Here is a 60,948-nt window from a genome sequence, read left to right on the forward strand (position 1 = left end):
CTAAAACAATTTTGAGCAGTTTAAAACGCTTTAGAATTTATCATGGGGTTGAAGCTAGTTTTGCTTAAGTAAAGGAAATGGCTTTGAAAGGAGTAAATGATTACGTGACTCGGTTTGGCTTAGATCCTATTTTATTTCTCAAATCAGGAAGCCAAGGTTTTAATGATTTTAAGTGAATTTGAGGAAATGAGTTATGTTATTTTTCCCTAAAGACTTGAGACTCTGTCGAGGAACTTTTGTTGTAAAATCTCGTTGTTGGATGGATGATTTTGAATATTTCAAAATAAATCCTTAACTTGCCATGGTTTTGGAAGTTTGGGAAAGAGAATGCCGACGGTGGCTTTGTTTTAAAAAGGGAACTTACTTTGAGTAAAAGTGGCTTATGAGCCTGAGATGATTTGAGAAATGAGATCTTTAAAGCCAAGGCTAAAAAGAGTTGAAATTTGATTTCGAAGTGAAATGAATTGAGAAAAAGTGATTTATGGCTTAAATGCTGATTTTATGAAATTGATAATGTTGGATGGTGGATGTACTATTTTATTATGAGCTGGAATGGCTGTGAATGATAATGAATTCTGGCTGATTGCGGAATATGTTATGAGCAGAATGGCTGACTATGAGTCATGAATTTAAGTCGGATGGCTAAAATGAATGTTGATTTATGGCTGAGAATAAATGCATATATGCTGAGATATTGATATTGTGATTTTGCACTTCCAACTATCTGAGATACGAGTTTCCCTGGGTTAAAGCAGTGGCTAGCCACCACGTGCTCCAGGTGGAGACTCGAGACTCTACTGACCCTATGTCGTAAGTATGGCCGGGCACTGTGAAAGTCCCAGATGAGCTTGCCCCCGTGAATATACATTAGTGAGGGTGTTGGATATAGATTATGATTATGATCATGATGATGATCGAGAATAACTTGAGTTAGGGATGCACGACAGAGGGATAGTCCAATGGTTAGCTACCAAGACTTGTCCGGTTGGCTATATAATCGACAAATGATATCATCGGCCACTAGGACAGGCATGCATCATATGCATCTATGTGACATTGTTTGGGTGTGCATATTGTACTTGGTTTGCCTTTGTGATTACTTGTGATTAACTGCTAATTGCTACTTGCAGTAACTGTTTGTTTGTGCTTGAACTTTCCTATCTGTGTTTGCGACTAATACTCTGTTGGACTGTGGTGATTGATTTTTGTTTGAGTTGTTTGGACCTAGAGCTGTGGTTGATCATGAGATGGGCCGAAGGCCATGTTGGTTGGTGTTTCTGGTTTAGAAAAGTAAGAAAAACTAATCTGGTTCAGTATGGCTAAACTTTTTGAAAGGCTTTTGAGTTTTTAAGAATTGAACAGTTCCTCTTTCAGAAAAGATTTCATATTTCTCTTTTATAGCAAACCGTTGCTTTTGAAAAGATGCATAAGGCGGTTATTAATCACTGAAATGATTTTATCTCACGTATCCTATTATAATAATTCTGCAACCCTATGGTCAGAACCCTTTCGAGGATGATGTTCCCACCCCCTACAAATTTTCCTTTTCAGGATATGGACGCAGAAGTCACAAAGAGTTTATCTAGTTGTTGTCGTGATGTTTTATTGCTTTAGTTATTGCTTATTGTTCCCTCACCTGTATCTCTATACATTCTGTAAGAGGGGTAGGAAATTGTACTGGTTAATGCTTATAAAGTTATTTATATATATATATATATATATATATATATGTACTTTTTGTGAGTTTTTGTAAGTTGTATTGTATGTATGGATGTACGTTCATAACAAAAGTATTTTGGAGCGGTATTGCGATTTAAAGTTTTGAACAGTCTCATATTTTAGTAATAAATAGTATAAGAGTCGTCGTAATATCCGATCTATTAGAGTGGCGCAGCCGGAAGTGTGACTTTTGATAGTTAGGGTGTTACATTATGGTATCAGAGCGGTCTTTCCTGTAGAGCCTGAGGAATAGACCGACTATGTTTCAATTGCATACTCTGAGCGTTTGTCATGTAATAGGTCTTGTTCGGATAACAAGAATTAGAGCTTTATGCACATGACGGTCTATTGATTAATGCCATTAGTCTTACGTTGCATAATTTCTGATATTAAGTTTGGCCGGCTTAACACTAGTGGATTATGTATATGAAAGCACTAATGGGTTGTCGTAAACGATATACGAGTAATAGGTAACGCGATTCGTGGGTTTTGGGAACGTTGGAAACTATTTCTCGAGGCTATTTAGTTGTGTGTCTTGAATTCTATTCGAGTCATGTCTTCTTTCATATCCTAACTTGAAGTTCTTGTTTGCTAATCCTTTTGAAAAGTAGTTTGATTTTTCAACTCTATTCCTCTATTCATATGCATTCTTGTTTGATCTTAATTGCATATGCTTGTTTGGAATCCTTTTTGCATCTATCTTTCTCTGTTTGAGTTCTTCTTAATTCACGTATTCTTTGATATAGCTTTGAACTTGCCTTAAGGCGTTGTGCTTCTTAACTCCGGATTTCGAGTCCATTCTTAGAGAAATTGTTGATTCAGTTTTTCTCTCATTTGATAGTGATTATAGCCAATTTTGAGATTTTTATAAAAATTGCTATTGATTAGATATATACTTATCTATATATGAAACTTTGAAGATTCCTTATCCAATTTAACAATTATTTATTTCTAATACCTTGCCTGTACTTTTTATTGGTTTACGGGATTGCACTTACTTCAAATACAATTAGACTTTCTAATAATTCTGCTACAGTTCCAATGCATACCTTTATGTGACTATGTATTTAGATATTTTTCAAAATTCTGAGGAGAAATGATTTTTCGCTTTTATTCCGGTTGACTTTCGTTGATAAACTCTACTTAATTTATTTTTTGCTTGAGTTTGGTTTAGCATACTACATTGTTTGTGCCATTGTGATTCTTTTAAAAATGTTAGACTCGTAGCTTTCTTCTTATGAACGGACTCATTCTCTTTTCATCTTTTCATCTCCATGAATGTTATACTTGATTCTGTTTTAATTACTCTTCTACCTCTTGTGAGCACTACAATCAATCTCAGTTTCCCTTTTCTTGTGAATCTCATTCTTATAGGAGTCAGTTTAATTCGTTTCAAATTAGTGCATCATTTGTCCTCTCATTGTCTCTACCAGAGTTCTTAGTCAAAGATTTATCCTTGAGAAATTACTAATAATTGAGTTGTCTTTTCTTATGACTTTTGTATTCGTTCGGATCAATTGAAAGCTTGTTTGATGTCTCATGCCTAGTGGACCTTGTTTGAACTACCTTGATTTAAGATCCTTTCTTGTACGGCTTGACTCCTTTCTAAGTACATCCTAATTTTCTTGAATATCCTTCTGAGATGGTGTTTTTAAGTATACTTTTGAAATCTTGTTTCAAACTTTGTTTAAAGAAGTTTTGAATTCTCTTTGAAGAAATTCTAAACGGAATTTATTTTCTGTTGCTTGAATGTAATTGAAACCATTGTTCAACTTTGACAAAGTTGTTTTAAAGTTAGCATGCACCATTTTAAATGAAGTTTTGAAAAGCTTCCCTATTTAGTGTAAACCTGTCCATTTGTAATGCACTACTTACTTCCTGTACCAACTTATAAGCAAATTTTTACCTTGGATTCTCTTTTCTAAATAGAGTTTAACCTATTCTTTCGTCCTTGCTATAATTTTTATACATGCTTGTTTGGCTATGAACCTTGAGAATTTTTGAACAAGCATTTGATTCCTTCCGAGTCCTATGAATTACTTTTGGTTAAGTTGTGCACCTAACTATCTTTCTAAAATATTTGAGGAAATATTTTAGCTCTTATCCAAACCGGTGTGAATTTTGTTTTTAAAATTCTATACAATCTACATCAACATGAAATTGTATTAAAGCAAAGCCATCCTTATGCTTTTGTTACTCTCTTGAAGAATGTTTGTTGTTTAACTTTTCTTTTAGACTGCGAAGTGATTTTTCCGCAAGTTTTCGATTCTTTTATGAATAATGTATTCGGAAGAATTTTTAATCGTGCTCTTGAGTTCTGCGAGCCTTGTCTTGGTCTGAGATATTCTTTTCTGTAAACCTCATACTTCTTCGACTCAGCTTGAATTTGTTCAAACTAATGCGCTGATTTTCTTCTTTCTGATCCTATTGAATTTCTTTGATCCAAGGGTTGTCTTTGAAGTTGTCAATTGAATTGTTTCTAGCAAACTTCATTGCTTGAGCATCCTTGTTTATCTGGAATTATATACAATCTTTCAAATATATGAGTATTATCTTTAACATTTGTCTCTCCTTTCAAAAATCGTGTATCCTTCTGAATAGACCCGAGAATTGTTTTGATGTCACGTGCGACCTGTAGACATAGCAATGCGATGCGTTAGTTCTTTAAGACGTGATATGTGTATGTGGAAGGTGAAGCGGTAGGTGTGTAACGTTATGAGGAGTTGTGGTAGCTTTGTTCCTTGTGAAAGAGTTACGGGTGTTAGACTTGTGACCGGTTATGGAGTTGTAAAGTGATTGATGGAGTTGGAAAGTCGAAGCTTTGAGGTTGATACGAGATTAGTGTGTGAATGTTAAGCACGTCGTTTTAACCCCCATCCTATTTTATAGCCTTCGATGCCTTGCTTTACTATCACATGTTTGAGCCATGTCATCTTTTGCATTGAGCCTATCTTGTAACGTTTGCTTTGCACTCACACTCCTACCTTTGTATCTTTATGCATACGACAATCTAAGTATTTGAAAACATTATATATGTTTATATTTTGAGATACTTTACTTCTTCTTTAAATGTGTTCAAGGGTAAACTGTTATGAAAATTCTTTCCTTTTATATCAATTTTTGAGGACGAAAATTTTTGCAAGGTGGGTAGAATGTAAGACCCAGAACTTTTAAAAAGTCTTATTGTGATCAAGTCTCAAATCATATAGTTATTTATAGTCTTAATTTCAGAAATTATTTTATTAAAGATAGTTAAAGCAAGCTTTGATTAATTGAATTTGAAATACATTAAGATTTATTATCCAATTCTACAATTATTGGATTATTTTCTATATTTAAATCATAAAGTTGATAGTTGTGAAATAATAATAATTTTATATGATTGGGACTAAATAATTAATATTTTTAATATGTTAATACTGCTGTTTTAGAAAATAGAGAAATTAATTATACTATTTCTAATTTTTGGATTTGAACATTTTATTGGAAATAATTTGTAAAATCGATGAACAAAAAGTATTTTTATACACTATTATTATTGGATTAAAATTTATTTCTAATTACTATATTATCCCTATTTTATTTAAAATTACTAAAATACCCTTAACCCCAATTTTCAAAAAAAAATGAATCCCTGAAACCCTACCCGGTTACCTGTGTTCTCTCCAAGTCCCAGCAGCCACACCCCAACCCTTCTTCCTTACCCTCAGCAGCGGCAACACACACAGAGTTTTCCTTTTTACCATGAAAGAAAGAAAAAAAGAAAGAAGAATGGGGAAGGGGAAGGGGCCGCGGAAGAAGAAGAGGAGAGTGAGGAAGCTGCCGCTCAGCTGGTTGCCGCTACTAGCTACGCTATCGCCACCAAGCCGCCGAACTTGCCACGCATCACCGCCGCCAAGCTCGCGCTGCCGCTGTTCCGTCGAGCTTCTGCCGACACCACACGAAACAGAGAGAGAGACAGATGGAGAAGAGTGTCGCGAAGGGGGGAAGGAGCTGCCAATTGTCGTCGTCATTGGGTCCTTGTTCCTCGCCGTCGAAGGAGCTGCTCCCAGCCATAGTGGTCAGTGACGTTCGCGCCGCTTTTGTCGGAGAAACCCGAGGAGAGACAGACGACACAACGGGAGAGAGGGGGAAAGCCACCCGCAACGCCGCCGGAGCTTCCATTTCCATCAAAAGCTGCTGCCGCCCAACCAGCTGCTGCAGTGGTTGTCGCCCGTCGTGTACGACCGCCGAAGAAGTTGTTGTGGTTACCGGAACCACACCGGAGCTACTGTCGTTTACCGCCGCTAATGTCTGTCGCTGTTTCTTGCCATTCAGAGCAGTTGCAACGCTGTTTCCACTGTTTTGCTCACCGGGTGTGGCACGGTTGTTGCTGAAACCGCTGTCGAAGCTTCTAGCCATTTTCGCCACTTGAGACCCTGCTGCTGTCGCCGAAAAATTTTACCGGTAAGAGTTTTAAGTTTGATTTCAATTCTTTTGGAATTTCGAGACGATTTTGATACTGTGTGGTCATTATAGTTGATCCACCGGAGTTTCTGGCCACTACCAGAGCTGTTGCCGGGTCGGTTCGAAATCACAGCTACTTCATTCTGTTAATTCGGTAAGTAATTATGTTTCAAAAAGCTTCGCGTTAGTATTCTGTTGTATTTGGTTAATGAATATGAGTTTTTGGTAACGTGGGGGTGGGGTCTTGATTATTATATGTTGTGATTAGAGTTGTTGTGGTTGCTGCGAAAGTGGCTTGGAGCTGAGGTTGAGGTTGTCGGTGATTTCAGGTTAAGAGATAAGGTTTCTGTGACGCGTTTGGGTTATGGTTTTGTGTTTCGATGTAAGGGCTTTTTCTGAAAACTATATTTTATATATTGAAATTATTACATATGGATATGAGACAATGTATATTGGTAATTGTATCAGTCTTATATATTGTTTGGTTGTCTTGAATGATTATGAATGTTTGTTTGACTGGATTGTTGTGCAGCTTTGTGAAACAGAATGTTTTTGAAGTTGATTCTTTTAAAGATTTGAGATCGAGTTTAATCCGTTGGGAATTGATTTGAGTTGAGTTGATTTTCTTGATAATGTGAACGATAGAATACACTTTTGGATTTAGCCTGGTTTGCTTTAAATGATTTGGTTTTGATAAATGAATTGTTGCTGAACTGTTTCTTTAAAGCTTTGGAAATGAGTTTAATCGATTGATAATGATTTGATTTTGAAATGGTTTCCTTGAAATATGAAAATGAGGTGATTGTTGGATTTAGCTTGCCCTTGAACTGATTTTTGGATTTGGACCATTGAAAAGGATTGTGGAACGGTTTTGTTGGGACCCAAACCGGGTGGCAAAGTCCAAGTTTTAGGGGATGTGCTGCTGAAATTCCGGTAGAATCCGGGACTTTATTGAAATGTTGTCTGGAAAAATTATGAGTCAAAGACTTCTACTATTTTATTTGAATTGTCAAGAAAGGGATGATTCATGCTTTTAAAATGAATTATTAAAGAGGAAATTGTGACTTAGTCTTATTTCTTAAGAAAAGCATTGTATCTCTTTTTGGGGAAAGTTATTTAGATGAAGCTTATGTTTTAAATCTGTTTTAACTATGAAAAGGGTTATGTCATTGAATTTGACTTGAGGGTTTCAATTAGAGGAGTGTCAATGACTTTGAAAGAACCTGAACGTCTATTGACAAGTTTCATTTTAAAATGTTTTGGGAAAAGTTTTAAGTACTCTTTGAATTCTGATTTTTGCAAGACTAAAACAACTTTGAGCAGTTTGAAACGCTTTAGAATTTATCATGGTGTTGAAGCAAGTTTTGCTTAAGTAAAGGAAACGGCTTTGAAAGGAGTAAATGATTACGTGACTCCGTTTGGTTTAGATCCTATTTTATTTCTCAAATCAGGAAGCCAAGGTTTTAATGATTTTAAGTGAATTTGAGGAAATGAGTTATGTTATTCTCCCCTAAAGACTTGAGACTCTGCCGAGGAACTTTTGTTTTAAAATCCCGTTGTTGGATGGATAATTTTGAATATTTCAAAATAAATCCTTAACTTGCCATGGTTTTGGAAATTTTGGAAAGAGAATGCCGATGGTGGCTTTGTTTTAAAAAGGGAACTTACTTTGAGTAAAAGTGGCTTATGAGCCTGAGATGATTTGAGAAATGAGATCTTTAAAGCCAAGGCTAAAAAGAGTTGAAATTTGATTTCGAAGTGAAATGAATTGAGAAAAAGTGATTTATGGCTTAAATGCTGATTTTATGAAATTGATAATGTTGGATGGTGGAAGTGCTATTTTGTTATGAGCCGGAATGGCTGTGAATGATAATGAATTCCGGCTAATTGTGGAATATGTTATGAGCAGAATGGCTGACTATGAGTCATGAATTTAAGTCGGATGGCTGAAATGAATGTTGATTTATGGCTGAGAATAAATGCATATATGCTGAGATATTGATATTGTGATTTTACACTTCCAACTATCTGAGATACGAGTTTTCCTGGGTTAAAGCAGTGGCTAGCCACCACGTGCTCCAGGTGGAGACTCGAGACTCTACTGACCCTATGTCGTAAGTGTGGCTAGGCACTGTGAAAGTCCCGGATGAGCTCGCCCCCGTGAATATACACCAGTGAGGGTTTTAAACAGGCTCATATTTTAATAATAAATAGTATAAGAGTCGTCGTAATATTCGATCTATCAGAGTGGCGCAGCCGAAAGTGTGACTTTTGATAGTTAGGGTGTTACACTCTTAACTTAATTAATGGTCAATTCCTTGGTCAACTAATTAAGAGAAAATGTTAAGAATGGTTTCGATTTAAAGCCACACAACTTTCAAAATACTATTTTTAGTCAAGTTGAAAATCATAAGAAAGAGTTTCAAACTAATTCTAATGTTAAATTTTTTAAAGTAATAACAGAATTCAAGACAGAATTAGAATATGTTTCAATACTTCTAACAATTAAAGATGAAGAACGAAAATCAATATTGAAAGTAGAAAAGCATGAATCAAAATAAAGAAAACATTTAAATTACTAATCCATAAAATCAAATAGAGCTCCTAACCTTTTACAAGAGAGGTTTAGTTATTCATGGTAGAAAAGAAAACATCCTAAAACTAATAAGGTGCTGGATGGCACAAGTTAGTCTTTTAATCTGAAGATCAAAGATCCAAAGATGATTTCTGTGAACCTTGTTCACTTATTTATATTCTAACTTCCTAACTAATTAAAATTCAAAAACTAATCCTATCTTCCAAAGAGAAAGATAACAACTTATTCAAATTCAAATCTAATCTAATCTAAATCCTAACAACTAAATATTATCTTTCTAGAAGGAGCTTGTTGCTAACTAATCATATAAATCTTGAATCATGAGTTGATTTTAGAGCTTCTTGGGAGTTGAAATTGCACTTCGAGTTGGGCTCCGGATTTGGGCATTGGAAGCCTAGTACATAAGGATTTGGTGGCACTAGATGCCAGCTTTGGGAGTTTGGCGCCAGCCCACTTTGTCCTCCTAGGGCAATTGAAAGCGTTCGGCTTGGAATGTTGGAGTCGGGCACCCAATTTGGGCATTGGACTTGGAGGCAGGGAGTTGGGTGCCTGATATCCTGGCACTATGCTTGGAATTTTCGGCGCCCAGCTTTGAGATTGGACGCTTAGCTTGGCCTCTTGAATTAATTAAGTTATCAAGTTTATTCATCATTGTCACGTTCATTCTCATCTTTCTCTCAAAGCTCCTTTGTTTTTCTACTAACACCAAACATAGAGATTTGTCAGAACTTTAAGTTTAAATGAGGAGGTATGTGTATATGCAGAAGGGTTATGATGAGCGTGGGAGAGGGACAATTTAAGCATGGTAGTTAAAACATAGAAAATCATGAATGCAAATTTTTGAAAACTAATTTTTGAAATTAAAATTCCATGAAGTGAAACTATGAATAAAGATACTTGGAGATCAACGTAAGTAAGGAAAAATGCCCGAATGCGCTTGGCTTGCACCTTCGCCGACGGGCGTTGGGCATTGGACGAATGCACCTGGCTAGCACCTCCAAGGGAGCCTTACACAAGGGTGATGGGTGCCATCCTTTTGGTGCCACGAAGAACCTAGACTTCATAAAGTGGCCCTGGGCTCCTGCTCCCCCTAAGAGTTCCCTTTGCTTGGGCATTGGGCTCCCCCATTTGGTGTTGGACGCCAGCTCTTCTAGGAGCTGTCTCTCTATTTTCTTTATTGATTCTATGATTAGCTAAAAAAATGAAAATAATAACAAAGATTAAGAAATAGGTAGCGGATACTAATGGGTTGGGTTGTGATGAGCGGATAATTTATACGCTTTTTGGCATTGTTTTTAGTATGTTTTTAGTATGATTTAGTTAGTTTTTAGTATATTTTTATTAGTTTTTAGTTAAAATTCACTTTTCTGGACTTTACTATGAGTTTGTGTGTTTTTCTGTGATTTCAGGTATTTTCTGGCTGAAATTGAGGGTCCTGAGCAAAAATCTGATTCAGAGGCTGAAAAGGACTGCAGATGCTGTTGGATTCTGACCTCCCTGCACTCGAAGTGGATTTTCTGGAGCTACAGAAGCCCAATTGGCGCGCTCTTAACGGCGTTGGAAAGTAGACATCCTGGGCTTTCCAGCAATGTATAATAGTCCATACTTTATTCGAGATTTGATGGCCCAAACCGGCGTTGCAAATCAGCTTCAGAATTCCCAGCGTTTAACGCTGGAACTGGCATAGAAATTGGAGTTAAACGCCCAAACTGGCATAAAAGCTGGCGTTTAACTCCAGAAAGAGCCTCTACACGAAAATGCTTCAATGCTCAGCCCAAGCACACACCAAGTGGGCCCGGAAGTGGATTTTTCTGTCATTTACTCATTTCTGTAAACCCTAGGTTACTAGTTCACTATTAATAGGATCTTTTGACATTGTATCTGTACCTCATGACACTTTACACGTTTCTCATTGTATCTTCTACAGCATGAGTCTCTAAACCCCATGGTTGGGGGTGAGGAGCTCTGCTGTGTCTTGATGGATTAATGCAATTACTACTGTTTCTTATTCAATCATGCTTGCTTTCGTTCTAAGATATCACTTGTTCTTAACCCGGATGAATGTGATGACCCGTGACACTCATCATATTCTCAACTATGAACGCGTGCCTGACAGCCACCTCCGTTCTACTTTAGATTGAGTAGATATCTCTTGGATTCCTTAATCAGAATCTTCGTGGTATAAGCTAGAACTGATGGCGGCATTCAAGAGAATCCGGAAGGTCTAAACCTTGTATGTGGTATTCTGAGTAGGATTCAATGATTGAATGACTGTGACGAGCTTCAAACTCCTGAGGGTGGGGCGTTAGTGACAGACGCAAAAGAATCATTGGATTCTATTTCGGCCTGATTGAGAACCGACAGATGGATACCCGTGCCGTGACAGGGTGCGTTGAACATTTCCACTGAGAGGATGGGAGGTAGCCACTGACAACGGTGAAACCCTTGCATACAGCTTGCCATGGAAGGAGTCTTGCGTGCTTGAAGAAGAAGACAGTAGGAAAGCAGAGATTCAGAAGATGGAGCATCTCCAAAACCTCAACCTGTTCCCCATTACTGCAAAACAAGTACCTATTTTATGTTCTTTTGCTTTTTACAATCAATCCTGATAATCTTTGATATCCTGACTAAGAGTTAAAAGATAACCATAGCTTGCTTCAAGCCGACAATCTCCGTGGGATCGACCCTTACTCACGTAAGGTATTACTTGGACGACCCAGTGCACTTGCTGGTTAGTTGTGCGGGATTGCAAAAGTGTGATTGCAATTTCGTGCACCAAGTTTTTGGCGCCGTTGCCGGGGATTGTTCGAGTTTGGACAACTGACGGCTTATCTTGTTGCTTAGATTGGGACTGTTTTATTTTTGTTGGTTTAGAGTCTTTTATTTGAGTCTAGTTTCATATTTTAAGTTTGGTGTCAATTGCATGCCTTTGTTTTCTTTTAATTTTTTTTTGAATTTGCATGTTCTTAGTCCTTTCTTGTTCTTTAAAAATTCTAAGTTTGGTGTCCTCCTTGTGTTTTTCCTTTAAAATTTTCGAAAATTTGTGTTTGGTTTTCTAAAAATTTTAAGTTTGGTGTCATTTTGTTGTTTTTCTCTTTCCTCATTTCAAAAAAAAAATCAAATCTTTTTCAAAATAATTTTCAATCATATCTTTTCAATTGCTGATTTCAAAATCTTTTTAATTAACTAATTGATTCAGTTTTCAATTTGCTTTGATCTTTTTTTTTTTGTTAATTTTCGAAATTTTATTTTATTTTCTATTTATTTTATATTTTTTTCGGTCACTTTAAAAAATATATATATATATAAATAAATAAATAAATAAATAAATAAATAAATAATCTACTTGTAATCCATATCATTTCCCTTTCTCCATCATGGACCTAAGTGGAATTGAGCAGTCCAGAAGGACTCTGGGGTCATATGCTAACCCCATTACAGCTGCATATGGGAGTAGCATCTGTATACCTCCCATTAAAGCAAGCAGCTTTGAGCTAAATCCTCAACTCATTATCATAGTGCAGCAAAATTGCCAGTATTTCGGTCTTCCACAGGAAGAACCTACTGAGTTTCTGGCACAATTCTTACAAATTGCTGACACAGTACGTGATAAAGAGGTGGATCAGGATGTCTATAGACTATTACTGTTTCCATTTGCTGTAAAAGATCAAGCTAATAGGTGGTTGAATAACCAACCTACAGCAAGCATAAAGACATGGAAACAGTTATCAGACAAATTCCTGAATCACTTTTACCCTCCAAAAAGGATGACACAGCTAAGGCTGGACATCCAAGGCTTTAAACAAGAGGATAATGAATCCCTTTACAATGCCTGGGAGAGGTATAGAGGTATGCTAAGAAAGTGCCCCTCTGAAATGTTTTCAGAGTGGGTACAGTTAGACATCTTCTACTATGGGCTTACAGAAAAAGCTCAGATGTCTCTAGACCACTCAGCTGGTGGATCTATACATATGAGGAAGACGATTGAGGAGGCTCAAGAGCTTATAGATACTGTTGCTAGAAATCAACATTTGTACTCTAGCAATGAGTTCTCTACAAAAGAAGAAGTTATGACAGTAGCCACTGATCCTAATCCTCAAGAACAGATGGTTGAGCTTAATCAGCAACTGCACCTGATGACAAAACAGTTAGCAGAATTTAAAGAGATGCTCCAAGAAACTAAAATTGCTAACAAGAACATAGAATCACAGTTGAATCAGGCAAAACAGCAGCTATCTAAACAGATAACAGAAGAATGCCAAGCGGTTCAACTGAGGAGTGGGAAGACATTGAATAACACTGCTCAAAGTAGCAAAAAGCCAATAAAGGAACAATTGACAGAGGATAGCCAAACCACTATCCAAAATCCCTCTGAGGACAGTAAGAGCCCAGAGAGGAATACTCTTGGCGTTCAAACGCCAGAAAAGGGGGGAAAGCTGGCGTTAAACGCCCATTCCCTGCCCAGTTCTGGCGTTCAAACGCCAGAAAAGGGGGAAAAGTTGGCGTTAAACGCCCATTTTCCACCCAATCCTGGCGTTCAAACGCCAATAGGAAATCAGACACCTGAGAGTGCTGATAGTAACCCCTCTAAAAGGCTTCTCCAACCACTTCTGTAAGGAATAAACCTGCAGCAACTAAGGTTGAAGAATATAAAGCCAAGATGCCTTATCCTCAGAAACTCGCCAAGCGGAGCAGGATAAGCAATTTGCCCGCTTTGCAGACTACCTAAGGACTTGAAATAAAGATTCTGTTTGCAGAGACACTTGAGCAATACCTTCTTATGCTAAGTTCATGAAAGAGATCTTAAGTCATAAGAAGGATTGGAGGAAACTGAAAAAGTATTTCTCACTGAAGAATGCAGTGCAGTCATTCTGAAAAAGCTTACCAGAAAAGCTTCAAGATCCAGGAAGCTTTATGATACCATGCACATTAGAAGGTGCTTGCACCAAGACAGCCCTGTGTGACCTTGGAGCAAGCATCAATCTAATACCTGCATCCACTATCAGAAAGCTTGGGTTGACTGAAGAAGTCAAACCAACCCGGATATGCCTCCAACTTGCTGATGGCTCCATTAAATATCCATCAGGCATAATTGAGGACATGATTGTCAAGGTTGGACCATTTGCCTTTCCAACTGACTTTGTAGTGCTGGAAATGGAGGAGCACAAGAGTGCAACTCTCATTCTAGGAAGACCTTCCTAGCAACTGGACGAACTCTCATTGATGTACAAAAAGGGGAAATAACCCTGAGAGTCAATGAGGATGAGTTCAAGTTGAATGTTGTCAAAGCTATGCAGCATCCAGACACATCAAATGACTGCATGAGCACGATATTATTGACTCTTTGGTGGAGGAGGTCAATATGACTGAAAGTCTTGAATCAGAGCTAGATGACATCTTTAAAGATGTTCAGCCTGATCTGGAGGAACTAAAGGAAATAAAAAAAATTCTGAAAATTCCTCAGGAAGAAGATAAGCCTCCTAAACCAGAGCTCAAACCACTACCACCATCCCTGAAATATGCATTTCTGGGAGAAGGTGACACTTTTCCAGTGATCATAAGCTGCTCTAAATCCACAGGAAGAGGAAGCACTAATTCAAGTGCTAAGGACACACAAGACAGCTCTTGGGTGGTCCATAAGTGATTTTAAGGGCATTAGTCCAGCAAGATGCATGCACAAGATCCTATTGGAGGATGATGCTAAGCCAGTGGTTCAACCACAAAGGCGGCTAAATCCAGCCATGAAGGAGGTGGTGCAGAAAGAGGTCACTAAGTTACTAGAGGCTGGGATTATTTATCCTATTTTGATAGCCCTGGGTGAGACCTGTCCACGTTGTCCCTAAGAAGGGAGGCATGACAGTGGTTCATAATGAAAAGAATGAACTAGTTCTACAAGAACAGTTACAGGGTGACGCATGTATTGACTACAGAAGGCTCAATACAGTCACCAGAAAGGATCATTTTCCTTACCATTCATAGACCAGATGCTAGAGAGACTAGCAGGTCATGATACTACTGCTTTTTGGATGGCTACTCAGGTTACAACCAAATTGCAGTAGATCCTCAGGACCAAGAGAAATAGCTTTACATGTCCTTCTGGAGTATTTGCCTACAGAAGGATGCCTTTTGGTCTGTGTAATGCACCTGCAACCTTTCAGAGGTGCATGCTCTCTATCTTCTCAGATATGGTAGAGAAATTTGTGGAAGTCTTCATGGATGACTTTTCAGTATATGGAGACTCATTCAGCTCCTGTCTTGACCACCTAGCACTTGTCCTGAAAAGGTGCCAAGAGACTAACCTGGTTTTAAACTGGGAGAAATGTCACTTTATGGTGACTGAGGGAATTATCCTTGGGCACAAAATTTCAAGTAGGGGAATAGAGGTGGATAAGGCAAAGGTAGAGGTAATTGAAATATTGCCACCACCTGCCAATGTTAAGGCAATCAGAAGCTTTCTGGGGCATGCAGGATTCTATAGAAGGTTTATAAAGGATTTTTCAAAAATTGCCAAACCTCTGAGTAATCTGCTAGCTGCTGACACTCCATTTATTCTTGATAATGAGTGTCTACAGGCGTTTGAAACTCTGAAAGCTAAGCTGGTCACAGCACCAGTCATCTCTGCACCAGACTGGACATTACCATTTGAACTAATGTGTGATGCCAGTGACCATGCCATTGGTGCAGTACTGGGACAAAGGCATGGTAAGCTTCTGCACGTCATTTATTACGGCAGCCGTATTCTAAATGATGCACAGAAGAACTACACAACCACAGAAAAGGAATTACTTGCAGTGGTTTATGCCCTTGACAAGTTCAGATCTTATTTAGTAGGATCAAAAGTGATTGTGTACACTGACCATGCTGCTCTTAAATATCTACTCACAAAGCAGGATTCAAAACCCAGGCTCATAAGATGGGTGTTGCTTCTGCAGGAGTTTGATATAGAAATAAGAGACAGAAAAGGGACAGAGAATTAAGTAGCTGATCACCTGTCCCGGATAGAACCAGTAGCAGGAGCATCTCTCCCTCCTACTGAGATCTCTGAAGCCTTTCCGGATGAGCAATTGTTTGCTATTTAGGAAGCTTCGTGGCTTGCAAACAGTGCAAACTATAAGACTCAAGGTTCTCCTTCTGTAACCATAGAGAGGAAGCATGAAGAGCTTCTCTCAAAACAGAGTCAAACAGAGCCCCCACAGTCAAACTCTAAGTTTGGTGTTGGGAGGCCACCACCAACTTCTAAGTTTGGTGTTGAACCCCCACATTCAAACTCTAAGTTTGGTGTTGGGAGGTTCCAACATTGCTCTGAACATCTGTGAGGCTCCATGAGAGCCCACTGTCAAGCTACTGACATTAAAGAAGCGCTTGTTGGGAGGCAACCCAATGTTATATTTATTATTTTCCTTTGTTATTTTATGTTTTCTATAGGTTAATGATCATGGAAAGTCACAAATTCAATTGAAAAAGCAGAAACAGAATGAAAAACAGAAAGAAAAATAGCACACCCTGGAGGAAAACCTTGCTGGCGTTTAAACGCCAGTAAGGACAGCAAATGGGCGTTTAACGCCCAGTCTGGCACCATTCTGGGCGTTTAACGCCAGAAAGGGGCACCAGACTGGCGTTAAACGCCAGGAATGGGCACCAAGCTGGCGTTAAACGCCAGAAATGGGCACCGGCCCGGCGTTTAACGCCAGGATTGGTAGTAGGAGCATTTTTGCTCGCCACTTGGTGCAGGGATGAATTATCCTTGACACCTCAGGATCTGTGGACCCCACAGGATCTCCACCTACCCCACCACTCTCTCTCTTCTTTCTTCTTTTGCTCGAGGACGAGCAAACCTTCTAAGTTTGGTGTGGTAAAAGCGTTGCTTTTTGTTTCTCCATAACCATTTATGGCACCTAAGGCCGGAGAAACCTCTAGAAAGAGGAAAGGGAAGCCAAAAGCTTCCACCTCTGAGCCATGGGAGATGGAGAAATTCATCTCAAGGGATGCACTTTCCTCCACAAAACTATTGGGAGCAAATTAACACCTTCTTTAATTTCCTTGTTCTTTATTTTCTTGTTTTTCGAATTTCATGCTTATGTTTATCCATGTTTGTGTTGTGATCATTAGTGGTCTTAGTGTCTATGCCTTAAAGTTATGAATGTCCTATGAATCCATCACCTCTCTAAATGAAAATGCTTTAATTACAAAAGAACAAGAAGTACAGGATTTCGAATTTATCTCTGAAACTAGTTGAATTAGTTTGATGTGGTGACAATACTTTTTGTTTTCTGAATGAATGCTTGAACAATGCATATGTCTTTTGAATTGTTGTTTTAAGAATGTTAAAATTGTTGGCTCTTGAAAGAATGATGGAAAAGGAGAACTGTTATTGAGGATCTGAAAAATCATCAGTTGATTCTGAAGCAAGAAAAAGCAGTGATTCAAAAAAAAAGAAAAAGAAAAAAACAAAAAAATAGAAGAAAAAAAAAAGAAAAGCAAGCAGAAAAAGCCAATAGCCCTTAAACCAAAAGGCAAGGGTAGAAATAAAGTTGTGATCCAAGGCAAAGAGTGTGCTTAAGAACCCTGGACACCTCTAATTGGGGACTCTAGCAAAGCTGAGTCACAATCTGAAAAGGTTCACCCAATCATGTGTCTGTGGCATGTATGTATCCGGTGGTAATACTGGAAGACAGAGTGCTTTGGGCCACGGCCAAGACTCATAAAATAGCTGTGTTCAAGAATCATCATACCTAACTAGGAGAATCAATAACACTATCTGAATTCTGAGTTCCTATAGATGCCAATCATTCTGAACCTCAAAGGATAAAGCGAGATGCCAAAACTGTTCGGAAGCAAAAAGCTACTAGTCCCGCTCATCTAATTAGAATTAAGTTTCTTTGATATTTTGGAGTCTATAGTATATTCTCTTCTTTTTATTCTATTTTGATTTTCAGTTGCTTGGGGACAAGCAACAATTTAAGTTTGGTGTTGTGATGAGCAGATAATTTATACGCTTTTTGGCATTGTTTTTAGTATGTTTTTAGTATGATTTAGTTAGTTTTTAGTATATTTTTATTAGTTTTTAGTTAAAATTCACTTTTCTGGACTTTACTATGAGTTTGTGTGTTTTTCTGTGATTTCAGGTATTTTCTGGCTGAAATTGAGGGTCCTGAGCAAAAATCTGATTCAGAGGCTGAAAAGGACTGCAGATGCTGTTGGATTCTGACCTCCCTGCACTCGAAGTGGATTTTCTGGAGCTACAGAAGCCCAATTGGCGCGCTCTTAACGGCGTTGGAAAGTAGACATCCTGGGCTTTCCAGCAATGTATAATAGTCCATACTTTGCTCGAGATTTGATGGCCCAAACCGGCGTTGCAAATCAGCTTTAGAATTCCCAGCGTTTAACGCTGGAACTGGCATAGAAATTGGAGTTAAACGCCCAAACTGGCATAAAAGCTGGCGTTTAACTCCAGAAAGAGCCTCTACACGAAAATGCTTCAATGCTCAGCCCAAGCACACACCAAGTGGGCCCAGAAGTGGATTTTTCTGTCATTTACTCATTTCTGTAAACCCTAGGTTACTAGTTCACTATTAATAGGATCTTTTGACATTGTATCTGTACCTCATGACACTTTACACGTTTCTCATTGTATCTTCTACAGCATGAGTCTCTAAACCCCATGGTTGGGGGTGAGGAGCTCTGCTGTGTCTTGATGGATTAATGCAATTACTACTGTTTCTTATTCAATCATGCTTGCTTCCGTTCTAAGATATCACTTGTTCTTAACCCGGATGAATGTGATGACCTGTGACACTCATCATATTCTCAACTATGAATGCGTGCCTGACAACCACCTCCGTTCTACTTTAGATTGAGTAGATATCTCTTGGATTCCTTAATCAGAATCTTCGTGGTATAAGCTAGAACTGATGGCGGCATTCAAGAGAATCCGGAAGGTCTAAACCTTGTCTGTGGTATTCTGAGTAGGATTCAATGATTGAATGACTGTGACGAGCTTCAAACTCCTGAGGGCGGGGCGTTAGTGACAGACGCAAAAGAATCATTGGATTCTATTTCGGCCTGATTGAGAACCGACAGATGGATAGCCGTGCCGTGACAGGGTGCGTTGAACATTTCCACTGAGAGGATGGGAGGTAGCCACTGACAACGGTGAAACCCTTGCATACAGCTTGCCATGGAAGGAGTCTTGCGTGCTTGAAGAAGAAGACAGTAGGAAAGCAGAGATTCAGAAGATGGAGCATCTCCAAAACCTCAACCTGTTCCCCATTACTGCAAAACAAGTACCTATTTTATGTTCTTTTGCTTTTTACAATCAATCCTGATAATCTTTGATATCCTGACTAAGAGTTACAAGATAACCATAGCTTGCTTCAAGCCGACAATCTCCGTGGGATCGACCCTTACTCACGTAAGGTATTACTTGGACGACCCAGTGCACTTGCTGGTTAGTTGTGCGGGATTGCAAAAGTGTGATTGCAATTTCGTGCACCAGGTTGCCTCCCAACAAGCGCCCTTTTAACGTCACTAGCTTTATGATTGATGCTTTGTAAGATAGGAGTTGGGTTAATTTTCGTCGATTCACCTCTTCTCCAAGAGATGGCTTCAATCTCTGTTTGTTGACTATGAACCTTCTTCCAATATTTTCCTCCATTACTTCAATATGTCCATAGGGGGACATTTTACTTATTGTGAATGGTCTAGACCATCTTGTTTTCAATTTTCCAGAAAACATGTTCAATAGTGAGTTGAATAACAAGACTTTTTGGCCTAGTTCAAAGTCTTTCGAGTTTTGAGAGGATTTTCTTTTTTAAAAAAAACACCTGCATCTTATTGTCCACAACCACACTTCCATACCCACTTAAAAGGCCCAACAACCTATAAGGCCTGATCTATGAAAAATATAATAAAATAATAACACTCGTCAATTAGTAATTTTGACAAATCAAACATTAATTTCATTAAGGGTTAAGTACGATTTCTATCCTGAGGTATAAGTCAAAAAATTTTTTTGTCCCTAACTTTTTCGTATATACAAAATATTTTCTAAGATTTAACTTAGTTTTAAAATCCTCATTTTTACCTAAATTTTAAATTTTATTACCAAATTATCCCTACCCAAAAAATTATAAAATAAAAAAGAAAAGAAACAAATGAAAGGGAAAAGGAAAGTGAATCACGCGAGGGGGGAGGAAGAAGAAGGAGGGAGAATGGGGAGGGAAGGAGGGGGAGGGAATTGATGCCATTCTTCTTCTCCTTTCCACACCACAAGATCGCCGCATGTCTCCTTACCCTCCTCCCTCTTCTCCCCTTCGGCTAGCTCCGTCGCAGTGAGCTCTTTGTCCCCCTTTCTGCAAACCTAAAACCTCCGATCCCTAGCCGTCGTTGACACCCAGCTGCCGCGACGTCTCCCTCCTTCGTCCCTTCCTAACCTAGCCGTTCACCCCTGCTCGCCCTCAGTTCCCTCATTGATCAGAGACCACCAAAGTCGACATCTTTTCTGCAACAAGCTACCAGCAAGTGGCGACGTCACCATCTTCATAAGCTTTTCTATTGCTGAACCAGACACAGAGGATAGCCCCTGTTCCACCTCCACCAACAGCGGCTAACACTGCCACTGCTACTCCACCTATTCTGCTTCTATTTCTTTTATCAATTATATTGTTAGATTTGTTGATTTTTTGATTTTATTAATCACATTGTTGTTGTTGACTTTGATTCCATTATTTTTCTGCTTCTGTTTTTTCCTGATTCCATTCTTTTGTTTATTGAAATTTTGTTTTTGATTTTTTGATATTTGTTAGTCAAAATTTTGTTAAAATTCTATTGCTACTATTGAAATTTTAGTTGAAGAAGGAAAAGAAGAATATATGTTACTGTAATGGAGAAGAAGAAGAAAAAAAGAATAGAAACTGAGTAGTTTGGTGAAGAAGGAGAAGGGTATTTTGGTCCGAAGGACGATTTTAAAATCAAGTTAAACCTTAGGGACTATTTTGAATGCAAAAAAAAGTTGGGGATGAAAAAACTTTTTGGCCTATACCTTAGGGACCAAAATTGTACTTAACCCTTTCATTAACTTAGAGATTAGTTATACTATTAACAAACATACACTACAATTTGTGGACCTAGTTCTACTGGAGTTGACACCAAGGTAGCATTTGTTTTGAGGTACAGAGACGGAGACTAGAAAACTGAGATTCAGTATCATATTTGTTAGTTTAGAGATTGGTACTAAAATTTCAGTCTCTATCTCTAAAATTTTAGTATTTCAGCACTTCCAAAAAGTAGGGACACAGGAGATTGAATTTTTTGGAAATAGAGACTAAAACTTTAATAACATTTTATTCCTAAAATACCCTCATCTTAATTAATTAATTTTAATTTTATCCTTTGTGTAAATCAAATCAAAATTGGTCTCACACCTTCTTCTCTGCTCATCTTTCTCATATGTAGAAGAAACTCTAGCTGCAATCGCTGCTCCATCGCTACCGCCAGGACCACCACCTCGTTGTTGCCGTCATAGCCACCATAGAACAATTGTGAAATAGAACTCTAACAATAACATACCTCTCCAGTTCAATTATGCATCTCTTCTCAGTTCTCTCTTTTTCGTGTTCTACTTCCACTTCCGCTTTCGATTTCACCATTGCTGACGTTTGCCACTTTGCCTCTGCTTCTGCTGTTCTCTCTTTAAGGTTCTAATTTTGAGTTTTCTTCATTTTTTATTTTTATTTATTTGTTTGTTGCAACTACTCGGCTTTTAATTTCTATTGAGATCAATGAATTGTAGTTGTTGTGCTAAAATATTCTTAATACAAATAGAAAAGTTGTATTAAATATCCAAAGTCTTCTTCTTCATTCCTAAGGTAGCTAAACGGTTTAGGCAATACTGATAATCATAGAGTGGAGAATTATGTTTCATGAAGTATTATCAGCTTTTATGTTAAGAGTACATGTTGTATGCAACGAGGTATGCAATCCCTAAACTCCATCGTTTTCTTCTGTCATTATTGAACTTACTTGCTTTAATGCCAGATGCCCACCGTACAAGGCTGTCTTCTTCATTCAGAGGTGCTTCCATCACGAGACTTACAAATTTGATAGTGTTGAAGATGCTTTAGCTTTAGCTTTATTTAATTGCATGGTTGATATACATCCACAACCATCGATTATGAAATAAACCAAAATCTTAGGAACAATTGTAAAGATGAAGTACTATGCTATGATTATTTACCGGGAAACGTTAGTATCAGTGGCGAGATGGCCTTCTCTGGTGATGAATTCCTGAGCCGACAACTTCGACGGAGGAGAGGGAAGGGGTGGAAGAGCGGATTAGGGATTTTAGTTGTTATGTTTTGGGATTTTGTGATGTCTTCATTTTAAAAATAGGGATAATTTGGTCATTAGCCTCGTTTTAGTTTCTGTATTTATTTTAAACCAAACATGATACTGAGACATAATTCAATCCTGTACACTTTTTTACACCAAACATAATACTAAGACTTATTTCGGTCTCTGTCCTTTAGTCTCAGTCTCAGTCTCTCTTCAAAACACTACCTATCAACTGTCGTCACTTTATCACAATGAATCAAATAGGACGTGTGTAATGCGTACAACCTATACAGGTTATTTCGGTAGGTGAAGAACAATTCCTCTTTCAGCACCATAGACGCTTCTTACGAACAAATATATAAGAACAACCTATACATGATCTTTTTTCTTCCTCTCTAGATAAGCCAACTTTTTTAAATTAACCATTCTCTAATCTACTTTATTCTTGCACAAATACTCTTCCACATCATTAACTTCATTTTTTTTATAATTGACTTGTCCATGTCTCCAATTTTTGCAACATAATCATCAAATCAAACAAAAAGCTTATAACGGGATGGATTTTTTAACTGCAAGTTTATAAAGAAAATCAAATTTCAATGAATTACATCAATTTTTTTTAAATTTATAACCATCTTACCTTAAAGAAAAGACACCCAGAGAATAATCTATTGGATTTGGTTGGTGTCCTGGACTTATACAATATAGTATAGATTTCGGATTTGCTAATCAGAGTAATACCATCCTTCTCGTCTCCATCTTACATACAACCAGGGATGATTCTACTTGTATTAGTGTGTGGGTAAGTGCCCTCATTATAATTTAAAATTTTTTTGAGTAGTACATGATAATAATATGGGTTAAGTACGATTTTGGTCCCTAAGGTATAGGTCAAAAATATTTTTCGTCCCTAATTTTTTTTCTATACAAAATCGTCCCTAAGATTTAACGTAATTTTAAAATCGTCTTTTTGACCTAAATCTTAAAAGTCTGGATTAAATTAATTTTAACAAAAATATTATAAAATTTAAAAAATAACAAAGAAGCCAATATTAGAAGAAAAAAGAACCACAAAGAAGCCACTAATGGAGCAGTAACAACAACAACAATACACAATATTCAACAACAATAACAACACTGTATTTAAATTCAAGAAGAACAACAACATCTCTTCTTCTTCTTCATCACAGCATCAGGAACAACAACAATGGAATTATAAGCAAAGATAAAAGAAACAAAAGCAGAAATAGAAGTGAAACAGCGGCAACGAGCGTGGAACAGCAGTGAACATGCGAGGAGCAGCAACGACAGCAAGGAGTAGTAGCGGTAGTGACTCTATCTTCTACACGATGTCATCTCTAGCACGCCTGCTCATGGACGTGCTTCTCCTCCGCGAATGGTTTTAGATCTCCTCTTCTTCCCTTCTTTGGTGGCAATTTCGGGGCTTAAAGGCAACAACGGCAGCGCGGCGATTCTAATGAGCTCGTACACACACACACATTCTCTCTCCCTCTCTTCCCCACATTCTCCATATGTTTTCAATCTCTCATATTTCTTTCTTTCTTCATTTCAAAAAAATTTTGTGATAAAGAAGAAAATATGTTGTGATAAAGAAGAATAGATGTGATAAAGAAGAAAAAGAAACGTTGTGATGAAGAAGATGAAAAGGAGGAAGGGAAGGGTATTTTAGTCTGAAAGACGATTTTAAAACTACGTTGAACATTAGGGACGATTGTGTATGCAAAAAAAGTTGAGGACGAAAAAAATTTTTTGGCCTATACCTTAAGGATCAAAATCGTACTTAACCCTAATAAATATGCTCCCATTAAATTATTAATTTTGACCACACAATAATATTTTACTCAACTTTTAGAACTTGATATTTAATTTGAGAACTTCATATTAGATATGTGTTATAATTATCAATGTAAGACCCTAAATTTTTATAAATTAAATAATTAACTATTTACAAATTATTGTATTATATTGAGATGTATTTTTTAAGAAAATTATTTTGATTAGACAAAATTTATTATTATTATTATTATTATTATTATTATTATTATTATTGGAAGGTACCTAACGTAGCCTTCAAAGGAACCAAAGAAAGGAAATGGAAGTTGATTTACTATGCATATGTATATATATATAATAATAACACATGCTTTCTTTTATTTATTAACCTTGACACCTAGCCAATATTTATTTTAATCATCGAATGTCATTATATATTCTTCCCATTATCTCATTCACTTGGTCAAGCTTCCAAGTGTACAAAAGAAGAAGTAAACATGGCTTGTTTGCAATATATATATATATATATATATATATATATATATATATATATATATATATATATATATATATATATATATATATATATATAAGATTAATGACACCTAAATGCCTTAGCTACCACAAATTTCCATCCATTCCCATTAGCTTTAATCACTCCCATTTCTTTCATTCATGCTTTACCGAATGGAACTTGAGAGAAAAGAAAAAGGGAAAAGCCGTTGATGACAGGTCATCTTAGCCTAGTTTTACTAGTCTTTTTTTTTTTGTTTTCACTTGAATTATGCACTTTCTTGAGGTCTAAGCAAGCCAATTTGGGTAGATTTTCATGCTTCCTTTAATTGAATTAACCATAGATGAATTAATGCAATTTCATGAGGTTTTATGCTATATTTGATACATATTGTGAAAGAATGAATATCTCATGATTTTAAGCATAGCTTTGATGTGTTTGGTTGATTAATGATAGATGAAGAAAGCTTGGAGAAAGGTTGAAGCAAGAAGGAATGGCTAGGAGTAAAGAGAGGACAAGGGAATAAGTAAAATTGAACCAGGAAGCAAAAAGCTGGACCTAAAGTTAGCCTCAAACTTTTGCACAAACTTTTGGGTGAAAAGTTAGCCCCAACGTTAGACCCCTAACTTTTGGGCTAACGTTGGAACTTGAAAATCACTCCCTGGGCACCAAAAGTTTGCGCCAACGTTAGACCCCTAACTTTTGGGCTAACGTTGGCACATGAAAATACCCCTGACCACCAAAAGTTTGCGCCAACGTTAGACCCCTAACTTTTGGGCTAACGTTGGCACATGGGAAATACAAAGGGGAGCAAAAGTTTGCGCCAACGTTAGACCCCTAACTTTTGGGCTAACGTTGGCGCCATAAGTACACAAGGTAAAGCCAACGTTGGAGCAAAAGTTAGACCCCTAACTTTGGCACCAACGTTGGTATTAGCAGATTATGGTAGCTGATATGAAAAGTTGGAGCAAAAGTTAGACCCCTAACTTTTGCTCAAACTTTTACTCCAACTTTTGCAAAACTCCAACCCGGTTCAATTGGTTCACTTTGGTTCCTCTCCAAACTTCAAAAGCAATCAACCAAGGCCTCTCTCAACCCAATTCCACCAAGAGCAAAGGCCCAACTCAAGGCTTGAAGATCATTTGAAGAAAGTGTATAAATAGGATAGAATTCAAGTTAGTCGGGGAGCTCTTCTTTTTAGTTTTCCCTTTAGTTTTGCTTAGTAGTTTTCGGAGAGCTTTTGGTATTGAGTGAATTTTAGTTTCTTAGTTTCGGGGAAGGAGAATTCCATTCTCTTTCTCTTAGTTTTATTGCTTTCAATTTCAATTACTTTGTCTTGGATCTTGGGTTGGAGAATTGAAGAAATTCTGTTTCAATCTCATCCTTGGATCTCTCTGTTTCTTTACTGCATAATTGAATTTACATTTCTGTTAATTGCTCTCCATCTACTTTCTTTGCTATTTACAATTTCTTTGCAAGTGTTCTTGTTGGATCTAGGAAGGCATTGAGATCTAGACTCAGTTATCTAGTCTCTTGGGTCCTGAGATCTGAATTTCCAATTTTCAATTCTCTGTTTATTGCTTTTCATGTTCATTTACTCTTCTGTTTCAGATCCAATCCCAATCCCCTTTTACTCTTCTGTTTGATGCAAATTTATTTTGCCTTGTTTAATTTCTGCAAATCCAATTCCCATTTCCCTTTACAATTCAAGCCATTTACATTTCTTGCAATTTAAGATTCTGCAACTTACATTTCTTGTGTTCTAAGTTTCTGCCATTTAATTTCTTGTTCTTTAAGATTCAGCACTTTAAATTTCAATTCTCCTCTTTAATTTCATGCAATTACCCATTTCCTTTACTTTCCATGCAATTTAAATTCTGCAAATTACAAATCACTCAACCAAATCTTGATTCGCTTGACTAAATCAACCACTAAACTAAAATTGCTCAATCCTTTAATCCCTGTGGGATCGACCTCACTCCCGTGAGTTTTTATTACTTGATGCGACCCGGTGCACTTGCCGGTGAGTTTTGTGTCGGATCGTTTTCTGCACATCAGCCGTAAGGGAGAGAAATTGAGAAACCATAGAACATTCGAGCTTCTGGTTTTAATTTCTTGAGATCCGTAAATCCAATAAAAAATCTAATCCGATAAAAGTATTCGTATCCTTCTCCTCTACGTATTGGCGTCACTTTTGACCGGTGGAAGTCGACGGTGACGTAATTCTCCTGCCCCTTGAGTTCGGCTAACTAGAGTTCTAGGAAGCACAGACAATTTCTGACGTTTTCTCCTTCAGCAGCTCGATCAGAAAGCTTTTCCAGAGCTTCTGTTGTTTTGATTTCGTACGGAGGTAGGGGATTTTGTTTTGAAATTAACTGTTTTTAAGCTATGAATGCCATGGAAGTCTAGTGGGTATTTGTAAATAATTTTATTATTTGTTTGAAGTGACTGAATTTGATGAATATGTATTTGATTTCCTGATTGAAAAGAGGTTGAAAAGCGTTCAGTTGGGACCCGAAAAAGGGTGGCTAACCCCGAATTTTAGAGGAAGTGCTGCCAAAATTTTATAAAATCTGAGGTTTTATTTGAAAAGTTATTTTAAAAAGATTTGGTTTTGGAAAATTAAATTATTTAAAATATATTTAGTTAAGAAAAGATTTACTCTATTTTAAAGTTTGATTTATTAAGGAAAATATAATGTTTTAAACCCAATCTTTTAAGGAGAGATTTTGTTTTAAGTAAAGATTTGAGCTCGGTTTATTAAGAAAAGGAATCTCTGCCACAGGAGAGCAGAGAATAAGGATTTAAAGAATATATTAATTAATGAAGTGTCTGCTACAGGAGAGCAGATGTGACATTGTTTGTGCCTTAGTGCCAAATGTAAAGTGGAGACGCCCACACACTGAGAATTGTTTTCCAGATGTACGCTTATTGATTTGGAAAGTCACACTGATGCGGCCTAGCCGTACGACTTATAAGCACACTGATGCATCTGGAAAGCCATATCTGGGACTTGTGCCCGGGTAATGTCGGGAGCGGGTAGGCAACCGACACATGAGCTCATGGCCTGCGTTAGGGATAGACATGCATCATGTTGTTTGCACATTCGCATTTGATTGCGCTTGCTTGTCTTATTACTTTGTGATTGTATTGTTTGTCTTGTTGTGACTTGCTTGTACATTGAATTGAATCTATTGCTTGCACTACTTGTTTGTGAGTGTATTAAAGTGATTACGAGTTGACATTTGACCGAGGATTAATATGTGGCTGAGAGACAGAAAGTGTGACTAATTTTATATTTAAGTTTTGTTTTGAGTTAAGAGATTTTAAAAGGAGGTAATTAATTATCTAAAGTAGAACCAAGAGTATTTTCAAAGGGTTTGATAAAAATATTTTTTTATTGAGTAAAGTTAATTATTTGCATTTTATTCCATTACTTTTACGGCATTCCTATTCCCTACTGAGAACGTGTGGTTTGTTCTCACCCCAAATCTTCCACCCTTTCAGAGACACAGGTTCGGAGATTCAGTAAGAAGCTGCAGACGATTAGTAGATTTACTTGTGATTCGTGTTGTTTTTATAGAGTTCCCTCGCTCTTGTTGCTTTAAGTTTTATTTTATCCAGAGGGATAGGTATTGTATTTGAGCTCTATATTGAGTTCATTTGTATAGCATTTATTATTATTAATAATTGTGTGATTTTAATTACTACAAATAATTTTTCTGGTATTTTCTTATAAACTGAAATGCAATATCGACCTAAAGGCTCAATATTAAATAGTAAATAAGGAGAACATGTTAGTAACTCCTTACTTTTGGTACGATCATGACGTGCTAAAAGTTAGGGTGTTACAATCAATTCTCAAATTTAAATAAGATTAGTATTCTTTATTAGAAATCGACTCAAAAGGATATTATTTATCCATTGATGTTTCTTCTTTTAAAGTTAGTTTTAGTTTTTCCTGTAACAACTTTATTAATTGAAAGAACTTTCTAAACGATGAATATCATTAAGAACTAATTGTATGGGATGTGAATTTTTAAATGATCATTTAGTGACATATATAGAAAGAGAGATATTTTTTATTGAATTGTTAAGAAAAAATTTATTCAATTTTTCTAAAATATATTTATTATTTAAATTAGTGTTTTAGTATTTTAATTTGATAATTATATATTTTGAAAATTAATTATATTTTACAATAATAATAATAATATAATAATAATAATAATAATAATAATAATAATAATAATAATAATAGTTATGCTATGTGTACATAAAAAATAACTATTCGTAAAAATATATATTGAAGTACAAAATATACATTGAAAATGAGTTAAATAACATATATATTTATATACAAACACATAATAAATGATTTGATAGATAATTTTTATGTAACATACGTTATAAGAAAATGAAATATTTGTAACAAATTTAAAATTGTTATAAAAAATTCTTTTTTTGTAACAAAATTTAGTGATTGTTACATAATAATAATGTTTTTTAACAACAATATAATTTGTTACAAAACGTTTTGATATTTTGTCGACTTGATTTTTTTGGTTATAAATTATATTGGCTTTTGTAATAAACTAGTATTTTGTTGCAAAATTTTACAATATTTTATAACAAAAGATGGAGTGGTTGTAAAAGTTTAAAATATTTTGTAACAAAAAATTAATTAGTCACAAAATTCAATATTATTTGTAACAAATTATTTGTTTGTCACAAAATACAAGAATTTTTATAACTAAAAAAAATTATCTTAAAATGTTAAAATCTTTAAGATACTTTTATTTTGTTTCAAAAATTTTACTTTTTAAAATATTATTTGTATTAATTAATTATTTTTTTATAAAAAATTAAAGATTAAATGATTAATTTTTATAATAGTATATATTATTTTATATTTTTTATAAAAAATATATTTAATTTTTACTAATAATTAAGTCTTAAATGTTAACTAAAAATTAATTTTTTAATTAAAAAAATTAATTGTTAAACATAAATAAAAATAATTTTTTTCTTTTCTCTACTAATCCTAAACCCATTATAGCGCAACACTCATCATTAAGTCGGTAAAATTTTGAATTGTTACAAAATAAATAATAAATTATTTGTGATTTATTATAATTATTCATGGTTTTATTTTTAAAATATGGTTTATCAAAAAATAATTAAATCAAAATTATGAGATTTTGAGTTTAAAATTAATTAGAACTCATATCATTTTCATAGATATTTTTTATTTAAAATTTAAAATTTTAATAATTTAATTACTTTTAATTTTATTAAAAATACTTACTTTATACTCTAATTTTATTAATATTTCTAAATAAAAATCTAATTTACACAAATTGTACAAATCCTAGTCCTAACCCTTAACTTTTTCCCTAACTACCCCACCCACACACACGAAAAGAAAAGCAAAGAAAAGAGAGAGGGGGAGCTTGAGGGGGGAAGAAGGAGAACAAAGGAGAGGAAAAAAGGGGGAGGCGGCGCCGGTGGGTGTCACTACCACTGTCGATGCCGTTGTGTCGCCGTCGGGAGAGTCATAACACAAGGGGAGAGAGACGAGCTTGCGAGGGAGAAAAAAAGTAGCGCTGCTGCCACTGGAGGGAAGCCTGGCTGCCGTCGTCAAAGCTAGCTCCGTCACCGTCATTGCCATTGGAGCTGCGCGAAGCCGTCGTCACCATCGATGCTTCTCCTCGTCGGTTGGGGTTGTCACCTCTTCTGCTTCTGCTGTCACTCCGTCGTCTTTCCCTCTGGACGTCGCTGTTTTTGAATCGCGTCCTGTCACTCGAATATATTACAAGAATCTATCAGAAAGTGGCATTGATGAGAAGAAGCACAAACCCTCCACTAGCAATACCACTGCCTCTAAATCCAAGAACAGAATGAAAGATTACAAAATTGCTATGAAGAGAATGATGAGGGATCCTTATGAGTATCACCACGATCTGGGTTAGTTTCCTCTTTTTTTTTCCCTATTTGTTAGTTATGAATGCCAACTGTTTGTTATAATGATGGGTTTCCTTTGTTAATTACTTGCATTTTGTATAAGGTGCTAAAAGGAATAGTTAGTACTGTATAATTTGTATGACAGATTAGTTCACAGCTTTTTAAGAAGTCTTAATTATAAAGAAAAGAATATATTATCTTTCTTGTAACAGCTAATTATCTTTTGTTATCTTTCATGAATGCATTGTTAATTGTCTTATATTTACTATAAAATAAAAAATACAAGGCAAAATTAACAATTTTTTATGAATGCATTACTAATTGCTAATTGCTCTGAACCTTGCTTGATTTTCTGCGGCCGCCATTCTTTATGAATGCATTGCCAATTGGCAATTGTTAATTGCTCTAAATCTTGCTTGATTTTCTATAGCTGCCGCATGCTTTGTGCTTATTTTTTGTATTTTTGTGCTTGTTTTTTCCTAAATATAAGTATTAAGGGACTAAAAGCTTTTGTTGAAAAAAAAAATAGAATAGGCTAAAAATTTCAAAAGAAATTGAATAGTATAAATCTGCTCCTAGTAAAAATTGTTTTGAAATTATTTGGGTGGCTACGACTCTTCTTATTCGATAATGGTTTGACTAGTGTCAATGTGTAGTTTAAGCTTTGAAGTTTTTCGAGTGACCGGGGATAACGTTGCTGCTTCTGTTGTTAAGTTTTTTATTTCTATAATGTTTATGAAACTGAAACAACTGTTGATAGTTGATTTTAATGATTTTAGTATAATTTTATTGATAGTGCTGTTAAGGCTAATGATGAAATACAGGAGCAATTAGAATTCAAGAAAGCTCAAGATAGTGTGGCTTAGCTGTCAAATTATTATTCAGTTTGTTAAAAGTTAATTAGGGAGCCTTTAGCTTTATTATCAACAATCTCCCTCTATATAAGCCTAATACTCATTGTAATCAATTAGCTCTTTTTACTCATTGTCAATTTTAGTCAATTTAGTTTTATTTTTTCGTTCTTGCTATACTTCTCTTTTTCAAACTTTCTCTACATCACTATTGCTTCTGTAATAACAGAAACTCTGTTCAGGTGCTTCTCTATGTTCTTATTTTGTGTTTTGACATAAATCTCATTATGAAACTTTATGAGTGTAAAAGTATTAAAAAAAGTCAAGTATATTTGTTATGAAGATTTAGGTGGAAATTGTGTTTTGTAATGATTGTTTGGCAATTGATACTTATGTAAATTTAATGAATTTGTTCACTAAGTTGTGATTGAATTGTGATTAGTAAGCTCAAGTTTATATATTGAATTGTTAATTCTTGATAATTTGCCTTTTTGATTGGCTAGTTTTGAACTCTGAAAATAGATTCTTAAAGAATTAGTTAATTTTAACTTGTAAGTTCTAAATTTTTACTCGGATGAAGATAGTGTTATGTGTTATTTTTTAATTTTGATTTTCATTGTTCATATTTGCAGGGATACAAAATTGATGCCAACATGCTAGACTTTAAATTGACTGAAATATACTAGAAGAGTCAAGAATTATAAATTCGATATGATACAATTTTATGTTAGGAAAAAGTTGTGTTTAGTTGAATTTATAGAATTTATTTTATTGTAAAAGATTCTTAATGACATGTAAGATATTTTAATTATCTATATGATTATATATCATATAAATGTTGAGTTAGTGGGATTAGAAAATTAATTGACATATCAATTATTTAATTAAATATTTTAAAATCAACTTTCTATTTTTTAACTAAAAGAATAAAAAATGTTACAAAAGTAAGTAGTATTTTGTAACAAAATATTATGACACAAAAAATCTAAATTATTACGAAAAATATTTTAAAGGTAAAAAAGTATTACCACTTTCATAACAAATTTTAGTTTTTGTATTAAAAAAATTTGTTACAAAATATTATTTTGAATTGTAACAGTTTCATTTTTTGTTACAAAATTTTTTTGTAACGGGACATATTGCAACGGTCCTTTTTTGTTACAAAATCCTTTTGTTTCAAAATTTAGATTTTTTGTAACAATTTTTTTATTACAAATATTACTTTTTCTTGTAATGATAATATTTTTATAAAAAATATTGTCAAGTTATATATACTTTGCCCCCATTATCGAAATTTATGGATCTGTCACTGCATACAATGAATGGTAGAGAGCAATGTGACTCATTGCGTGCTCAAAGAAGCTCTTTCACTGACCACGGAACACAACCCTAAACACAAAAAATCTTTAACAATAACGCTGTAACGGAGTCTGTCTTCAATTTGAAGAGTTAAGTAGTTCATAAAACAACGTCATTTTTTTTGTACAAAAACTTTTTGTTCTCTAACTTTTTGGAGACATGCCATCTTTGAACCATAACGTATATGTAGCTCTGTAATGGACACATGGGTGCCATATCAGTTATTTGTAAAAGTTTGGAATGTATTTGTAATTAAAATTTGTGAAAAACTTATTTATCACGATTTTAAAAAGTTAAGAACTTATTTATCATTTTTTCTTTTATTAATTATCTCATGTTGACTCCGACATTATGTGAATACTGAATAATGTTATTTTGTAGACATGTATCTATTTTTAGTGATTATTGATTTGAAATTTATCGTATTGGTATCTATCTTTATAATTATAAATAGATATTATTTAATTTTAAATTATAATTTAACATATTTTAAATAATATTAAATAAATAATTATTAATTTAATTTATTAATTTTAAAAATAGTAACATTAAATTTAACTAAAAATGTTATATATATTTATATATAAAAACGGAAAAAATAACAAAAAAAAAATCGGGCTGGCCCACGGAAAAGAGAGAAATCAAGGTGTACTTACGGGATATATAAAAGGCTGAGAGGGAAATAAATGGGCGCAAAAGAGTGACAAAAAGAGAGGGAGACGGAGAGAGAGAGTGAGACGGCGCTTTATGGTCGTGGCTTAATCGTTATGTGTGAAGTGTGAAGTGTGAAACTGTGAACTGAATTCATCAATTTTTATTAATAAATATTTTTTCCTTTTTCTATGTAGAAAGCAGCACAAAACAGAGATAGATAGTGAACTACTTAGTGTTATATAGGTTTATAGCTTCTACAACTCACTACAGAGAAACACCGATCTCTCTCTTCTCTGTAACGGTTATTTTTATTTTTATTCTCATTCTGTATGTCATCACTGTGTTGTTGGAAAAAACTAAGAAAGAAGAGACTCTGATCAGCTGTGACTAGAGAGACTTGGCTCCTGATTGTTTCCGTTGAAATGGATTGCGACAACAATGAGAAGTAAATCTCTCTCTCTCTCTTATTTATTTATTTATTTAAAAATCTGGGGTTTTAGTTCTGGGGCGTGATTGATTTGTTTTGATAGCTGCATTTATGTCTTTCATAGGCTCTGATTTTTTAAAAATAAATGAAATGGGTTTTCTATTGTCTTGGAATTAGGCCTGAGTGTGGTTTTTTCCAAAATCATTTATTTGATTTGTTTTTTCGTTTCATCTTGCTTTGGTTTGGTGCATTATCTGCTACATGATGGGTTCAATGCTGTAGATGGTGGTGCTTGATTCACTAGTTTTGATTTGCCTTGTGCCTTCTGATTTGCACTCTAGATTGTTTGTTTTTGTGTCAAAGTTTGTGTACAAAGAATGAATGATGATGATGATGTGGGTTCTGAGTAAATTTGTGGGTCATAATTTATGCCTTTTTTAATCTGTAGCTGTTGATGCTTTTCTTTTCTTTTTCTTTTTTTTTCACTTTTTTTTCTTTTGCCGTTATTCCATCCTATGTAAATATATTAATGCATGCAAGAAAATCTGCCTAAGTACATCCTAAGATCTCAATTGTAGAGACTAACGATTCATTTTCTAGCACCTTGTTTGGTAATTTAGTGCTTCAGTTTACAATGTGTTCAATTTTTGTTTGTGTATATCTTGTTTTGATAATGTGTGCAATTATTTTTTGGAGACTGAGGTCACTTTCACCTTTGATTTTTCTACATTGGTTTTGGAATTTGCTTCTAATGTATTTTGTTTAACTTTTAATATTTTCTGTTTGTTAATTTATGCCAATGCTCCACGGCTTAACTATTGCATTTACATGTTTGTTTTATCAGTGGTGCTAAAGAACCATGGGATTGGCACAGGAATGATTGTAATCTCGAAAAGAACTCCAATTTCGGTAACTCTCACTCTCATGTTAAGTTGATTCTTCCATGTAATTGATGCCTGAAATTTCTCCGTTTCTTCTTCTAGGCCAAGATATTTCAGAAGATCTATGGAATGACATGCCCCAAAATGATGAATATATTTCCTACATGTTCGAAGATGAAGAAGCTACACCAGTTAAGGCTTGTGGTGATTTGGGATACGGTGTCAATGATAGTGGTAAGGCCGACGCTTTCTCAGTGACTTTAAGCCTTGTCAATATGTGCAAGTTGTTAGATTGTTCTTGTTACTTTATTGGTGTTATTATGACTTGTCTTGGTTTAATTCAAAGAAATATTGGATTTCAGTTTTGGATGATGTACAAAAGGAAGTAGAGGAGTTGAGGGAGACTTCTTCTCAAGTCAAGAGGCGGCGCATGCTACAATTCAACATCCAGGATAGCGATCATTCTCTTTCCAGTGAAGAGATGTCTTTAGCATATTTAAAATCAGATGTTGGTGCTTCTAGCTTTTGGATTAACTTTTCACATTCCTAGCATGTTAGATGGTTGTAAAAATGTGACAAGACTCAAGAAGTAGAAATCTGTTCATGTTGTGCAACTATTTGAATTTGTCATAAGTAATAAATTAAATTTCTTGATATATTACCATTATGTTGTTGACTGGTAAACGAATACGTATTATCTTCAGTTTCATGACTATACTTATCTTTGTTCTTTATGTTAAGCCTCTAGTTTGTGATGCTAGATTTCATAACTATTGTTATAAAGCAACATTTTTGTTTTTGCTACCTCCTTGTATTGGTTCAAACGATCAGCTGCGGAGTAAAATTTTTCAGTATTTAGATGTGTTAATTTAAAACCTGATGACTCATACAGAACACTTACCCTTAATATGCAGCATGATTGTTAGTGAGGCATTTAGTTCAAATCTTTGTATCTTCTTTGTAAGTTTTACTTTAATGAGTTCCCTTTGTGGTTATCTGTCTTCTGTCTCTTAAAAATGGGGAGGTTTGGCTTGATCAATACTCGAGTTTGCTTCTAACCTATGTCTAGTAAGTAGGGTATGTTAGTCTCAATGAAATGTAGTTAATGATTACATTATGAAGTTCTGAATTTGCTGAATCTTACTTCATTTGTATAATAGGAGAAGGTGGACTCGCTTATGGATCCTTTTCCTGAAGTGTCAGAATGGGTGCCCGGGTCATCAGGTTCGTCTTCTGCAAGATTTTACATACTGAATTTCTTGTTCGGTCGGAGATAGCTTCAATAAGTTTTTAAAATCTGATATTTTCTTAACCATTACAGAATATGCATTGGGAGATTTGCCTGCCTCTAGTTATGAAGACCTTGAGTCAACTGAAGGGTGGCTAGCAGAATGCCTTAATGATGCTGCGATGCAATTCAGTCCTGATGAACTGTATGCATCATTGGGCCGCTGATTTTTGACATATAGTCGGTTATACAAAGTAATCTGATGATTATATTGTTTGATACCAGGAACTTTTCAGGGGCAGAAGATATTCAGATTGATATTGCAGGTATCTGGCATTTGTTTTCGCCATTCACTATTGTCTCTCCAGTATTGTTTGATTTGTTTCTTTCTTTGTTCCTTCTTTCCTATTTGCATTGTGTTTTTGTTTGCCTGAAGAGCTCAGTGACATCACGGCACCTTCAGAACAAAATGTAGTTCAGCAGCAGCAGCAGCAGGTCACTCAAACCCCCAAAAGAATTGTGTTCAAAGGTTTGGTTTTGTTCTTGTTATAACGTCACTTGCTGCTTTATTAGTTTGCATGCTGCATTCATTGATGAAATTTTTTGACAGGATAACAAATTCGAAGTTTCTTTTTTTCTTTTTGAATGTTTAGGGAGGAAATCGTTTATACGGACACCTACAAAGTTGGCTTCGTCCGTGGCCTACCCATTCGCCTTCATCAAACCTAGTGGTACCCATGGAGACATAACTCTGAAGGAAATTAATCAGCGCATTCGAACACCGCCTCCTTCGAAAACAAAGCAAAGCAGTGAAGATCCATCTGCTTATCCCAAATCAGCCTTCTCTGGGAAGCCTGTTGTTAACAAAACAAAGATACGCACCGAAGGTGGAAAAGGTAGCATCACAATTATGAGAACTAAAGGCTAAGTTTATCTTCTGATTTTCTAACTTTTGGCTCACCCCATTAATGTGTGGTGATGGCTTTATTTCTGTAATATACCTGCCAGATTTTAGAAGTTGATACTGCAGTTTTTTCTTCCTATTGACACTTATTATCATATTACACCACCTTAGTGTTTACTTCCTCCTAGTGAGGTCTTAGATAATTTTCTTATAGCTCTTATTTTGGTACATGATTTTCTTGGAGCTAAGTATGTAATCTGAACTTGATACTTCTTACCTTGTTAGGAGTCCCTAGTTGTTGAATTGACAATGTTACTAAGCTTGAGCTTTGCTTTTGTAATTGATACATACAGATTTAGATGATGCCCTTGTTTCTGAAGCTGCAAAGGGATTGCACGCTTGCATATTTCTTGTCTTGTTATACTTTGCTACAGGAAATCAAATAACCACATCTTTAATTACATTGAGTACTAGGGGTGGCAAGCGGGGAAGCCCGCCCCGCCCCGCCCCGCCTAGTGAAGCGGTCCCAAAATTCCAGCCTGCCTCGGCTAACGGCGGGCCGGCGGGCTAAGTCTGCCAAATATCCTCCTTTTTTTTTTACTTTTAACTATTAAATCATATATATAAAGGTATAAAAGAATTTTTTCTGTTTTTTACTTTTAACTATTATGATTTCTAAAAGTATAAACAAATTATAATTTTTATATTCACAAACATTAAAGTCTTTGTAATTATAAATATCGAATAAACATAATTATAAACCATGTTTTCATCCAAAACATAATTATAAATATTATTCCCAAAGCAAAATAAACATAATCCAAAACATAATTATAAATATTGTCTCTAAAACAAAATAAAAATAATTCAAAACACTCAATTTTAATTTTCATTCTCTTGTAAGTTAGGTTGGGGAAAGTTGGGTTTTGGCAAAAGAAAAAATTGTAAAAGTATCCCTTGCCAAAAAAATACTAAGCCCGGCGGGGAAGCCTGCCCGGCCCCGCCAAAGCCCGCGGTTTAAGCGGTGCGGGTTAGGTGGGCTTTTGCTATTTGGCGGTCCCAATTTTCCAGCCCAGCTTGTCTTTTTTGGCGGATTACGCGGGCTGACTCGGCGGGTTTAGGCTTGTTTGCCACCCCTAACACTGACTCATTGCTAAATGATAACCTTACTTTTGAAAATGTCATAATATTTTCTTTTGTAACAGCTAAGTATAAGGATAAGCATAAGGTAAAGGGAGAGTATATACCTATTTTTGTCTTTAAAGAATTTCGGACTAGACACTTTAGTCTCCAACTAAAATTAATTACTCGATTGGTTTCTAACGATTAATTCTATCAGTCACTTAAATCCTTGGTTCCGTCAACTTTAACGGATGATAAAATAGTCCCTGTCAACTCTAACAGGGGACAATATGATCCCTGACAACTCTAACAAGGGACAAAATGATCCATTATCTCTTTATTCGAAAACGACGTTGTTCTTCCCCAATTTTTATCAATATCTCGTACAACTCTAACATTCATATTCTCCTTCTTCACCTTCACAGTCTTTTTTTCCTTTCACCTCTTTAGCTCCAAGACTAAACCATGGTATAATTGTCACATGTATCGCACCTACCTCAACATGATATGGACCATACACTTCCTAAATCTCTATGACTGGTACATCCACCTCCTCTGCACTTTACCCACCAAAAGCATCCACTTCCACGTCCTGGATAACATCACCTCCAACTCTGACAACGTCCACGACATCCTCAAGACCAAGTTTCACAACTACTCCAAGGGCACACCTTTCTCCACTCTCCGGCATCATATGCAAATTCTCATTTGAAATAAATACTGAGTGCTTCATTCCTTCTTTTCCGGAGTCCAAGTTGGCAGAAAACTTCAACCTCGCATCCAAGCTATTAGTACAATGAGCAATGTCACCATTGGCGCTCATATGGAAACTGAAGCGATTATTGAACATTGGTTCGGAGAAGAAGCTGAAGGAAGCGATCGGAGTGATTGATATTGTGGTCATGGAGATGATAGGGTAGAGGAGGAGGGAGATGACAACGACGATGACGGGTCTTGACAAATCAGATTTGCTGTCTAGATTCTTGGGATCTATCGAAGACGACAAGTAGTTGAGAGACATAGTCATTAGTTTCCTGAGTATAAATTGGTTGAGAATAAGTTGAAGATTTTTTTTTCTTGTGAACATTGAAGTTGTAGAGTGTGCATTCTGTAACTTGAACTTACAGTGTTAGACTATTAGTGTTATGCGAGATATGATGGAAATTGGGAAAGAATAGTGTCGTTTTCGAATAGAGAATATCAGGGACTATTTTGTCCCATGTTAGAGTTCTCAGTGACTATTTTGTCCTCCGTTAGAGTTGACGGAATAAAAAACTTAAGTGACTGACGGAATTAATTGTTAGGAACCAATCGAATAATTAATTTTAATTAGGGACTAAAATGTCTGATTTAAAATTTTTTGAAGATCAAAATGGATATATACTCGTAAAGGAGAAGGGAGAAGGGAGTTAAGAGTTTGGTTTTAAGAAATTGAAACGGGAATTTTTTTTCCCAGCATAATTAATAATGCCACATAATTAAGTATTATTTAGAGTTTGCAACCTCACCTCTTTCGATAGCCTGTTCAACGTTACGACTTCAGTTAATGTTGGATCATTTTTTGTAAAACTTTATCTTTTAGGAGTTGATTTGTCTCTTAAGTCTTTTAGAGTTGCTTTTATTTGGACCAAAATTTTTCAGATATCGTTTTAATAGTTTAATCCTAAAATTATTATGTGTGGATAAAACTACCCTTAAATAAATAAATACATGTAAGTATGGTTGAAAGTGAGTCAAGTTAGTTCTTGAATTAGTTCGAGCTGGATTTGTTAATAGCTCAATAAGCAGAACTTATGAGCTGGTGAGTCAAGTTTAAGTTTGGAATTGAGCTCATAAATTAAATGAAGTTTGCCTGAAATTGAGCTCATAAATTAAATGAATCGAACTTAAACTTTGATAAGCTCAACTCATTAACTCGTGAGCTGGCTCGATATATATATATATATATATATATATATATATATATATATATATATATATGCATTGCATTTAATTTATAATTTTAATATTATATATATCCATATTAAATAGTTATATATATATATATATATATCTTAATTATTTAAAATTTTATATTTATTTTTTTATATAATTTTGATGTAGGACATAAATAAAAAATTATAATTTATTGATAGATAAATAATATATAAAATTAATCTTTTAAAATATAATTTATTGATATAAAATTATAGATTATATTCCTATTATTTAAGTCAGTTAGTGAGCTCGAGTTATCTCATGAGATTTTGGTAAGCTGAGTTTGAATTTAAAAGATAGACTCGATTGTTAATGAGTCTAAACGTAAGTCAAACTTAATTTTCGAGCTTAAACTTAGTCTAATTTGACTCAACTTAGCTCAAATTCAACCCTACATGTAAGTAATAATTGAAATAACTAAAATGCATAAAAAGGTGCTGCTTTAAGAGTTTTAGATATTTGAGACTTGTGTCTATCAAGTCTTCAATAATAATTGAGATTTCTACTATAAAATAGTGTTACAAGATACTATTCAAAGTATTACCGAGTTAAGACTTAACTAAGGTAATATAAATCTAAGAATTTTATATATATATATATATATATATATATATATATATATATATATATTAACACTTTTAACTACTAAAGATTTACGAGTTTTAGATATTTTTATCTCAAATCTTGTTAGACTAAGCTTAATTACTATTAGATTAGGGTACAAAAGTACAATAATTTTGTATATGAAATACACATATAAGCAAATATTATTTAAAACAAAAATATTATTTGTACATCAATATGTATTTATAATTCTATTTTAGTGTACATGTAGCATAACTTTATTTAAAAATATGTTTGGTAGTATAGTGTAAGTTAGTGTAACTTAAATTGCAAACAACTAGGAAAATACTCTTACGAGATGAGAAGAGATTTTACAAAATAAAAAAAAAGAAAATATGATAACTAAAACAATTAGCACTTGGAATTTTTTTGGTAGTATTTCACCAGTTCTTTTAGGGTTTATTTTTTGACCAAAATATATAGTGTGAAAGAGTCATTTATTCCTTGATAATCAGATCTCTTTTTCTTTTCTTGTTACTTCATTTCTCAATCTGGATGAAAATGAATTTTTTTCTTTTTTTTTTTCATATGAGGTAGTTTTATAAATCGAACCGTAATATGCATAGTTGAGAGACAACATTTCAAATGGTTAGCTTGTTGAATACACTCATACATATTTGGAGTCAAAACTATATATTTTTTATGTAACATCATTTCTAGGATTCATTTACATGTGTTCTTCCATTTCTAAGGTACACTAGTGGCTCTGAAGCTTATTATGAGATTATGACTTCGTAGTATTGTCAGGTCTCAGTTTAATCTATGTATTTATATAACTTGAGAAAAAGATTTCTAATAACTTTAAAATATTTGGGCAAATTACTATAAAAAAAAATGCGTTTAATACTGTCGGATTTATCGTCGGATTTAGTGACAAATATTACTGGCAGGTTTAGCGGGAGATTTTCCAACGATAACAATTGAAAATTCGTCCTTGGAAAACATTATTGTCGGATTCAAAATTTTGTAGCTAAATCCGACGGTAAATAATGACACAAAAAATAATTTTATTAGCGTTGGATTTTTTGTCGAAAAGTTTTTATGGCAACACGAACTAGTGAAACACAACATTTAGGCAACAACCAACACCTTACTATTGGATTTATCTGCTGAAAAATCCGACAGGATAATTGCCTTAAATTCTAAATCAGAAACCCTCCTCCCTTACTTCCACAACTTCTCTCCCTCTCCTCTCTCTTTCTCTTCCGATGTTTTTCCTCCATTGAAACCTCGAGGAAAGCCTTTTCATTGTCGGCCACCATTCCTATGCTCGCAGCAGTGCTTCCTCTCTGCAGCAAATGACTTCCTCTCCTATATTGTCCTAATCGAGCCACCAGACGTCGCTGCCAGGGGTCCATTGCCGTCGCTGTTGCTGCGTGGCTCACCGTTGTCATTGTCTACTGACATTCATAAATTCTCTCCATTCTTTAATTTGTTAATCTTTTGTTAAAAACACCGTAACACTACTACCCAATAATGATGGAGGTGGGAGAAGTTTGACATTGTCACCGCACCATAAACATTGTCATTGCACCTTTACACAACTAATTATCGGCTTTGTTTTTTTTTTCTATGTATTTTTATATGTACTTTATTAATTTTGTATTTATTTTTTTTTACTTTATAATGTAAACCTATTTGAAATTATATATATTTTTTAATTTTTGTTTCAAATTTTGTGTTTAAATTCAGTTTTTTTAATTTATTGGTTAGGGTATTTTGATTTTAAAATTCAAGTTTAAAATTTGGAATTTGTAATTTTTTTAAAATTTGTGTTTTTATTTATATTTATTAAGGTTAATTCAATCAATTTAGGTTGTTAGGGTTAACTTTATTTTGTAATTAGATTATTTTAGGTGAATTAAGTTATGTAGTTTAAATTAATATGTTTTTATAGATTAAGTTCGTTAGATTAGTTAAGTTAAATGATTTTTTAAATTAGTTTCATTTAGTGAATTTAATAAGTTGTCTTTTTCCTTAGAACGATGTTATTTTTTTATAGATTCATTGAAGTTCATTTCTTTCGTAGTTTCTATAGTTATATTTTGTGGGTTGTTCGTGTAGTGTTCATGTTAGTTCTCTTAATGAATTGTTTAAATTTTTTTCCAGACCCACTTTTTCTTAAATAGAGTTTTAGGACGGAAGTAGGAGAAGGTTGCCTAATGATGTCTTCTCGAAATTCTTGTTTGCTGGAAAATTGAAGAGTAATAAGGGAACGCACACTTGAATGACTAGGATTTGATGTTTACTTGAATATATGTTTGTTTCAATTTATGCTTGCAACTGTTTTTTATGTGAAAATTGATAATTTTTTGGTGGAGGTCTCTAAATTAAGAGAAAATTCTGTCGAATTTTTATTAAAATTGTTTAAAGACATGTTTAGTTTGTGAAAAGATAAAAATTGCATTTGGTGGAGGTTTCTAATTATAAACGAAACTCTAATAAAATTTCTAAAAAATTAATAAGTTGTATTTTTGGTTGAATTATATTCTAAGTTGTTTATTGCAAAATGATTCCAAATCATCGTTTGTATACATATAATAGGAGTAACGATCGACCGGGAGGGGGAGGGGTTAAAACCCGAGTTTTTTAAGGGGGTTGATCAGTTTGTGGTATATGTTTTTAACATGGAATCATTTAGTTTTCAAGGAGAGTATCTAGGTATCTATGTTATAAGTGTTAGCTGACTAAGTAGTTAGGATCTTTAGATATAACCCTTCACCTTTACTATAACGGGTTCAAAGATGAGTATTGGGTGTGGATTGAATATGAAGAAGTTGATGAGTAGAAAATCAATTGGTCTGCACCGAATTTCAATAGGTCTGAGGGTTAATCAGGAAAGGTTAACTTGGTTAGAAAAGGATTGGGAAAGTAACCGAAAAATATATAATGAGATAATATTTGATGCAATCGATGTTAAATGGGCTACCCTTGTAACCAATAAGTATTAGTCAGGAATACTGGCATCTCCTGGAGCCATTATGAGGCAAAGGATCTAGCTTCAAAATTAGGTTTAAATTGGGTGAAAATTGATTGTTACTCGAATGGTTGTATGCTGTATTATAAGAGAGATATAGATCTGACTATTGTAATACAAACACTAATACCACCACTTAGATCGCCGACTTAGTTGGACCAGGGGATGACGATAATGATGATTATCAAGACCTATGGTGATTAGAGTGTTGTTTTACTTTGTTTGATAGTATTGATGGTTTATCTCTTTGATTTGTTTCTTCTGTACATTTGTTATTTTAGATTATAGTTGACTATTTTAATTAAAAATACCATTTGATTTTCATTAATTGGAATTCGATTATTAGTTCTTGATACATTGATGATGATATATCAGGTTATAAAAGGTATTTTGTATAACCAATAAAAAAATTAAAATTTAAGTTTTCTGCCGATTAAATTCGCAGGTATTTATTAATTTAATTATTAAAAACTAATATATTACTGTCGGATTTACCAAGAGATAAATCCGATGGTAAGAACGCGCAAAACCCTAATTCACGACACCAAAGTTACCATAAAAAAATTTTCGAAAGTAACGACCTCAAGAAATTTGCCAATTAAAAGTTTAAATCTGTCGCTAAATCGGTTAGTAATTATCGAGGGACTAAAAAATTCCACCGGTAATTCTTTACTAGCGAAGATTTTATCGCCAAATCTGTCTGTCGCTAAATTCGAAAATAATAAATATACCAGTAGATTTTTTTGATGATCATGCTGGTAAATTTGACAGTTTTTAACGACTTTCTTGTAGTGTATTATTAAATCAAAATTAATAAAAATTTTTAATTATATTTGTCTTGTTTATTATGAAAACTCAATATAAAAGATATGAAGCTAAAAATAATCGTTTCTTATTTCAACTAAATATTTAATATATAATTTTCTATTAATAAATCTTTCTTACATTATATATTTCAGAAGTAGCAAATAATTTCGAACACAATTTTATCCTCGCCTTGAATCTCTTCCTTTTCATTTGTATATATATATACGCAATAATATTCTCAATTTCTAAAACCTTTCATTTGCAGGCCAAAGCTTAGCTCTTCTTTCTAAACCAATTGGGTTCTTGAAATTAGCGATCACTTGATTTTTATGAAGCACCTTCTGGTCTTTTGAATGTGTTTGGGCGTATTCAAAACCTTTGTGGTCTATTTTTTTTTTTTTAATCAAAACAGATATAAAAGACATGTCACACAAAGCCTCTCTGTACACCTAAAAAAAAAAAAAGACATGTCACACAAATATATAACCTAATGGCCATAATATATTTTCATTGTGTGAGATAATGTCCAGTTTAGTCTTCAAAATTTTCAGTATGCATTAAAATAGTTCTTGATTTTTTTTAAAATAACTAAATTGGTACTCAAATTAAAAACGTGAATTTTTTGGTCCCTCACTAAATTGTCATTTATACTGTGATGATAAATACTATTAAATGACAAATTAGTATTCAATTGGTTAACTTATATGGACACAACATAAATATGATAAAATAAATATATGATGTTGTCATTTATACTCATTTTTAAGAGTTTAATTTTAATACACTAGTAGTATAAAATATTTTATATAATTGTACAATTACATCAGTTCTTTTAAATGACTATTTACACAGTCAATATCAGTTATTTTTGTTAAGAGAAAGTATAGGAGAACAACGTTTTTCTTAACAATCTAAACAATAAGTTAAAAAAAGAAAGTTAATTTTAATTTTAAAAATTAAATTTTGAATTAATTGGATATAATCCTTATTTTAAACGATTAGTGGACCTGAAATGCAGTTAATTGTTCATGTTGTTCGCATATTTCATTGTTCACCTAAAGGGGTATTGGTTTGTTAATGTGACATTATGTAGGATGCACGTGTAAAATTACTTTACACTGACAATGCATCAAAATTAAATTCATCATTTTAATCCCTATGCCATTATAAAATCGTAACTCGCATTTTTACTCCAAATCTTCATCTCGATTTTCCATTCTCCCCCACTCATGCTTTATACTTTTTATGTGTAAAACTGTATTACAACAATTTCTTCTTTTTGGTGCAGTTGATTATAGTACAAAATTTTAAACGTTTCAAAGTCAACTAAAAAGTTATTTCCATAATTTTAAAAATCAGACCAAATTGACCGGTCAAATTGATCCAACTATAAACCGTCAACTTAAGCGGTTCGATTTATATTATAAAGTCGTTGGGAAAAAAACTGCCATTGAATCGTTGAATTGGTTAAAAACCGGTCAGTTAGACCGAATCGGAATCTAACTGATTTTATCCAATGCCCAAAAAAAATATCGTTTTGAATCTCCCTACTACTACATTTCTCTCGCGTTCGGTGAAAGGATCTCGTTCATCTCCCACAGCATTGCCGCCAGCGTCCTCGCCGACACCGGAGCTTGCTTCGCCTTCACTCTTTTCCCGCCGGATTGTGACGGCGGGTACTTAGGGGAGTCAAGTGCACAAAAAGTCAATGCGGTCAGAGATCTCGAAGCCAAGAGCTTTCAGGTTGGGACGGGATGGTGGATCCGTCTCTCTTGCCGACGAGTATGGCACTCTTGAACTTGTGGTTATGGAGCACGCCAGAAGAGGACGACGACACCGAGGACGAGCAACCTCCTTTCTTCGTTTCTAATTGTTTGAACTTTTGAACTTTGAAATCAAAGCACACAAAAAAAGGAGGGAAGGAGGGAGGGAGAGAGAGAGAACAAGCTGTTCTTTGTGTTTTTTTTTTCAAATTGATTTGACAACTCCCAATTTTAGATATTACAACACCACAACACACCCACACTACACACTCACTCACACAATATTAAAAAATCTATATTCAATACTTGGCATACTCGCTAAAGTTTGAATCCGGGTGCAGCATATTAAGAAACATATGATTTTATTACTTGAGCTAGGACTAAGCTGCAGCTGTTCTGTGTTTAACACATGAAGATATTAGGGTTAATAGATATGGGCTTTTATTTGGGTCCAACATATTTTTTTTTCTTTTTAAGATATACACTTTTTACTACTACTTATTTGCTGGGCTGAGCCATTTAGGCTTTAAATATGGACTTATAAAAATATATACATTTCAAGTACAATATATATATATATATATATATATATATATAATTTATTTTTTATTTTTAGGTTACACTTATGTTTAAAATATTAATATTAACATAAATAAATTATAATTTATATAATTTAAAATAATTATATATATTAAAAGATATATTTATATTTTTAAAAAATTAAAATAATTAAAATTTTTAAATTTTTAATAAATGCAATTCGAATTTAAATATTATAAATATAAAAAAATCTAGTCAAATGATTCTAATTATAATATAACACTAGTATAAAATTTTAGTTAAAAAATCACTAATTTTATGTAGCTAGACTTTAAATTTAGAAAATATTTTAAGATTTATATTAAACTATAATTATGTTTTAGAGTATTTATTTATATTTTATTTATTATTTTATTATAAAACAATTTTTTGATTGAACTATAATTAAACCAATTAAATTAATAAACCAATAAACCAATAATTAGAACAATTTGATGACTGGTCCGATTTTTAGAACTTTGGTGGTTTCGGACAGCATATCAACAACCACAATGTCCCAAGTCTCTGCACTAATCTTAACCAGCAAATATTTGCTCCTCTGTTAAGCTCAGAAAACAACATACATCCAACCACTTGAAATTATCAGTTCAAGTTGAGATGAAACTTTCATTACTACCTTGAAAACTTTTTCGCTGGGATAACCAACAATTTCGGATTAGCGACAAAGATTGTGCACAAGAAGATCTAGACAATGTCTTCCCCACTTAATGCATTAGGTGGATGGTGATGCAAGTTCAGCGATAAGCTTAGTTACACCCTAATCCTCACTACAAACACACTTTACAGTAGTTTTTCAGCTCTCCATGTCAAGTTCTACCCTTCTCTTCTCTATATCTTCCAAAAGAAAGCAAGCACCATCAACGTTCCCAACATTGCATTCAAGATACGGACAATGTCCACTGTGTAAAACTCGGTCAAAATGTAATTAATTAAATAATAAATTAAATAGAAGCGAATATGTTTAGAAAATTTAACAATCAGAATTTGATAATTTAAATATGATATTTGGACTCAGTGAATTTTTCTGAGTCGAAAAATATAGTTTTCTGCGTAAAAGTACGCACTGGAAACTTGACCGGCAATACTGGCTGAGATCTATCCAGTACAGTAGTTGAATAAATTAATTATAAGTGAATAAGGTTAAGAAATGAGAAATTATAATTTGGAAAGCTAGAAATATTTAAAGTACGATTTAAAACTCTAATCTTAAAGATTTTGGCCCAAAGTTGGGCCAACGGACTAAAACAAGTGAACCGGGTCCAAGTGGACCCAAAACCCAACATATATAAACATTAGTTATGAGCATTTCAGCTCATTAACCCTAAAGAAAGAGGTGTGGGGCGCTGAAATGGAGAAGAGAGGAAGAAGAGAAAAAATCCTAACTCCATCAAACTTTAAATCACCATAACTTTTGATTTAGAACTTCGATTGACGAGCTGTTTGCGGCCACGCGTTGCTCTTCTTATCCTCTATAATTCTATCTAAGTTTTATGGTGAGTATTCTACTTTCTTCTACCCAGTTTTCATTTTTCTCCTTAAATTTGAGTTTGCTTATGGGTGTTGAGTAATTTTATGATTTTAGTTATTTATGAGTACTCTAGTATGAACCATTGGTGAGTTCCATCAACTAATTTCTTGAGTTAAGATAAAAAAAACTCTCTAACCCTTATTATTTATCAATTTTATGAACCCTAGGTTGATTATAAGTGCGAATATTGAGTATGTTAGAGTATTGGGTGATTTTGGTGCACAATTGGAAGATTGATATTGCTTGTGGGGCTTTAGTGAGGCTTGGAGCTAAGAGTTGGTGGAGACTTCCAAGAAGAAGCTCAATTATTTTGGCTACAAGAGGTACGGTTTAAGTTTCATTTAAGTACCGTGTGGTGTGATGAGAATTCATAGGCTAGATGCCCTTAGGATTAAGTTTGGATTGTGTAAATGGTTGGTACTAATATGTATAGTTGATATGTAATGTAAATTAATGATTAGATTGAGAATTGTGTGAATTTGTATGTTTGGTGTGTTGAGAATTTGATAAATTGGATAATGAATATTAGTTTGTGGAATATACATTTAAATTGTGAATTTAGGCCAGAGGCTGTGAATCTTGGGCCGGAGGCCAGAAAGAGGTAAGGAAGGCAAGTGATGTGTGTATTGTGTGATATCATATGAGATTGAATGGAATTGTGATTGTTGTTATTTGGTTACAATGGATTGTATGAATTATTTGGCTATTGGTTTTGAGGGAGGAATTGATGTCCTTGTTGATAATGCATGTGAGTTGTATATGATGATATGAATTTATATGTATTGGGGGTTGATGGAATTGGTATTGTTAGAACGTAAGATGTGGAATGAAATATATGATATGGTATTTTGTTTGAAATTGAGTTATTTGATTGAGATTGGTCAAAATGGTAGATTGGTGGATTGTGAATTTAATGAGAATGTTGAAGATATGAGTTGAAGAGGCTTGAGGTTGATTTTGATAAGTTTTGGTTGGTTTTGAAAAGGTTTGAAATTGGTTTGTGTTGAAAATTTAGTTTTGTTGGTTTTTATGAAAGTTGTGATTTTGGTCTACTTTGACGGAGCATAACTTGGTCTCCGGATTCCCGATTTGTATCAAACTTCTTTGGAAAAAAAATTGGATCCGAGATGTTTATGCTGTTCGAAGAACGGGTGGAAAATGATTTGAAACAAAAAAGTTATGCCCGTCGGAAGTTTGGGGTTTGAAAATATAATCCTACAGCTTTTTAAACTTAGTAAAATTTTTGGTAAAACGTACTCCGACGCGCACGCGTCACTCACAATTTTTACTCTCTCACACGTGCGTCTGGCCAACCCATACGCGGTGCTGTAGTGATGCAGGTGCGTGGTATAAATTCCAGAGAGTTGTGATGGTAGCGTGCTGGTTTTGTGCGAGGAGCACACCCTACCTCTCTACTTTCCACGTGTACGCATGGGTGACGCTTACGCGTCACCCGCTTTTCTCCGCTTCCCATGCGTGCGCGTGGGCGACGCGCACCCATAACCCCGTTTTCAGCAAAAATTGATTTTTGAGTTTTTTAAAGCCAAATTTCAGACTTATAAGCCTCCATTTTCATCGGTTTAGTCTTAAATCTTTATAGTATGCTAGTAATGAAAAGAAGCTAAGACATGTGGTAACTTGTGGATAAAGTAAAGTGAGAATCAATGACGAATAATGAGTAATGATGATTGTATGAGTTGCTGAGGATGATGGTGAAAGTGTTGTGTATGTTATGAGCTGGATGGCTGTGATAAGTATTGAATTATGGCTGAGTATGTATATGTATATGATTAATGATTAAATGATTATGATTGATTGAGGAAGCTTGAACATGTGGCGAGTATGCCGGAGATTCATATATGATTAACGAATGAATGTGGTAAATGAATAATAATGAAAAATGTTGAATGTGAATATACTTGTATTGTCTCTCTAGTTGTAATGGTGACAGGGCACAGATACCCTCTAATGTGACAGGGCACAGATTCCTTCTAATGGTAATAAGGTACAATAGAGAGACTGTGCCCGAGTAGTAGGCAGTGGTGTTGACCACTTGCTCCGGGTATGAGATGGGAAAGGAGAATTATGATAAATGAGTTTAATTATGGAGTTTTGAATGAATGTGTATTTGTCACACCTGGGTAGTAGCAAGGGTTGCGGTTCATCCCACTTGCTCCGGGTCATTGTTTGAGAATTGGTAATAATAAAGAGTGATTATGAATGCATGTAGTAAATGAATAATGACGGAAAATGTTGAATGTGAGTATGCTTGTGTTTTCTCTCTGGTTGTAAGGGTGACAGGGCACCGATACCCTCTAATGGTGACAGGACACATATACCCTCTAATGGTGACAAGCACAGATACCCTCTAATGGTGACAGGGCACATATACCCTCTAATGGTGACATGGCACATATACCCTCTAATGGTGACAGGGCACATATACCCTCTAATGGTGACAGGGCAGGTATTCCCTCTAATAATATTAATGCGCAACAGAGATATTGTGCCCGGGTTAGCTACTGGACACGTCGGGTTGGCTTGATAACCGAAAGATGATATCATCAGCCATAGGGCAGGCATACATCATTTGCATATGTTTGAATTGTTTGGGTTTGCCTATTTGTTTTGGATTGCTATATCATATATGCTATGTTACTTGATTATGTGCTACTTGTTCTACTTGTACCCCATTGTGTATTACTTGCTTGTATTGTTTGTGTTTATACAACTGAGAGGTCCCTCATACTAGTGTTGGTTGACATTGAGGGCTGTTCTTGATGAGATGAGTTCATGATGTGATTGAATAATATGATGATATTAAATGAGGTAATTGAGCTCCATGGATAGACGCAATGAAGTGATTTCACTTGCTCCAGGTAAAGAATGAGATAATTTGAGCTTCATGGGTAGACGGAGTGAAGTGATTTCACTTGTTCCAGGTGAGCATATGAGGTAATGATATAGAATTGATGAGATAGAATAGCTAGGAATGGTTTCATTTATAATTCTGACTGTGAATTGTCGAAGAGTTAGAAAGTTGGGGAGCATGAGGAACATGAATCAGATTTAGTATTCCCTTATGATAGTTGCCTATTCATGGATTAGCGAGGACATAGGATGAATATTTGGTGAAAGAAAGTTTAGGATACTTAGTGAGTTTTTATTACAATGCATTGTATTTATTTTGCACTTTTACCGTACTGGGAACCCATGGGTCGGGGGTTCTCATTCCGTATATATCTCTTGTTTTTTAGATGTAAGTCCAGGTGCTCAACAATGAGCTGTGATTTGTCTGAAAGACGGCGTAGATCTTTATATTTTGCTTAGAATCTCTCTACCTTTATTTTGAAAAGCTTATATTATGTATTGAACTCTTTTGAAAAATTGCCTATAGAGGCCCTTATGTATCATTTGGGAGAGACTAGGAGTTTGATGTCAACTACTTATATCCTGTACCCTAACCGGCCTAAACTTCGCAGGTCGCGTCTAGTGCTATCTACTTATGTCTACTTATGCTATATATACCTTCTGTCATTTTCTTATTCTCCTTTATGACTTTATCCTTATAACGCTTTCGACCACGCTTCATCTTTTAGTTGTCGACGCGCGAGTGATACAACTTCGCGATTTTATTTTTACTCTTTCCAGTCTTCTCGTTTAATACTCCTTTTAATTTTATTTATAATTATGTATTAAAAATCCCCCTTTCGAGTCGTACCATCTTATTATCATTGACTTATGACTCGAGCATAAGAATTTGAATGTTAGGGTGTAACACACTGACCAGCATTGCATTCAAAATACTCAAAGCTAAGTCAAAATCTCCAAGCCTACACAAACTGTCCATCATCATCTTGTATGTTGCAGCATTCGACTCGCAGCCACCTATCTGTATCTCAACTAACATCTTATAAGCCCTACTGCTCTACCTTCCTTGAAAAGATGATGTATCAGTGTATTATACGTCAAAACATCTGGTTTAATCTTCCTCTTCTTCATCTCATGAAACATAGATTTTGCCTCATTGATTACAGAATACAACAATCTTACCTCAGTACCTCCCCTGGTTTGGATGTCCTTAATGTAGTAATGTTATAAGGTAACTACTCAAATAAAGATGTCAAAAACATATTCTCATGAAGATGCTTTGTTTAAAAGTGTGACTTATTTATGTAGTCACACTTTAAATAAAGATAATACTTTTATAAATATCAAAATCTAATCATATAATCCATCATCTAAGAGTCAAAAAGAAATATTTTCATACAAAGACAATTATAAAGTCTTCATTGTAGTATTCACCATGTTATAATTCCTCCCATTTGAGTTTCCTTGACTTCTCTCACCATCGCCATCATGATCCACCAATCAAAGAAGCAAAAAATAGTCTCAGTTTGAGAAGTTTAGAAAAACTGAACATGCATAAATTGGGTAGAATAGAAGATGAAGATTTGGAGTGAAAATGAAGGTTAGGATTTTATAATGAATAGGGATTCCAATGAATATAAATGAGCAATTTCACATACCTATTTGATTATATTCATATTGTAACCTCGTCAACTAATCATTGGAATACTAGCTTGGCATTTAACAGTATACATCGTTAAGTATAAACGCCAGTTTAGTGAGAGACCTTCACATTTTGCAATTTGAGAACCAAATTGGTTATTTTAGAGAGTCAAAGACTATTCTAATGCGGGTTGGGAGTTGTGAAAACGAAACTGGGCATTATCTCTTTTAATATACAATATAGTTGATGAGCCAAAAATTAATGTACTCGAATATTGGCAAGTATACCAAATTATTTAAGTAATACTACGGTGAGTGGATATCATTTTCACGAGGATTATTGGATTAAGGCAAACAACATCTGATTAAACCTTTACTTAAATCAATCAAATATTGGTAAAAGGATTGTGAATCTCAAAGGAAAGAAAGAACAGATAAGAGAGAATTGATTTTGTTTTGTTCATCGGGCGAGAGAAGACTTAGAGAATTGAGAAGTAATCAATGAATGAGAATATTGAAGACTTCAAAGATATTTAATTCTTAAAAAAATAGTGTTTGTGTTTTTTTATTTTAACTCGATTATGCCAAAATTCTTTCACAGCAAATAATTTATAATCAAATTCTAATTTCTTAGTAATTTAATTTCTCTTAACTTGATTAATTTCTAATTCCTTGGTTAACTAATTAAAAGAAGGTGTAAAGAACGATTTTGATTTTAAATCACACAATATTCAAAAACTTTTCTTAGCTAAATTATATATCACGTATTCAAAGACTGGTTCTAAATAATTAAAGATTATAAGATGAGTTTCAATCTAATTTTAATATTAAATTTTTTAAAATAATAACAGAATCTAAGACAAAATTAGAATATTTTCCAATACTTCTAACCATTAATGATGAAAAACGAAATTTAATTTTAAAAAAGTAAAAAAACATAAATTAAAATAAAGAAAACACTCACATTATAAATGAATAAATCAAACGAAGCTTCTTACCTTCAACAATGAAGGTTTAGTTACTCATAATAATGAAGAAAATTAAAGAGATGAGAGAGATGCACGTATGTAGATTATTGGATATCCTCTTGTGAACCTTATTCACTTATTTATATCCTAAGTTCCATAGTTATCAGAACCGAACCGATAATTAACCCGGTCAGACTATTGGGTCACTGGGTTACTGGTTCAACTGGTGGGTCACAGGTTGAACAGGTTGACTCGGTTATAATTAAATAATTATATAAACTTTAATTTTTTATAATAAATGGCTTTATACAAAATTAAGTTATTTTAATATTTCAATAATTTATTAATTAATTATATTAATCAAATATATATATTGAAAAATAGTTAATATTAATAAACATTTTATAATTATCAAACAAAAATATGGTATGACTAATAAAAATATTTTTGTTTATCTTTTTAATTTAGAGATATTTAAAAACATTTAATTTTTTTAATAATTATGTAAAATTAAAAAAATAATTTAAGTGAGTAAATATAAAATAAAAAATAAATTAAATTAAATATAAAAATTATTCATTAGAATAAAAAGACAAAAGTGTAAGGAGATTTTAAATTTTGTATGACTAAAAGAGTTAATAAGATAAAGTTATTAATTAGGATATGTCTAATAAGTTATAATATATTTATAAAAAGGTAGCTATATTATTAAAGATCATCTTAGCCAGGTTGTTACAAGGTCCTTTATGCTCCAGTAGTGCTAGGTTCGAACACTGACACCAATTTTTTGAAATTGGTACGTGCTGACTGCTGACGTCATCTTGCGGGCTGATTGGTCTCAAGCCAGTTTTGACCGAGTTTTCTGAATTTGACTGATTCGTTTATTTGCATGGTTTGAATGTTAGTCCATACTGGTTAAGGGTTTAGTTCACTGGACTTCCGGTCGACCAACCGGTCCAATCCGAATTTGAAATTTGAAAAATGATAAACCCCATTTTTAGGGTTTATCTTGTGCTTAATTGAGTGAATTTTATCCACTATTTTCACACTTATTCATAGAATTCGCATGTTTTATATTTTTCTTCCTTATTTTGTGCTATGATTGAAAACATGCTTCTTTGGCCTTAAATTTGCTATGTTTAATCCTCTCTTATTACCAATTGATACCGTGATATGTGTGTTAAGTGTTTTTAGGGTTTATAGGGCAGGAATGACTTAGAGGATAGAAAAAAATCATGCAAAAGTGGAAGGAATACAAGAAATTGAAGGAATTGCTAGTAGAATTATTTTTATGTTAAAAAATTATTTTTAATTTTAAAAATCAAATTTTGAATTAATCAAATATAACTAGTAGAATTATTTTATATTAAAACTTGTCAAAATTGGTGATTGTGACAATTGTTCACTATATCAGCATTTGTGATGACTAATTTAAAGTTGGAATCAAATTGGCAATGTTAAGGTGTGATTATTGTTCGCTGATTTACTAATTAAAAATTGACAATGCAAATAGAAAAACTAAATACTTAGTGCTTGTTTGGGCGCTATTATTTTGTTAAAAAAATTTTTTTTTCAATAAAAAATATTTTTTTTATTTTTTAGCATGTTTGATAAATTTCTAGTAATAAAAATAAAAGCACTAGAAAAATAAAAAAAGATCTTTTTTGGGTGAACTTTTAAGGAAAGATCTTTTTTTGAGTTATCTTTTTTTAAAAGATCTTATAGAGAAGTAAAAGTAATTTTATGTTTGGATATCTTATATAAAAAAGGTCTTTTTATCTATCAATTATGTTTGGGCATAATAATATAAAAGTACTTTTTTGTTTATTTATTACATGAAAAACATCTTTTTTTTAAGAAAAAAATATCTTTTAAAAAAAAATGTAAATTACAACTTCTCAAAAAAGATCTTTTTTTTTATTTTACTAGTGCTTTTACTTTTACTACTAGAAATTTACCAAACACGTTAAAAAATAAAAAAAGATATTTTTTCATTGAAAAAAGATCTTTTTTTTAACAAAATAATGGCGCCCAAACATGCACTTTACATCTTTTTTTAGAAGATCTTTTTTCCTTAAAAAAAAGATGTTTTTTATGTAATAAATAAACAAAAAAGTACTTTTATATTATTATACCCAAACATAATTGATAGATAAAAAAATCTTTTTGCATGAGATATCCAAACATAAAATTACTTTTACTTCTTCATAAGATCTTTTAAAAAAAGATAACCAAAAAAATTTTTTTTTTAAAAGTTTACACAAACAAGCTCTTAATCAAATGTTTAGAACTTCCAATCAATCCGCTCCCCAACCATAGATATAACTTTCACACTTTGGATATTTTGTTCATAAAAAAACTGTTTTAAGATATTTTAAATTTTTTAGGATTATTTTGTATTTCATTCTGAAGACTGATTCGTCTATTTTGTACATCTTACACTTAATAACTATATATATGAGTTAATATTCTATATCAGTAATCAATGTTAATGACTAACCGAATAAATTAAAAGAAACTGTACTGTCTAATCAAATAAAAATTAAAAATTATTTTGTATATTTTAAAATTTAAAAGATTAAAATATATAATTTTAAAAATTTTAGAAATTAATTTAAATAATTACTCTAATTCGCTTATTTATAGATTTGCAATGGTGGTATCCCCAAAACTGATTCTGCCCAAGTACCTACATTAATTATTCCTCAATTCATCACAAACCGTAACTAATTAATTTCCATCTGTATTCTAGACCAAGTTGACTTGCTTTAAGATGAGGACCCATTTGGGAAACAAACTCAAGTTACAATTATATTCTTGGTGTCCCCAGCGCAGAAGAAAATTAGAGAACTGGAATATCGAAGTTAGTTGGCTAATTGGCTTTTCAGAGTTTTGGCCAAGGGCAATGATGAGTGGATTTTTGACGGTTTAGAATTTTACAAATGAAATTTTGTTGCAAGTATAGTTTTTAGACCAACAATAATCTTTTCATGTAAAAGATTGTTTGTCACAAGTAACAAACCCCTAAAATTATAAACCGAAGTATTTAAACCTTGGGTCGTTCTCCCTAGGAATTACAATAAAGTGTCTTGTTATTGGTTATGGAGTATGTTTTGGGGTTTTGATAAGAGACATGAAAGATAAATGGCAAGAAAATAAACTAATAGCTAAAAAGGTCTTGGCAAGGTTTGGTAGTCAAGGATCTCTATCCCTATCACTAACCACAACTTGAGAATTGGTAAATATCAATCCCATTAAGTTATCTTCTAACTAGTAGTAAAGGAAAGTCAAATGAGCTATATCAATCCAAGTCCATAAGTCTTAACTCTGCACTAATTCAATTAGTGAGAACTAGAGTCAATGAATCCCAATCATCAATTACTTGGACATTAGTAACCCAAGAGTTCCTAAGTTACCTTCCCAAGCCAAGAACATAAAATTCTACTCTAAAATCCAACCAAGAATTTTAGCAAACACTTGGAAGGCACAAAAGATAAACAACATGAATTTCAAGAATTAAAGAGAACTACAACTACAAAAGCAAGAGATCAATAATAGGAAATAAAAACAATTATGAAACAACAAAGAACTTACCAATTGCATTGAAGAAGAAATGTAGATCTACAAAAGAAAGTTCATAAACTACAACTAACAATACAAAGGAAATTACAAGAGAAGAAGAATTCTACAACTACAAGAGAACAATTAAGGAAAAAAGAGGAAAATTAAGAGAGAAGAAGAAGAAGTAGATCTAGATCTAAACCTAATCCTAATTCTAGAGAGAAGAGAGCTTCTCTCTCTAGAAAACTAACTATAACTACTTCTAAAACTAAACTAAAGCTAATGATGAAAAGTCTCTAAGTTGGTTCATTTCCTCTTCAATCTTTGGCTTAAATAGCATCAGAAATGAGTTGGATTGGGCCCACAAGGCTTCTAAAATCGCTAGCCACAAGTTGCATTAAGTGAATCATGTGCAACCATCGGCGCGTACACGTACAGTGCGCGTACGTGCTCCTATACGAGATGCAACTATGGTAAATCTTATATTATTTCGAAACCTCGGATATTAGCTTTCCGACGCAACTAGAACCACCTCATTTTGACCTCTGTAACTCAAGTTATGGTCGATTAAGTGCGAAGAGGTCGGGCTTGACAGCTTTTGCGATTCCTTCATTTCTTCATGAGTTCTCCATTTCTACATACTTTTTCTTCATTCCCTTGATCCAATCCTTGCCTCTTAAACCTGAAATCACTTAGCAAACACATCAAGGCATCTAATGGGATCAAGGTGAATTAAAGTTAGCTATTTTAAGTCCTAAAAAGTATGTTTTCACTCTTAAGCACAATTAAAGGAGAATTTACAAAACCCTGCTATTTTATTGGATAAATGGGAGAAAAGTTGACAAAATCCTCTAATTCCAACACAAGATAAACCCTAAAAATGAGGTTTATCAGGCATTGCAACCGGTTGATAAAGCTGTTACAATATCTGTCCATGAGAAAAAAAAAAAACAACTTGGACTGTTCCATGTGCTTACCTTAATACATTTGTTTTTATTTTCTAGAGTAATAGAATGATCAAGAAATTTCTTCTATATGAGCAACTCAAAAGAATGGTGCTATTACCATTTTAGTGCAAATTTGAAAAATATTATTAGCGTTATTTAAATATTTAAAAGTGACTGTCCTAAATAAGATTTAAAGAGAAAAAAGAAGACAACATAGTTATTAATTATAGTGAGACTATCAAATTTCAAGAATAATGAAGTCAATTGCAACACAAAATATTACGATGGTTTACATATTTTAAAAGAAAATAATTTTTTTAGGATTGATTACTTCTTTAAAATTCTATCATCTTATAATTTTATTTTGCTATTATTCTATATATTTTCTTTTCAAATATACGATAACAAATTTTAGATCTATAATTTCATTCATATCAGTCACTACTAGAAAATAGTAGATTACAGACAAATTTTTTCAATAGGATTTTATTGTCGAAAATACCAACAAATTTTTGATAAATTTTCCGTCGGTAAAAAATTACTACAACATTTTTGAGCTATTGCAACATGTGCGATAAATAACCCTTAAAAAGTGTTGTCTAAAGTGGTTAAAAGCATCACTTAAAATTTATTGCAAAAAAAATAAAGCTAATACAACACCTTGTTAATAAGTATTATTTTTGATCAATTTAAAAAACATATAAAAAACGTTGCTTTAATAAATTAAACAAACAACATTTATAATATTTATATATTACACTTATCAAATGTTGCTATATTAAATATATAAAAACAACTATTATAAAAATAATATATTACTTTTTTTAAAAGTTGCCTTTAGATTTATTTTAAAATTCACGTTTCAAGTGTTGCTTAAAATTTTTTAATATTTTTTAAAAAACAAAAATAAACTATATTGTGCAGAAAAAGAGAAAAAGAGGAAGAAGAAAACCCCAATCCATTCCAAAATGTTTCGTTCCTAAAACCACATCCCTAACAAAATTCCTAAAATATTTCAATTAATAAAATCATAAAATCCTCAATCCATTCCAAATGTTTCATTCCTCTGTTGTTCTTTAGTCCATTCGATGATGACGCGCATTTCTTTATTGAGCTTTGATCTCAATCTCTGCTCACTAATGAGCTTCGATTTTTTCTTCTCGTGAATGTGCTTTGATCTTCTCTGCTTGTCAATGTGCTTCGATCCTCTGCTCCTCTCCTCGTTGAGCTTTGATTCTCTACTCGTTGAGATTCGATCATCTGCTTGTTGAGCTTCGATTCTCTACTTCTCTTTTCGTCGAGCTTCGATCCTCTCTACTCGTGTTCGTCACCGCCAGTCACTGTTCGATTATCACCGCTCGTATTTTTGGTGAGATTCTCATTTTTGGCATTCTTCTACAGGTATTGATGATTCTACCGTTCTTTTTTCTGCTCTATTTTAGCACCTGTTTACATATCCTTCCCATTGACAAGTTTAGGTCATGCAAATAGCATTCCTGTTGTTACTTTGGAGGGTTTGGGTGGTGATGGTGTTTTTGAAGGGTTTGGGTGATGGTTGTTGTGGGTAGCAGGCAAAGGAGCTTGAGAAGTTAGTGATGGAACATATGGAGGATTAGGTGATGGTTGTTATGAGCAGGGGAAGGAGCCTGTGGTGGAGTTGGAGTATGATAAGGTGGTTGAGAAATTGCTGTTGGTACATATGGAGAAGGTGATGATCTTGGTGTTCCTGGTGGAACAATTGGAGTGTATGGAGGGTTAGGATGATGATTGTTATGGCCGGGGGAAGGAGCAGTTTTTGGTGGAACTATTGGAGTGTATGGAGGGTTATGAGCCAGGGGAAAGAGCAGCTTGTGGTGGAGTTGGAGTAACATATGGTGGAATAATTGGAGTGTAGCCAGAGGAAGGAGCTTGTGGTGGTGTGGGAGTAACATACGAAGGTGATGGAGTTTTTGGTGGGACTATTGGAGTATATTGAGGGTTATGGCTAGGGGAGGGAGCTTGTGAAGGGGGGGATGATGATTAACTTAAATAACATTTACTACTTTTCTGCCAGTATTGAATTGCCTATGTGCTTCACAAAATAATTTCTTTTGAATATCTATTTAACTGTGTAACGTGTCTTATTCAAATTTGTAGGTTACTTTTCTGTTAGCTTTGGTTGGATCAAAGGTTGCATATTCTGCTGCACAAGCTACAGTGGCAACTCTCTCGGAGGCTTACAAAACAACTAAAAAACATCTATCATTCCCAAGAAACACATCACTACAAGGTGAGAATGGTGAATATCTTTGGCTTAAGATTACGAGCTTCTGAATCAATTAAGGTAATGGTCATAATGGAGGTTATCTTGAAATGGATGGATCAATCTTCATCATGTACTTATTGGACTAGTTTTTGAAACATATTTTTCTAAATTATGTGAATCTATACACTGTGCTACAATTTTTTCCGTTTGTTTTTCTTCCTCCCTTCTTCTTCTGGAGCTGATATAGTATGTTCATGTGATTCTCAACAGAAAGTGAAGAATTTAACTTATTAACTCATTTTTCTCAGTATAATGCTGGCTTTGTTTCTGATGCAGAAGCTGGTATTAAACCTTAACTTGTTAATAAATATTTCTGCAACTGATCTTTTCTTGAAAATAGCAAGACCTGCCGCTTTGATGCTTGTGAAGATCCAGAATATGGAATTTTAAATTTTAATGATGTCACTTAATTTGAATTTATGAGTTTTAATCAACTATATATACATCTAATAAACAATGTAATCGGTAAAGGGGAAGTAATCAATGATTATATAAAACAACTAAGATCTCGTATAGTATAGTAAAAGATTTAGATTCGTTCAATGCTGAGAGCTTAAGATAACAGGATTAAGTATATTTTATGATCTT

General features: G+C 33.9%; 1 protein-coding gene across 2 annotated transcripts; it reads left to right on the plus strand.

The window, feature by feature from the left end:
* The first annotated feature begins 33,285 nt into the window (after positions 1 to 33,285).
* Positions 33,286 to 37,028, plus strand: LOC130961915 (protein XRI1-like). 2 transcript variants are annotated; one of them, XM_057887956.1, is made up of 9 exons: positions 33,286 to 33,674; positions 34,501 to 34,565; positions 34,640 to 34,771; positions 34,900 to 35,045; positions 35,698 to 35,761; positions 35,859 to 35,970; positions 36,051 to 36,091; positions 36,229 to 36,294; positions 36,419 to 37,028. In XM_057887956.1, exons 1-9 carry the CDS (start codon positions 33,652 to 33,654, stop codon positions 36,691 to 36,693), a joined length of 924 nt encoding a protein of 307 aa, XP_057743939.1. In that variant the 5' UTR covers positions 33,286 to 33,651; the 3' UTR covers positions 36,694 to 37,028. The 2 variants fall into 2 exon arrangements, with proteins under 2 accessions (XP_057743939.1, XP_057743938.1); XM_057887955.1 differs by having other exon boundaries at positions 36,202 to 36,294; positions 36,419 to 37,025.
* The last annotated feature ends 23,920 nt before the right edge of the window (positions 37,029 to 60,948 follow it).

Source organism: Arachis stenosperma, chromosome 2 (genome assembly GCF_014773155.1).
Source record: "Arachis stenosperma cultivar V10309 chromosome 2, arast.V10309.gnm1.PFL2, whole genome shotgun sequence".
Taxonomy (NCBI): domain Eukaryota; kingdom Viridiplantae; phylum Streptophyta; class Magnoliopsida; order Fabales; family Fabaceae; genus Arachis; species Arachis stenosperma.

Coding starts and splice junctions, on each gene's coding strand:
- LOC130961915 (XM_057887955.1), top strand. CDS start 33,652: ATGGATTGCGACAACAATGAGAA. Junction 33,675..34,500: donor GATTGCGACAACAATGAGAA/GTAAATCTCTCT, acceptor TTGTTTTATCAG/TGGTGCTAAAGAACCATGGG. Junction 34,566..34,639: donor CGAAAAGAACTCCAATTTCG/GTAACTCTCACT, acceptor TTCTTCTTCTAG/GCCAAGATATTTCAGAAGAT.